This window comes from Rattus norvegicus, chromosome 3, assembly GCF_036323735.1.
Source record: "Rattus norvegicus strain BN/NHsdMcwi chromosome 3, GRCr8, whole genome shotgun sequence".
Classification (NCBI taxonomy): Eukaryota; Metazoa; Chordata; class Mammalia; order Rodentia; family Muridae; genus Rattus; species Rattus norvegicus.
In genome coordinates, this window is record NC_086021.1 from 23130772 (window position 1) to 23202860 (window position 72089).

A 72089-nucleotide genomic window follows, 5' to 3' on the forward strand; every position below is an offset into this window, starting at 1 on the left:
TGAAAAAAATCATGCTTTCACTCCCAACCTAAGTTGGGATTGAGTTCCAGGTGAACATCATCCTCCAGTTCCAGAAATCAAAACTATACACTGGTCATTGCTCAGATTTAGATTTTGTTTGGATTCATGTTGTCACTTGTAGAAGTTTGGACCCGGTTCTTCTTCCCAGCCCCATGTTCTCAGAAATAAGACGGAGACTCAAAATACATTAACAAATACCTTGGCCATAGAGCTAGACTCTTCTCTGACAAATTCTAACCCACTTACTCAAATCTACATTCTGCCATGTGGCTCATTACCTGTGCTCAGGAACCACGAGTCTGTCTGGTCACATTTTCCAGGGCAAATCTCTCCGACCTGGCTCTGTCCCAGAATTCTTTCTGCCTCCTGGATGTCCCACCTTCTATTCTACCCTTTCTTATAGACAATAATTTTTTTTAACTGAAAGGTGATATATCCATACAAATACACAAGATACTCTCTCTACAGTCACTAGCATTCTTAAAGCCTTCAAAGAGCTAATTATTCCAATTCTACTTTTACTTCTAATGCACCGACACCAACACCAACATTCAGACACCATCCATGGAGGACTATTGCTTTAAAGAACTTATATGCACCTGCTTTTCCTTTCAGTTTACTTTGGTAATAATGCCACTCCAGCTGGGTGTTAGCATCAGGATGAAAAGGTGTTCTATGTAGACCAGGCTGTCCGGGAAATCATAGAGGTTCACTTGCTAGGATTAAAAGCTTTCTCCAGCAAACATGGCTCTGATGAACTGACTCAATCTAACCGCAGCAGAGTAAGTTTTCTGTGGACTTTGATTTCTTACAGTGAAAAACAGGCAACTCAGATACCAGGTTCAGATTGTAGGAGAAGAAAATGAGACAAAAAACTACAATCAGACTTTTGGAATTCTGGTATAAGTAGGTATAAATAGGTTTAGAGAGCAGGGGGCTCAGAACAAAGAAACATATAACACACAAAGCTCTCCTGCCTCACTACATAAGCCAGACAAAAGAACAATAGACCAGAAGGTAAGTGTCCCTAGCCTAAAATCAATTCCTTTACATTAAAAAAAAATCCCTTTCAGAGCTGAGTCAAAACTACCTAGAACAAAAATAAAACCTTGTTGGGAATCTAGAATTTTCTAGTATTTTCACACAAGAGAAAAACTGACTTTCAAACGAAACTGCAAATGTAACTATCTTGTCCAGAAAGAACTAAAGAAAAATGCTAAATAAATGCTTCAAATACTAGTAAGTAGTGCACACATAAACCTGAAATTTCATTTGCAAAACAGACTGCCCAGTTGACTCAACTCAATGATACAGAATTATTCAAAACCCAGAAGTTAGTATGTTTACCTACATTAAGGGAGGAGTCATTTGAACAGAAGAGAAAGTCTGAAGACACAGTATAGCAGTAAATTCCCCTTAATGAGCAATAAAAAGATGTAGAAAATATCCAGAAACTCTCATCTATGTGAGATAACAGAATCCTCAATTTAAGATACTCTTCTCTGTATACTGTATATTTCAACGTACACTAAAGCAGTAGTATTCTAATTTCCCTATACCTGTGATAATAAAGGGTAGCCAATTTGAACAAATGAATAAATTTAATTGAGAAAAAACAAAATACTTTCCAAAGAATATATTGTTATCATTTTAGACACACACACACACGGACACACAGACCTACAGACACACACACATACTCTCTCTCTCTCTCTCGCTCTCTCTCGCTCTCTCTCTCTCTCTCTCTCACGTATCAATTTTTTTAAACAAACAAGAATACAGATCTTTAAGATCTGTTATACTTCTTACACCCAGGAGACAAAGAAGAAAACAGTATCAACATGCCTTCCAGAGCTCTGATGTCTGGGTGCCCTCAGTACTGACATATTCCCTAAACGGAAAAAAAGAGCATTCAAACCCAAACTAATTCTTCTCATTAAAAACATATTTAGTCAATTTTAAAAAATCACATTTAAGAATAATGTTAACATAATATAGAATATATTATGGGCTGTATACCACCTTAATAGATGAATTTCCATTTCTTCAGTTTTCTGATAGAATGTTAAATCACTTCTAACAGTAGCATAGCATTATTTCCTATTCTACATTCTAACCTTCTTCCTTTAAGGTTATAATTTTATAAGATAAATCTGATTATACAATTTAGTTATGTGTAGTTTCACCTATTTAGCTTTGATAAACTCTCCATTCTGCACAACTCTACAAATTTTATTTAATGAAACAATTACAATGGCTACTACTACCCAATGTTGTTGATAAGTAATAAAACGCAAGAGGTTTACAAGGAGTTAGATTAATTCTCACAACACTATAGGGAAAAATTACTATCACCCACAACTTTTATATTAGTAATATAAGTTCAACAGCTGGTAAGTGCCCAAATTGGAATTTATTTCCAGTCAGTCTGATTTCCAAGCTCTTAAATTATTATACGTGTTGCTATTAAAATCTAGTTGTAATAAAATACCCACCACATCCATCCAAATTCAGCACACAAAACTAACACAGTTCCACTTGGTGAGATTTAATGGGAGAACAAGACAAGGGAGAGGGGTGAGAGAAAGAAGAGAAAAGAATGAAGAGAAGAGAGAGCATGAGGGCAGAAGAAGTCTGCCTTTCATTTGGAATATGACATAACTACTCCCATGTGGAGTTGGGATTTGGACCAAAGTAATACTGGGAATGTAGGACTGTTGCCAGGTCAACAGTTACCAAATGGTGTCGCTGCTCAAGGCAATTCCTGATACCAACAATACTGCTGTTATAATTCAACATGTTTCAAAAAGTAGTTCACAAAATAAACAAAGTCTCTATACACAGGGAATTTTTATTTCATCATTAGCTGTTACTCGTTCTGCCGCATGACTATTATATTTATGGAGATGAAAGTAAATATTATCTCATAAGGAAAATTACTGACTTAGAATAACCAGAGATTGTTAATAAGGATTATTGTAATCCAACTATTAGGATAACACTACTTTATAATAATATTACTTCTAATAATCCCCCTGGTGTTCCAAAATATGATAGTACAGGTCCTAAAACTGCCACCCATTTCTACTTGTCGCAAGCTGTGGCCAAATCTCTCGTGCACTGTGACAGCCAATTCTGTGAACAACTGACTCATAAAAGGCCAGTGAAAGAAGAACACAGACTGGAAACAATTTTAAAAAAGTCTATTCAGTCCCAAATCAAAGGACACCTGCCTGTTAAGATAAAGGACAGAGCAAGCACTGAAGATCCAGGTAAATATATTTAAAATGCAAATTATACCAGCCCTCAACAAACACCAAGAAGTCAACAAAATGATCTAAGTATTAAAAAGAAAAAACAAAACAAACAAACAAAAAATCCCAAAAACCCCAAACCACTCTTTCTCTTCAACAAGGTGGCCAAGTAGCAGATGCCAACATGCAGATCTTCATGAAGATCCTAATGGGCAAGGCCATTACTCTTGAGATCGAGCCCAGTGACACTATCAATAATGATCCAAGACAAGGAAGGCATCCCACTGACCAGCAGAGCTGATATTCGCTGGCAAACAGTTGGAGGATGGCCACACCCTGTCCAACTACAACATCCAGAAAGAGTCCACCTTGTACCTGGTTCTGCGTCTACACAGTGGCATCATCGAGTCATCTCTTTGTCACCTTGTCCAGAATTACAATTGTGACAAGATGATCTGCCACAAGTGCTACTCATGCCTGCACACAGTGTAGTCAACTGTTACAAGAAGTTCGGCCACTCCAACAACCTGAGCCCCAAAGAAGCTCAAATAAAGCTGGGGCCATACCTGGCCTGTGACCCTGTGACCAAATAAAATCCATTGACTGGGGCAAAAGAGAGAGAGAGAGAGAGAGAGAGAGAGAGAGAGAGAGAGAGAGAGAGAGAGAGAGAATGACAAAGAAAAATATCAAGCTGGGCACAGGACTTAAACCTAACATTCAGAGACAGAGGGCAGGCACATCTCTGTAAGTCTGAAGGCAGCCTGGTCTACAAAGTGAGTTCCAGGACAGCCAGGGCTATACAGAAAACCCTGACTCTAAAACAAAACAAAACTCTGACAATTAGCTTTCCTGTGTAAAACCATTATGACTCTTTAGAATATCCAACAAAAATTCATGTATTGGTGGCAAGAAAATACACTGTTAACTATGAATACTCTATGCTGGTACAGCTCACCAGACCAACCCACATTTGGAAAACAGCTGTGTAAGAAATATAGTAAGACACACATTTAAACAACTAACATTATTGGATTTTGTACTAAAAACTGAGATCTTACGAGTAAACTGTAGTGGTTTGGCTTGATGCTGCTTGTATATTATTGTTCATATTGGTTCCTCAAGAGGAGTTGACCCCACCCCCACAAGCAGAGCATCATGTACTTAGGTGATGCTATGTGAACCTTCTCTCCACTTTAATAGGTCAATAAAAGGTTAGAGCCTATGATTGCGTAGTGGATAGGAAAGGTGCGACTGGAGGCTCAGGAGTGGGTGGCAGGTAGAAGGAGAAAAAGAGAGAAGGAAGAGGAGAGAAGGAAGCCACTATGCAGCAGAATCATGTGGCTGGGAGAAATCAGAAGTAATAAGGAGTCTTAGAATTGGGAAATAAGTTAGTATTGTATTAGATATGCCCAATCTAGGCATATAATTTATAATTAAAATATTTGGATTGTGTGTCTTTTACATGGGTTGTTAGGGTTGGAAATTTTAGTAACAAATTGACAAACCCATGTCTGGCTTAGAACCGAAGTAACCCGATACAGAAATCCACCCCCATCCACTCAATATTAACAACTAGGGCTTCACTCTAAAGCTGCTTCAGGGTGGACATTAAGCATGAGTCTAAAGGGTGTACAGAGAGCTAACTGAGAGGCCCCCTGCCCAAGTCCCAAGCAAACCTAGGCAACCAGAGGTAGCACACCAGCCCTGAGCTGGGACACAAGGTGGCACCAATGCAACAACATAGTTGGGGTTCCCTGAGTCTGAGAGAAAAAAAAGAAGGACAGGAAGTCAAGGTTGCCTGAGATGAGGCCTTCACAACTGAAAATTAGCAACTGAAAACACAGCAGGTACCTTTCCAAAGCTTTCTCACAGATAACAATGGGCTGATCTAGGCATCTCCCTCCCAAGTCAACCTTCCCCTGCACACTTTGATTTCCAACATCCCTCCACTTCTAAACAGGGCACAGGACACAGGTAGCAAGACCAGCTCTCTCAACTGCTTACACTGCAGGCTGTGTAAGATCAATACACAGGCTGAAGGCTATACAGGACAGTAAAAGACCTAAAGGGCTCAAAACACAAAAGCCAAGGTTCTTTGTACAGTCAGCCCCTCCCTACTAGTGAAAGAATCTGAAAGGACCTTAATGTCCTAAATCAAACACCAGAAGGAAACAAAGAAAAAAGAAACTTCAGACCAAATATAAGAATTAAAATTGTACCACTGCACTCTTTTCCTCCTTCGCTTTTTCCCACATAAGGTGCTATAGAGAATTGAAGAGTTTCTTAAGTAGTGAATATAAAAAGCAGTGATTTTGTTTTTAACATTCTTAGCTTCTCAGAGTATATATGACCAAAGTCTAAGAAATTAAATTTGCCAAGGTAAGTTGAAGAAAATTTTTGCATTTTCTACAGGCTAACTCTAAAAGCTGTACCAGGATCCACTCTGACGTAACACTTTACCAGCAAAACTTGTAATTATAAACAGTATGATCTGCTCTCGTTAAGCAAATATTTTGATTGATTAATACTTAACTTTAACTCAACGAATAAATAAAATAGTTAGATTCAGTCATCACAGAGACCACAACAGTACAATTAATACAGTAATGAAAATGGAGCTCTACCTTATGTCTATATAACAAGGAACTATAGTAAGGACTAAAGAGGGCTAATATTGCACATACCTTAAGAGGCATGGACCTGGTCTGGAGAGATAGCTCAGTGGATAAGAGGTCCTGAGTTCAATTCCCAACAACCACATGGTGGCTCACAACCATCTGTAATGGGATCTGATGCCCTATCCTGATGTGTCTGAAGACAGCTACAGTGTACTCATGTTAATTAATTAATTAGTTAATTAATTAATTAGCCATGGACCCAGAGAAACAAGGTGAAATCATATAAACCAGTATGAAGACAACCAGGCAATCAAGCACAGTGATATATGAAGAGATCTTAAATGACAAATATGCATCAGTCAACTGCACAGGTTAAAAAAAAATGACACTGACATACATATTGACAGCAACTTGCTGTCAATTGGGGGCAAACATACACAACTATGACCATCAAGAAGACTCAAAATTAACAAAAATTTGTGTAGTAGTACTCAATAAGGAAAGACAAGTGCTAAAATGATCAGAAAGGAATAAATCTAGATTGGGTAAATGAAAAGTCAGAAAGAAATTATTTGGTATTAAAAAAAAGGAAAATAAAATTAAATAAATAAATAAATAATTGGGGGCCAGAAACAGATGGAACAATCTCACTGGGCAAAAAAAAAAAAAAAGTAGGTGAATAGGTGTCTTACAGTTTTATTGCTGTGAAGAGACACCATTACTGAGTCAACTTTGATAAGGAAAACTGACATTGGGCTGGCTTACACTCTCAGAAGTTTAGTCCATTATTGCCATGGTGGGAAGCACGGCAGCATTCAGGGAGGCATCGTGCTGGAGAAGGAGCTGAGAGTTCTACATCTTCACCTGAAGGCAGGAGCAGGAGACTGTGTCGACACTGGTCATAGCTTGGATATAAAGGCCTCACAGCCCACTTTCCCAGTGACCCACTTCCTCCAACATGGCCACACATACTCCAACAAGGCCCCACCTCCTAATAGTGCCACTCCTTATACTACAAGCATTCAAGCATATAAGCCTATGGTGGTCATTCCTATTCAAATCTTCACAGCAGATAAGTCTTCAGACAGGGAGTTCATAGCTAAAACTATATAAAAATTAAAATTTCCAGATATCTTCACCAACCCACAAGACAAATTACTCATTCATTCCAGAGACTAGACCCAGGAAGAGTAGATAGAACTGGTAGAAGAGGCAACCAATACAAAGGGGTAACTTGGTGATACCCTTTCTAGGCTGACAATTATGGCCCTTTCCTGACCTTCTTTGACAAATCCAAAAATGTTCTCTGCTATGTATGTATCCTTTCTCAAGCAAGAAAAAACAGATCTTTCTCTAGGAAATCACAAGCATGCACCCCAAAGGACCTCAGGGCCAACCCTAATCCTGAGTTCCTGCATGAAGACCCTGAGAGATGAAGTGAAGCCTGGGATACTTGTACAGGGTCCAAGGTGTTGGAAGCGCCAAATCTGTGATTTCTGCCAGGGAGAGTTGCTTACATGGGATAGAACCAGCCTGGAAGAGATATATTTCACAGGCAGAAAGATGGAGGGATGGTGCCATCTAAGCCTCCGATATCAGATATTAAGCTAGAGACCTGGTTCTCAACCTTCCTAATGCTGCGACCCTTCAATACAATTCCTTGTGTTGTGGTGAACCCAACCATAAAATTATCTTTGTTGCTACTTCATAACTGTAATTTTGCTACTGTCATGAATCATAATGTAAATATATGTTTACAGATGGTCATAGGGAGCCCCTGTAAATATGTCATGACCCACAGGTGGGAAGTCTGACCTAGGGGACTTTATGTTTACATGCTGTATTATCAGTCTTGCTTGGTCCAGCGTTTTCTGACTATGCCCCCATTCCCCCTTTTAGGAAATAGTAATATATATCTTTTCCATTGTATGTTGAAATTAATTCACTTTTTGAATTCACAGGGTTTTATCGAGACTGTGGGAGACCATAGGGACTTCTGAAGTAGGATTAAATATACTTCGTATTATAACAATGGCCTTTGGAGCCTGGGAGGGAAATGTGGTGGTTTGAATGAGAATATCTCCAATAGGCTCAAATGTCTGAACCCTGGTGGTGACTTTACAGGCTATACATTGCTAGGGGCTAGCTCTGAGGCTAGTATATATTGACTACCCCAATTCCTGTTCACTCTCTCTGCTTCATATTTGGGGTTTAACATGTGATCTCTCAGCGCCCTGCCATGATGGTCTCATGGAAGCCCAACCAAAATAAACTCTTCCATAAACTGACATGGTCATGGTATTTCATTATAGCAACAGAAAAGTAAATAAGTCAGGCTATAAGTAACTGAAGATTAAAACAATTTTTTCTTAATCTTAAAAAGTTCATGATAAAATTGGGCACAAAACCAGTAAAAAGCACTCAACATCTCTAACCATTAATATAGATAGCAATTCCTCTAAATATTGCAGTGTCCCATCCGCCTGCTTAACAGAACAAACGGTTCCTCCAGCTTCTTGAACAAGGCAGCCAGGTGCTCATCCTACAACCAAGAAAAGACATTCCAATAAACAGCAGGTACAGCTCCCTGCCCCAAAAATAACTTTAAAATCCCAACACACTTACAAATACAATTTCATGTTTTTCACACTGTTTTGATTAGTTTGCTTTTTTTCTCCATCTTTATTAATTTGGGTATTTCTTATTTACATTTCAATTGTTATTCCCTTTCCTGGTTTCCAGGACAAAATCCACCTAAACCCTTCCCCTCACCTTCTATATGGGTGTTCCCCTCCCCATCCTCCCCCCCATTACAGCCCTCCCCCCAACTATCACATTCAATGGGGATTCAGCCTTGGCAGGACCAAGGGCTTCCCCTTCCACTGGTGCTCTTCCTAGATTATTCATTGCTACCTATGCAGTTGGAGCACAGGGTCAGTCCATGTACACTCTTTGGGTACTGGCTTAGTCCCTGGAAGCTCTGGTTGGTTGGCATTGTTGTTCATATGGGATCTCAACCCCCTTCAAGCTTTTTTTTTTTTTTGTATCTATCGTGTCAAGTCAGGAGAGGAAGAGAAGAAAGGAGAGAGAGAGAGAGAGAGAGAGAGAGACAGAGAGAGAGAGAGAGAGAAAGAAGAGTGAGAGTCTCCTGTAGCTTTATTCACCTCTTATATACCCAAGTTCTCCAGGTAGAAAATATCTGGGAAGCACAGTGGGAAACCCTGGCTCGTGACTACGTGGCTCATGACTTCAGTCCCCTTCAAGCTTATTACGTCTTTTCTAAGATTCCTTCAATGGGGATCCATTCTCAGTTCAGTGGTTTGCCGCTGGCATTCGCCTATTTGCTGTATTCTGGGTGTGTCTCTCAGCAGAGATCTACATCCGGTTCCTGGCGGCCTGCACTTCTTTGCTTCATTTATGTGGGGCAGGCTCTGAATGGGTGTTCCTTCTGCCTCTGTTCTAAACTTTGCCTCCCTATCCCCTCCCAAGGGTATTCTTATTCCCCTTTTAAGAAGGAGTGATGCATTCGTATTTTGGTCATCCTCCTTGGGTTTCATGTGTTCTGTGCATCTAGGGTAATTCGAACATTTGGGTTAATATCCACTTATCAATGAGTGCATACCATGTGTGTTTTTCTGTGATTGGGTTACCTCACTCAGGATGGTAGTTTCCAGTTCCATCCATTTGCCTATGAATTTCATAAAGTCATTGTTTTTGATAGCTGAGTAGTATTCCATTGTGTAGATGTACCACTTTTTTTGTATCCATTCCTCTGTTGAAGGGCATCTGCGTTCTTTCCAACTTCTGGCTATTATAAATAAGGCTGCTTGAAACAGAGTGGAGGATGTGTCTTTGTTATATGTTAGGGTATCTTTTGGGTATCGGCCCAAGAGAGGTATAGCTGGGTCCACAGGTAGTTCAAAGTCTAATTTTCTAAGGAACCTCCAGACTGATTTCCAGAATGGTTGTACCAGTCTGCAATCCCACCAACAATGGAGGAGTGTTTCTCTTTCTCCACATTCTCCCCAGCATCTGCTGTCACCTGAGTTTTTGATCTTAGGCAGTCACTGGTGTGAGGTGGAATCTCAGGGTTGTTTTGATTTGCATTTCCCTTGTGACTTAAGATGTTGAACATTTCTTTAGGTGTTTCTCAGTCATTCGGCATTCCTCAGTTGTGAATTCTTTGTTTGGCTCTGAGCCCTATTTTTTAATATGTTTATTTGTCTCCCTGTCGTCTAATTTCATGAGTTCTTTGTATATTTTGGATATGAGCCCTCTGTTGGTTGTAGGATTAGTAAAGATCTTTTCCCAATCTGTTGGTTGCCATTTTGTCCTTACAACTGTGTCCTTTGCCTTATATGAGCTTTGCAGATTTATGAGATCCCATTTGTCGATTCTTGATCTTAGAGCATAAGCTATTGGTGTTTTGTTCAGGAAATTTTCTCCAGTGCCTATGTGTTCGAGGTTTTTCCCCACTTCTTCTTCTATAAGTTTGAGTGTATCTGGTTTGATGTGGAGGTCCTTGATCCACTTGGACTTAAGCTTTGTACAGGGTGATAAGAATGGATAGATCTGCATTCTTCTACATGCTTACCTCCATTTGAACCAGCACCATTTTCTGAAAATGCTGTCTTTTTTCCTTGGCTCCTTTGTCAAAAATTAAGTGACCATAGGTGTGTAGGTTCATTTCTGGGTCTTCAATTCTATTCCACTGGTCTATCTGTCTGTCTCTATACCAATACCATACAGTTTTTATCACTATTGCTCTGTAATACTGCTTGAGTTCAGGGATAGTGATTTCCCCACAAATCTTTTTATTGTTGAGGATAGTTTTAGCTACCCTGGGCTTTTTTGCTATTCCGGATGAATTTTCAAGTTGTTCTGTCTAACTCTATGAAGAATTGGCTTGGAATTTTGATGGGGATTGCATTGAATCTGAAGCAGTCATTAAAAGTCTTCCAAACAAAAAGAGCCCAGGTCCAGATTGGTTCAGTGCAGAATTCTATCAGACCTTCATAGAAGACCTCATACCAATACTATCCAAACTATTCCATGAAATTGAAACAGGTGGAGCACTACCGAATTCCTTCTATGAAGCCACAATTACTCTTATTCATAAACCATACAAAGACCCAACAAAGAAAGAGAACTTCAGCCCAATTTCCCTTATGAATATCAACACAAAATACTCAATAAAATTCTTGCAAATCGAAACCAGGAGCATATCAAAACAATCACCCATCATGATCAAGTAGGCTTCATTCCAGGGATGGTTTAACACACAGAAAACCATCAACATCATCCACTATATAAACAAACTGAAAGATAAAAACCACATGATCATTTCATTAGAGGCTGAGAAAGCATTTGACAAAATACAACACCCCTTCGTGATAAAGTTCTTGGAAAGAACAGGAACTCAAGGCCCATACCTAAAGATAGTAAAAACCATATACAGCAAACCCATAGCTAGTATTAAACTAAATGGAGAGAAACTTGAAGCAATCCCACTAAAATCGGGGACTAGACAAGGCTGCCCACTCTCTCCCTACTCATTCAATATAGTTCTTGAAGTTCTAGCCAGAGCAATCAGACAACAAAAGCAGAACAAAGGGATACAGATTGGAAAGGAAGAAGTCAAAATACCATGATTTGCAGACAATATGATTGTATAGTTCAGTGATCCCAAAAGTTGCACCAGAGAACTACTAAACTTGATAAACACCTTCAGCAAAGTGGCTGGGTATAAAATTAACTCAAACAAATCAGTAGCCTTCCTCTACACAAAAGAGAAAGAAGCAGAGATAGAAATTAGGGAAATGACACCCTTCATAGTAGTCCCAAATAATATAAAATACCTCGGTGTGACTTTAACCAAGCAAGAGAAAGACCTGTATGATAAAAACTTCAAGCCTCTGAAGAAAGAAATTGAAGAAGATCTCAGAAGATGGAAAGATCTCCCAAACTCATGGATTGGCAGGATTAATATAGTAAAGATTAGTTTGCCTTTAAAGTCAAGCTATAGGTGACAACCAAGCTATAGGTGACAACTAGTGGTATACTTTTCCAAACTGCAAACAACTTACTTTTACTGATTAGTAAATTTTATATGTTCTTTGTATTTTTCAAAAATTAGAAACATAAAGAGAAAATGTTTTGCTATATACAGATGATTAACTAATAACACTATGTACTAGATACTTATATGTTTTTCCTAATTCGCAGTATTACTAGCAATGCTGAGCTAAACAAAAATATATTGAATTGTTCTGTGCAAGAATATCTACTTCCTCTGAACAAAATTTTTGAGAGTAAAATTAACTTTAAAGGTTAGAATTTTTGAGCAGTGAAAATATATTCTACCTGAAGCCATATTATGAACTAAAATTAACAAAAATTATCTGGATATGTAAATATCTTTATTCATTAAAACACAGCCTTCTTCCCAGCCATGATTTTCAGATTTCATCCTCCAACAACACCGCCTTATGGTAGGCGGAGATTCTGTACGGAGAGAAAAAAAAAGTCAGTTTTATACCATAACGTACTCTTCATTGATATTTTATCAAGGGAAATGGGAAATTTGAAAACTCAAATGTCCAATTAACAAAAGACAAAAGTATACTCCCAAGTAAGCCTTATCAAAATGTGTTCTTTTCAGGTTGCTTTATCATTGCAGTCTGTCCAGAGAACATCCTCCCTACACTTTTAGTCTCATATTTAAACACTTTCCAACTTTCTACTTGTAATCCGGGTCAATGGGGAATCTATGCCCTCCTGAATAACACTTAACATCCACTTTGCATCAAACATCAATAAATCCAACTGTCACTTACTTGTTACCATTAATTAGTTAAACAGTCTACTAAAATATTCCCTTTGTCATCTGACCTAAAATGACTCTTAAACTGTGTCATAGAAGCCACTCAAGAAAACACACATAGTATAACACATCTGCTAAACAAAATTCACCCCCAAGAAATTCATTAAAAGATCTACATAAGGGACTTCTTAGTGTGATAACAAATTTAATACATGAGGTTGATTCAAAATAAATAAAGGAGTATTACTTACTGCAGACCCATGCCAAGATGTGCTCTTGAGAAATGATTATATGCAAGAGATCAGGGGTAAGAAGGTTTGGGGGCGGTGAGGGCCTGGAGACTGGGTAGAAGCAGGCAGGCAAGAGCAGAGCAATGAGGGCAGAGAAGGGAAGACAAGGTCAGAGGACAGAAAACACTGGCATTCTTTTTTTTTTGGTTCTTTCTTTCGGAGCTGGGGACCGAACCCAGGGCCTTGCGCTTCCTAGGTAAGCGCTCTACCACTGAGCTAAATCCCTAGCCCCAACATTGGCAATCTTAATGCAACACTTAACCGTACTATACAACACCAAGATTACCAGATCCTGGCATGTCTCAAGCTCCCAGCTTAGGGACTAACTAGTCAGCTAGTTAAGTCATTGTTGGATCAAAGGAGGCACAAAGTTAAATTTTTCTAGGTACAAGTTAGGCCACCACTGCATTAACTTTCACAAATTAATGCAACATTTACATTTCTTTCTGTAATTCTCTAAGATTATATCAAAGACTATTATATGAAGCCTTCACTATCAAAGTCAAACTAGCTTTGGTAAGATTTATAAGAATCTTTAACACTTAAAACATATTTTATCCACACACATGACTCCTACTTTTTGAAATGCCTTTTGATTTGGTTTCTCTTTCTGACATTTGTATTAACGACATATTATATACGTGAAAAACGGCTAAAGACACACGGACGTTGTCAGCTAAGTCCTAGAAGTGAGAAAGACAATTAAAAGTTTTAGGGGCATATGTAAAAGGCCCTGAGAATAAATTACTATTTCTGTGGACTTTGCTCTTAAATTTGCTCTAGGCGGGTACCAGGGTATTCCATGGTGTGTTCCTTATCAAGCCCAGAATTGCCAGATGTATGTCATAAATTCTCCTTAAGAGGCTTATTCGCTAGTCTTCATCCCTTAAGAGCCAAAGAAATTCCTATTGCATAATGACTGGTTCAAAGAAACTCTGAATCTATACACATACTTTTAACAGACTTGAACATTCTGCTAATGTGTATGTGGCAGTCATTAAATGTAACAACATGTAGTCATATGCATGAGAATGTCCTCACAGACTCTGATATTTAGACACCTAGCTGGTGGTGCTGTTTGGAAGGGATTAAGAGGTATGGCCTTGCTGGAAGAAACATGTCCCAGGAGGGAAGCTTTGAGAGGTGAAGATTGTTGTATATCCAGACTGCTCTCTCTGCTTCTGCTCACCACCATGCTTCCCATCAAGATGTCTATTAAACTATAAACAAAGTTACTTTCTCATGGGAAAAGCAACAGGAAGGTCTCTTCCTCAGGTTTGCAGCTTACTTGGCAGAGCACCAGGATTCTCTGCTTGAGAAAGTCTGCTTCCTTGGTCTCAGTTTGCTTAGAATGACAAACACCCTAGGTTGCCTGCAAGCTGTCAAGCTGGGAACAGTGTCCTCATGCCATTTCTCTACAAATAATAAAATATATCTTCAAACTTAAAGCCAGGTATGGTGTATTACACCTTTAATTTCAGTGTCTGGGAGGTACAATGAGGAGAATCAGAAGTTCAAGGCTAGCCCCATGTATATAATGAGCTCGGGACCAGCCTCAACTTCAGAACCCTAGTCTCAGTTCTTAAAAAAATGAATAAATAAAGGAAAAATAAGTGAGAAATAAAAAATAATAACAATTCATTTGATTATTCATTTAAGAGCACGGTATGCTCACCAAAGTTTCTGCTGTGAAAAGCCAGTGAGAAAATCCTTATTGATGGTATAATAAGGAGGGTATCAACTCTGACACTGAGAAAGATGCTAAGGCTGTGGATATGCATCAGGGGTGCAGCACTTGCCTGTCATTGAAGAGGCTGTGGGTTTGTTGTCAATTATTAAGGAAAAATGCAAAACCAAGCAAGCCACACAAGAAACTAAAATTATGTTTTCTATAAAAAGTTGTCCCAAGGCAAAGTCACTTCCCAAGTAGTGGAAATTAATGAAATAAATATCTGAAGAGAACAAAATTTACAAATACCTGCTACTTCCCCCAATGGGATTCTTTCCTCTCTGAGAATAATCTGTCAACTCCAGAGGAGTGGCTGAAGAACAGCCATAATTTTGACAAACACCACACGAAAGGAATGAGAACTGGAGTTGAAGAATCTTCCAAAAATACTGATCTCTATATTACCAAAAAGAACTGAGGCTGGAGAGATGTCTCAGTGGGTAAGAGCCCTGACTGCTCTTCCAGAGGTACTGAGTTCAATTCCCAGCAACCACATGGTAGCTCAGATCAGCTCTGTAATGAGATCTGATGCCCTCTTCTGGTGTGTCTGAAGAGAGTGACAGTGTACTTACATACATAAGATAAATAAATTAATTTTAAAAAAAGAAATAAGAACAAACTAGAAGTAAACAAACCAAGTTTTCCGGAAATTAAACCCCCGACAACTTCTACTAAAAGGCCAAATACAAGGCAAGTGATACATTTCTCCACACTTGCATTGATACTCATTGCCCTAGTTAGGGTTATTATCACTGTGCCGAAACACTGAAGCAAGTTGCAGAGGAAAGAGTGTATTTGCCTTACACTTCCACTTGGTAATCAATCACTGAAGGAACTTGGGACAGGAACATAAACATGGTAGCAACCTAGAAGCAGGAACTGGTACAGTGGTCAAACAGTGGTGCTGCTTACTGGCTTCCTCAGCTTGCTTTGTTATACAGCCCAGGACCACCAGGCCAGAGGTGGCCACACCCACAACAGCCTGGGCCCTCCTGTATAAATCACTGAAATAACACCCTATAAGCTTGATAAATAAAAATAAAACCTGATCTTATGGGGAAGCATTTTCTTAATCGAGGTTCCCTCCTTTATGATGACTATAGCCTAGATTGAGCTGACATAAACATGGAGAGCATATTCATATGTACACGTTCATATTTCACTGAAACCAACAAGAATCTTGTTTCACATACTCAAATATTATCATGAAAATATATTAAATTGCCGTTAACTGTACATGTGATTGGGTAGCAAAGAGTGTTTCAGTCCAGCCAGGACTACAGAATGTTGGGGTAGAAATCTCATTTCGCATCCAGACAAACCACAATGGGACAAAAAGGTTCCATGTGGAAATGTTTAATGAGAGAAGAGTAGAAGAGGAGAGGAGTAAAGAACAGCCATGAGCATGTGAAGGGAAAGGGGAAGGAGAATGGGGAGAGAAGGGACAAAGGGGAAGAGGGGAGGCAGGGCAAGAACAAGAAGCAAGAAAGGAAGAGAGTAAGAGAATGAGGAGGGGACAAGCATCCCCTTTTATAGTGCCAGGCATTCCTGGCTGTTACCAAGTACTTGTGGGAGTGGAGCTTAGACAGAAAACTAACACATAGTGAGAACCTGTTTCCAAGAAAAAAAAAAAAAACAAAAAACAAACAAGGAAAATGAACGAAAAAGTTTTTTCCAGGACTGAGGAGATGCTTCAGTAGAGAAGAGAATATAATACTCTTTCAGAGGATCAGAGTTTGGCCAAAGCAAACACATCTAGCAGCTCACAACCACCTGACTCAGCTCCAAGAGCTCAGACACACTCTCTGGATGCCAGCACCTTCATTCCCATGTGTGCATACCCACCATCACCACCAAGCTGCTACTACATACACATGCATATTATTAAAATAAAATAAAACATTTTTAATAGAAAAAATTCTGAAAATTCAGACTCAAACTCTGAACACATATATCACAAATTCTCTCCTAAAAGTAGTATAGGAAAAAACTCCAGCATTTGGACCTCATTGATAGCAACAAGAACCATGTAGTATGTGGAAAATTACTACAAATCATTCATAGGATTATACTATATGAGGTGTCATGGTATAAAAGCATAAATTTCTGCTAATCCATAACGATCACCAGAAAAGAAATAGTTTATCGATGTCTCTGTGGTCTTATCTATAGAGAGGTTCCCCACTCCACAAGACTTGTCTGTTTATTTAAATAAGACTTTGTCTAAAGGGAAGAGGGCAATGGATTAGGATACAAATAACATGATGAGGCAAAACAGGATGTTCAAAAAATGAGGTTTTTCTTCCTGTTCCAAGCAACTTTTGCAATTTCAATGTATCCTCTTTACTATGCTGACTCATTAGGAAGCAATGGTTCTGTATTGACAAGTCATCAATTATAAAGCTAGACTTGTAGGCAAAAACCACCTTGTTTGAGGTGATTGGGTTTCCAAAGCTAATTGTATGGTGTTTGCTCATCTCAGTTGAGCATCAGTGAGAAACAGTGTCTAAAATACAATGTACAAAATTATTCAGCGCACAACTTCTCTGTATTCTGCAGCATTAACAGAGAAACTATCAATGATGATGTCAAACACTTAAGCTTAAAAGTAAATTAGACATGAACTCATAAATCTACAACACATTATGCCCATCATTTGGGGAATGTCCTCAAAACACTTTAGTGATTTATCACAGGATTCTATCCTGCCAGTGCAGAGCAAAAAGCATATTGGAACAGACTTAGAATCCCTCTGAAAACTATACAAAACATAAAGTCACTTAAAGGCACCATCCAACCGCTACAGAGAGACACAATGGAAAGGATTTACTAATGAAAGACCTCAGCTCAGATCTTAGTCAAAGGACTGCCACCTTAGCTATTATAAAGGGTATATTCAAGAGACGTGAGCCTCAGATCTCTTCACCTTTTAACAAGAAATGTGACTGACTAGTGATCAGAAAATCCCCATGTGGGGCCATATGTGGATATTAGGTAGTGATGTGACCAGAGTAAAGAGAACTAAATGTAAACATGTCAAGCAAGGAGGGTTCCATTGTTTAATCCTGTCTTTAGCAGTCTTTTTCTTATTTAAGTTTTAGATTTAAGTTCTGAATAGAGTCTCCTCAAGGTTTAAAAGTAAAAGAGTTTTGAACAGATGAGACTGATTTAAACTAGTCAGCTAAAAATAGTGTAAAATTCTTCAGTGTAGGGTTGCGTGAGTCCCATGTCCACTCTGCCACAGGGCAAGGCTGCAATAGGCAGGATGCGGGAGATGACTGCACTTATCCCATCGAGCAGTGGTTGTATGGGAAGTCAAGGGACACTGCTCTGGTGGGGATCAAATGTAGTCTGAGGCACAGGACCACTGGAGCTGCCTGAGGGATTGGGGAGGTTCCTTGGGCCTGCAACAAGGCAGGGGCTGTCTGGTTCTTATGCTCTTAGGCATCCAGGTGCCCCTGAATGCCACAGAAGTGTTGAGAATGGAGTTGGGGCCCATGGAACTGGATCTAGTCCTGGGCTGAAGGGGAAGGAAGGGGGCCTCTAGCTGGTCCTTTGAGGAGAGGCTTTGGCTTGGTGAGGGGGGGCTTGGTTTGGCTTGGTTGTAGTGGTTGCTGTGGCTGGGAGAGCAGGGAGGCCTTCTGCAGGAGATTAGATGCTGGCTCTGTAGTCTAAGGCCTTCTCTGTGGCTTACCATGGCGAATCCCAATAAAATGAGGCAGTCCATGGTTTTACGATATTTATCGACATGGTGAAAAGTGAATGATTAAAACAGTACCCCACTTCTTAGGGTGGACTTGCGATTAAGTACCTTTTGAAGAGTGAAATATGTAGGAAGAAAAGGTTATTGGCTAAGCCTCCAGGCCTTTGGGACCTCATTAAAATGGAGATCTGTCTTGAGTCTATGAGACCACAGGCCATGTCCTCTACCTGTGGAGGGACTTGAGGCATTACCCTTCTGTGACTGATGGCCATGAATCTATGGAGGGCTGTGGGCTTGTGATCTGCCTAGTTTCCCAGGAGTCAGGCAAAATGCATACTGTCTCTTCAGTGTCACCGGGATTTCTAGCCTTAGTTCAACCAGGAACCAGGCTGTCTTTCATTGTACCACACAGTTCTTCTTGTTTTCATATGACTCTATGAAAGTTGCCCGAAGTGCCTCAACCACTGAAAGGTTCTGTAGGCTAAAACTGTAAAGAAATATTAAGGCAAAAATATTAAATGTCAGCCAATCAGTGACTATAAAGTATAACTATTCCCTGTTCCATTCAACATACCAGAACAGTCAGCCAGCTGGCTTCCCTTCAATGCAAGGGGAATGATAGAGCAGCATGGATTTAGAATGTTTACAATAAGCTTCTTGACTTACAGGATTACTAAAGCATGTGTCTGTCCCGCACGACCTCTCGCCAGCAAGAATACGCGGGAACACACGAATCCTTCTGTAGCCAAAATGCTTATTATTTATTAATAATAGAGGGCGGCGGGGCGCCAGCATGGCGCGGCTTATATACACCCTAGCGTGGCGCATCCACACCTGATTGGTCACTTACCCATGATCTCATTAGGCACGCCTCCGAGTGGGCAAAGACCTGGCACAAAGCCACTCTTGCACATGCGCACACAGTTAACTTCCTGAAAGGAAGTCGGCTGGTGCAGCAGAGGCCAGCGCCATCTTTTAATGGCGAAACTATCTTGGCCTTCTATGTGGGGCGCAGTGGAAGCCAGCGCCATGTAGTGGTGGCGAATGTTATTGCGGCCCTCTACATCTCCCCCTTATTATTTTATTAATAATCAATAAATTATTGTCTAGGCTGGTCTAGGTCCCTGCAGTTACTTCCATCTGCTGTCACTCCTGTCTTAGGTCGTTTGTCTATGTCACAGCCTTATCGAAGGGTAAAACTGTCGCCACCGGGTCCCGTGTACTGTGCATGAGGAAAGTTGCCCATCTCTGGATACCACAGTGCTGTGTGACAGTAACTGTTAAATGACCTAGGGCGAACTGTAAAAGGAGGCCAGCCAGAAAATGAGTTAGTGGGGAAATCATGATCGCCCTATTGCGTGCACTGAGGAATCCTCAGCGATGTGGAAGGGCTGATCAAAGAATCATTGAGTCTCTCTCATCCCAGTGCAATGGATCCACAGATCCAGGGGGTGCAAGAGCAGAGAACTCAGATACCGACTAATTTTTGAAGATAGATAACCAAATTTTAGGGGAGGCCCCTTGTTCAATGGCCACAAGTGCTTGAGTGACAACGACCTTGTCACGTTTCTGTTGAGATCTGAGTTTGCGGGCTGGAGAGATGGCTCAGCCGTTAAAGGCTAGGCTCACAACCAAAAATATAAGAGATCTGAGTTTGCAAACCAACCATAGCATGAACACTAATCCACAGCATAGGGCTGCACCAAACAGTGCCACTCCCGATAAGTAGTGGGCACCTCATTTGGTTCTCTTCAGCTGTTACCACCAAGGGCCGTAGTCAAGCCACTCCTATAATAAAATTCAGAATTCCCAATTGTTAGCAACTACTCCAGAAAGTTCACCCACTGTGCTTGTCTAACAATAGAATGGGGGAGGGTAACTCCAGACACTGTAGACACAATGGCTATAGCAGTAAATGACTCCTACAATAGCAGCGAAAATAACAAGGTCTTTCCCAGGACAGTTCAGGATCAGCCATTCTTTTCTGGAACAACCAGCTGGCAATGGAACCATGTCTGAGATCTGCATAACCAGGACAGAGTTCCCCAGTCCACAGCAGCTTTACACAGGTGGCATTCCTGTGAAGCTACAGACTGCAAGATGACAACACCAGTTAAGGCAGCAAGAGTCACCATGGGAATGAGGGGGGCAGCAACAGCTGGAGTCCAGTCTTCTCCAGCAAGCAGCAGTGCACCGAGGGTCAGAGAGCAGGCCACAATGGGACGGGACACACGCAGCAGTAACACTGACTGCAGCAACGCCAAAATCTCTGTGATGACAAAAGATGAGGGGGAATCTTCCATCTCCCTCTCAGGGCAGAGGAATGACTCCAGTGACCCGAACCAGGAGAGCTGAATCTTTATGCAACCAGGATCAGCAAGTCTCACCAGCCACTCAGGCAGCTGGCACACTCTTGTAGCATCCTGTAGAAAAAACAAAAACATTCCCTCTTCCCCAGATAAAATATCTGGACAGGATCATGTCAATATGTGGATCTCTCTATTTCACCTAGGCAGAAGTATGCCTAGTTGTAAGGTGCCATAAACTTTGGCATCCAAATTTTAAAATTGAAATAAAAGGAGCATTATTTAGCATACAGGGATAACTCCCCCTTTTTATTTATTAAGATATAGTAAAGGTATTATTTATTAAGGTAAGTCCTCGAGGATTAAATTGAGGACACTGAGCACTTGTATTTATAAATTGACTTGTATACCAAATTATTGTCTCTAGCATTATTGTTTTGGATATATAAAGAATGAGATTTTTTTGACTAATTGTTCCTATGTAAGGCCTATAATCTGCCTGGTATCATTGTCCTCCCTTGCTAAATGGTCCAGGCAATCCGGTTTGAGTTCTTAAATGTCCTATAAAGGAACAGTACTTAGTGTTCTTAACCACTAAGCCATCTCTCCAGCCCCTCACCAGCTTTATTTACCTAAACATAAGCATTAATTAGAAATGCCAAATTCTGTAAATATTGTCCAATTTCAGTCTTACTAGAAATCCCTGAGCTGGCAGGGTGAGGCTGGGAATTGAAAGTAAGCAGATGGAGTCTTCCTCTTTTCATATTAACTCCATTACCATTTTCAAAGAGCTGGGTCTATGGTTTTGTTTAGTTGTCTGAGCCAGAGCACTGAAAGGACAGTGAGTTGTCAGACAATTCACACTGAAATCACTCATTGGTTTTAAGTAGAAAACCTGTCTCTAATAAAGCATTAAGTAATTGAAATCAATTGTAAACCACAAGCCACACATTGGCTATCAGTATGTGAATTGAAAGCTTGATTTAAAAACGGTGGCTAAACCACGGAATTTAATAATCTGTGTTGAAGCAACAGAAACTCAAGAGAATAAACAAGTGATCCAATCATATATGTAGCCTTTTCATTAGATGAACCACCTATAAATACACTAAGCACATTTCCTATGGGGTGTATGCACACATATACAGGAAGTACAAAAGCATGTAAAGAGTAAAATTATCAATTTTGCCTGAAAAATTTGTATATGTAATAGGCCAAATATCAGTATTTTGTAATAACCAATTTGATTGCTGTTTGGAATAAGGTATGTTTCACCAGGTTTCTTTTTAAAATACTTCCATGACTCTAGCCTATAATTCTGTATTAACACAACTGAAGCTTTATCTCCAATGAGGATAACAAAGGCTTAAGTCCTCTGGTAAGGTGAGGTACTTTGGCAATCAACATATCCTTAGAAGCTTTGAATTATTTTCAAATATTCTTTTCTGGAGTAGTGCAACAGCTACTCCCCAAAAATTAAAGCTCATTTTGAGAGCAGAAGTTTGTAGTAAAAATTTCCATATACACTGAAAGATTTAAAGTTCTAACTTTTTACATTGAAGAAGCAACAAAATTACATAATATAAGGATGTTAGCCATTCCTAATAATATCACTTTATGGGCTCTCTAAAATTATAAGCAAGCTCACGAAATGAAAACTCAAAATCAATCCTCTAAATCTATCTTGAAATGGCAGTTGGAGTAAACAAACTGGCTGTAGTGCTCTCACAAGTTTCAAAACCTCATCAATCCTTTGTAAATCCTGTAACAATCTCTACCTGTTTGATTTTTCTTAATTACAAATAAGTTTGAGTTAGTCAGTGTAACACTGGAAATCCTTATTCACAATCTTTCAGCTCTCCTTGTAACACCAGAGCACAGCCACAATTTTGGAAAGTCACCTGAGTTCTGAGTACTGACTAGGCAGCTGTTCTTGGGTCAGTGGAATTAGCACCAAAATACAGATAGCTTCAGGACAAACCACAACTTTGGAAAGCAAAACTCAACCTCCAACAAACGATCTAGTCTCCAAAATCCAGTCTCCAGTCTATCCTTCATGCTACAAAGTTTGACTGCCAATTCCTACATATGAACGCACGATGGTGTAGTCTCCAGTACCTCAACAAAGAGACATTGTCCTAAATTCTTTTAGAAGCCTGGTTTCTAGAATAAGAGTTCCATAAAAATATTATCTCAACTTAGACCTGTTTCCCTAGGTTGGCTCATGCCACATGTTGTCTAGAATGACTCCATCCAAATTACCAGCTTTATGTCAACTTTCTGTTACCAATATTATACCTTTTTCACCATATCCAATAACTTGAAAACCAACAATCCGTGACCAAGGCATGTAGAGCATATTTATACATTTAAAACCAATCAGAAACAAAATTGAAGTGGCTACGCATGTCTTTAATATTTAGACCAAGCACCATTTTTACCTTTTTAGCTATGATTTTAAGAGAAGCACCTTGTCACCTGTTGAGTCAAATAATAAGTCAGGGATTTTTCTAAGAGAAACAGCTATCAGCTCTTGTACCAAAGAAGCTGAGGAGCTGCTGGCGCCTATAAGATCAGCTCGTGCAGACGCTTAGCCCCTGGGCAGCTTCTCCAGCTGACCTAGACTCCTGGCTACAGGTACAGGGCTCTAAAGGCCTGATTGAAACTGCTTTTTATTCATTTGTTTTTTTTTTGAAACGAGTTAAAACCAAATCAAGATGTGAACGACCGGCAGATAAAGTTTTTACCATTTTTTCTTTTGAACATGAAATATAAAACATTTAAGCAACAAGAAACAAAAACCACAGACATAAACTGACATACAGGGACAGCTTGGTGCACCAAGGACAGACAATAGACAAAGAGGGAAAAAACCAGATGGTGTCAGCAGAGAGGTAGGATTGTCCCTTTCCCACCACTTCCACAGTGACTATCCACTCGAGTGGAGTTGATATGGACGATGGATTGTCTCAATTCCTGGACTAGTCCATCAACGTGTTGAAACCAAATTCCTGTAAGATACTGAGATATATTACGGGATATCTGAGCAGCACGGCTGACATTCACAAATGGTATGGAAGTGAAACACAGTCCTGAATATTTTTACTCACATCCCAATTACATTAACTCCATCAGGCTGTGCATGGGCATTGAGATGTCCTTTTGTTTGATTCTCCTGAATAAATTTTCAGGCGGTCTACCTCTATCAAGTCTGATCAGTATGACTCTGTGAAGCTTCCAGAGCCTAATCACACCTTTTACAAGCACAAAGACAAAATTTTTCTCCCAAAATACTGTGTTCCTTTTATCTCCTACCTTTTTTTTTCCAGGGCGTTTTTTCCCCAATCTCTCGCCTCGCAGATCTGAAGTCTTTAGAGGGGACTGTCTGCTTATTATCTTTTTTCCTTGAGCTCTTTAATTTTTTACCCCACCCTGTTTCTGACATGCCGCCTTGCACCTCCCCCAGTGCTCTCTGCTTTGCTATTACAGCTGGGCGGCTCCCATTCGACCTCTGACGCTGTCTGGCAGTAGCTAGAAATTCAAAAGCCAATAGAGAAAGCACGAGGGCTGCCAAAACAATAATAAAAACTTCCGCCGCATCTAGCAGGGGAGTGAAGTGGAACAAATCAAGACGCATGTCTCTCAGGGCCTACCTTTTAAACACTACAGTTCTGGATTTCTTCCGCAGATGGAAGACCCCCTCTTGGCTCCTGGCGATGGCGTGGCGTCCCGGGTTTCAGCACCAAATGTCCCTCGCGACCTCTCGCCAGCAAGAATACGTGGGAACACACGAATCCTTCTGTAGCCAAAATGCTTATTATTTATTAATAATAGAGGGTGGCGGGGCGCCACCATGGTGCGGCTTATATACCCCCTAGCACGGCGCATCCACACAGGATTGGTTGCTTACCCATGATCTCATTAGGCACGCCCCGGAGTGGGCAAAGACCTGGCACAAAGGCACTCTTGCACATGCGCACACAGTTAACTTCCTGAAAGGAAGTCTGCTGATGCGGCGGAGGCCAGCGCCATCTTATAATAGCGAAACTATCTCGGCCTTCCACGTGAGACGCAGTGGCACCATCTAGTAGTGGCGAATGTTATTACGGCCCTCTACATGTGTCATTTTCGATGGGCACAGCAGTAGCAGCTCATTCTGGACCTCAATGTACATGTTAAGAGGCCTCTCACACCCCATCAAAAAACTTCCTTTTATCTGCTTATGTGGGCATTGGTAAGCTTTACTTAATTTTGCTTATTTTTTGGTTTTTCTGACATAGGGTCTCTATAGCCAAGGATGGCCTAGAACTCAAAGTTATCCTACTGATTCATACTGGGTCTTGGCATACACTACCACATTTGATTCTTAATTTTAATATTTGTCAAAGGAACTATCATCATTAGAAACAATCAGGTTTTGCAAAAGTGGCATTTCACATATTTACTAAGAAAATTACTTATACAATAAATAATAAAGAGCTCATTTATCACACCCTGACAAAATTCTCCCAAATACAGCTAATGGCATCTGTAACTCCTAAAGATATGAAGTATTAATGAAAGAAACTGAAGCTTGCTTGCCCCCCATACCCCTGTAATTTCAACACTCAGAAGATTGAGGCTGAACAGTTATGGCTGGTTTGGGCTACCTAGGAGTGGTAATGGCAGTGTGGTGGGGAGGAGACATAGGAAGAACAAGCCAGGTACAGTAAGTCACACCTGTAATCCCAGGACACAGGAAGAAGCTAAGGCAAGAGGATTCTGAGTCCAAGCCAACAGAGGCTGGATAGCTATGTAGTTAGATCCTGTCTCAAACAAACCAATAACCCAAACAATTAAGTGCAACTGCCTTTGAGTGACCTTATTTAGTCTCATTGCTGTGGTCATATACAGATACAAAGTGCTACCTTACCCTCACTTAATAGTTACAAGAAATATTTGTTAACTAAAACAAATGTACATTGAGTTCACTATTGTGCCCATTTTAGTTGTATGACCTAACACATAATGTGCCACAAATGTAGAGAAAGCAACCTGGGGCCACTCTTAGACAAGGCAAGATAAGCTGGGTTTGGGCCCACACATATCTCTCTTCTCAGTACCTTTCCCCCTTACCTTAGCCATCAGTTTCCTACTTAGGCAGTTACTTACAACTGAGGACCTTAAAGTATAGTGCAATCCAGGGACATTTGTATTTAAAGGGGTTTCTCCGTAAGAAATCAATGGGACAGTCTTTTAAATGAAGAGAGTTAGTGAAACTGGGATATCACATGCAAAAGAAGATGGACCATTAGCTTACACTATATATAAATATTATTTCATAATAGATTTTAAAATGGACTTAAACATAAGACCAAAACTACTGAACTCAAGAAAAAGAAAATAGGTAAATATTTTGACAGTGGATTTGCTAATGATTTATTGGATAGGATATGAACATATTCTCACAACAAAGTAGATAAACTAGAAAATACTCAGACGTAGTACTGTGAAAGCAGAAGGGGGTCCATGAGAAGAATAAATCCCATGATTTTGTGTGCCAACTAAAACTCTTAATTAAACTTTTGGGGAGAAAAAGTAAAAACTGGAGCTGAAGAGATGGTTCAGCACTTGAGAACACTTGCTTCTCTTGCACAGGACTAAGGTTTAGTATCCAGCGCACACAAGGCAACTTGGAACCATCTGTAACTCCAGTTTCAGCATATGCAACAATTTCTGGCCTCTACATACATGCTGTAAACATACAAACGTAGTCAAGTATTCATATGTTGAATTAATAACTATCAGCACTCAAATGCTGCCATGGTGGAAGCAGCACACAATCACAATCCTCACGCCCACCAAAATGCTCTGGATTTGTGAATGAAACACACATACACACAGACACACACATACACACAGACTCACACACAAACACACTCAGAGCCTTCTATTTAATACACTTTAAACATCGAAATGTCTGGACCCATCCAAACATCCCCGCAACTAAAACAGTCTCCCCTCCCATATGCTTTAATTATTTCTTACTAAAGCCTATATTCAATACTGGCAGCCACAGACCCAAGCCTGCAGCCCTCCTGCACCATGATCTCCAACTCTTACATGTTGTCAGTGTCTCTGTGTCTTTGTCTTCCTGTCCTACATTTCTCAGGCTAGGACCTTCTCTTTCCCAGGCAATGGTGATCCCCAAGTCCCGCCTCTGTCTCCCTGCCTAGCCATTGGCCACCAGCACCTTTATTACCAATCAGAGCCAACTGGGTGTGAGGACCCTCAGAGTCTTACAGGCAGACATGTGGTTCCCATGTGCTTTTGGGAGCCAAATGAACACAAATAGCATTACAACCAATCCACAACAGTCATAGACATTAAGAAAATAAATATTTAAGTTAAAACGTAATCAAATCACACAGCAATGAAAAGGCAACTTACAAAACAGAAGAAAGTAAGTGAAATTATATTCAATAAGAGATAAAGATATAGGCTACTTAAAACTAATTTTATCATCACTGAAAAAGTAATCTGACAGGTTTGATGTATGGATGGCCAATAAGCACAGGAAAATATGCTCCCAGTCACCAATCATACAAAAACACTAGGAGAGGCCTCCTCACACCCAAATGGATGGGTACTGGGGTTCAGGGTGTTGGGCATAATCTAAGTATTGAATCCAGTGTCATGTGTGCCCTAAGCAAGTGCTCTACCACTTAACTCTATCCTCAGCCCTTTTTTCCCTTGAGTCAGACTCTATGTAACCCAAATAGCCAGAATTCCTGATCCTCTTATTTTATCGCCCAAGAGAGGAACTAGGTGAGAGGATATAATGAAGCTCCTACTGTGGGAAAAAGCATGGCAGAAATCGAAAGCATTACTACAGCACTACATTATCTATGTCCACTTCTGAGTATAGACTCAAACTCAAAGTAGATGTGGCCCTTGGTGAAAATGGGTTGAGTTGCTTCCCGGGGTCTCTGGTCTGGCAGGAAATGGGCAGAGTGTTAACAGCTCTTACAAGGAAAGCAGGGAGGTTTAGGAGGACAATACAGGAGAGCTATCCAGGGTCCTGGGTCTCCTCTGCTACTGTGGCAGTGCCAGTGCCAGTGCCAGTGCCAGGGTGGCATTAGCAACAGTAGGCTTTGCTGATGGCAGGAGGCTGCGCCAAGGTCCAGATGAAAGCTTCTGATGACAGCTTCTGGAGAGAAAGCTCTTTCCCAAGAGTTACAGCTCAGTAAATCAGACAGTCTCAGATTACTCTAGGTAACATAGCTTCTGTACTTTACTAAATGTGAATAGGAATTATACTTTTGGAGGAGTAGAGTGGGTTCCAAGGAAAGATGCTTGGATCCACTGGATCAGTTTGAGAAGCTAGTGATGCTCTATTTGCATGGGGAAGGATTCCAGGTGTTTTTCCTACGTGACTAATAGTCCTGGTCTTCTCAGTGTGGTGTCCTGGTTACATGTTCTAGAGCAGGCAATGGCCTCATTCCTACCATTATCAATTCTGAGATTCATGGTGTTTGAGATCACTAAACCTTCTGAGCTCTTCTGTCTGATGTCATGGTCCACTTGCTCACAATGAAATATTTATCTGTACACCTGTATTCCCAACAGCAGCATTCATAGTAGCTAAAAGGTGAAAGCAATCCCAAATATACATTGATATATGATCAAAAAACAAAACATGCCACATACACACATGAAATATTATTTAGACTTAGGAAATTTAGGATGTGCAACAGTATAGTCATGAAATCAAGATGCTAAGAAAAGCAGTGAGTTGTAAAGGTAAACTGCTCTCCCATCCCACTCAGACCAGATACTTCAAGTATTTAGGAGATACTGAAAATAGGAGAGTGTGTTTTGGGACTGGGGTAATAACAGGAGAATCTTAGGCCAAGATGAAAGAGATTTATTGACGAATGGTAGTAATATCTGTTGCACACTGTATTAATGTTACTGAACAACCCATGTAAAAATGGTTGGGACCAAAGAGATGGCTGAGCAGCCAAGGGCACTGGCTTCTCTCTGAGAGGACTATGGTGGGCTCCACTGCCAGCACCCACATGGTGATTCACAGCTGTCTTTAACTCTAGTACCGGGAGTACCCAATGCTGTCTTCTAGCCTCTGTGGTTACCAGGCAAGAATGTGGTGTAGAGACGTACAAGCAAGCAAAAATACCTTTATACATAAAACGATAACTAAAAAAGGATCATCAAAATGTTACATTTTTACGTTTTAAGCATTTTAGCACTTCACCACAGTTTTTTTTTCTTTTTTTCGGAGCTGGGGACCGAACCCAGGGCCTTGTGCTCGCTAGGCAAGCGCTCTACTGCTGAGCTAAATCCCCAACCCCTCACCACAGTTTTAAATGGTGTATTTAATGGCTTAAAGATAAAAATGTGGATCAGAGAATGGCCACTAAGAGAATACAGAGCACTCAGGAATGCTTAAATAAATGGAATACAAACCCAGAGGTCTAAGAGAATTTTGAGAGAGTCTGTACTGTTATGTTCTATCTTCCTTTCACATTACCTATATCTTTAATAGGGTACAGAGTTGGGAACTATGAATTATATTTCCTAGGTGACTAACAAATCAAGAGTATGCATGTTGACTAAGTTCTAGCCAGCAACATATGAACCGAGGCCACAGTCAAAATGTCTGCCATTTCCTTCTTTATGTTTACCCTCCCTAGTACTGAGGATCAAATTCCTATATTCTTAAAGAAATTTGCTTGATTTAATATCAAGAATGGATGTGTAAAGGGTCAACATCTGGTGTTGAGCATTGTCTTATTTTGGCTCCCCAAAAAACCAGGCCTGAGGCTCCTGGAGTCCTTTAATTGCAAATAAAGAGTTGCCATATAAGCAATGGCTGGGTAGAAAGACAGAAAGAAAGGGCAAGGGATTGAGAGAGGGGAGAATGAAGAGAATCACCATGATCCATATTTAGAAGGATCAGATTTAAGAGCTGCAAGAGAGAAAGCAGCCTACAATATAGGTGGAAGGGAATAGGACCCTATAGGGAAAGTAGAGGCTTTCCCAGAAGGTAACAGAGCAACAAAGATAAAACACAGATTTAAACATAGATCCCTCCTGGGATACCAGAGGGAAATGTATGCTAGATATCAGGAGGATTAGAAATGTCCAGCCATTGGGCATACTCGAGGTGTATCAAAATTAACTGGTGTGTGTGTGTGTGTGTGTGTGTGTGTGTGTGTGTGTGTGTGTGCGCGCGCATGTGCATGTGCATGTGCATGCGCACATCTGGGCACATGTGTGTTTCATTTGGAGAACTCTTGAACAGTGCCATGCCTAACTATGGAGCCAAAGCAGAAAAATGGATTCAATGCTACAGTCTAGTACATTGAGGTCTCAAGTGAGGTTTGCATTAACCTGGATATGGGGGGTTCACAGCCCAGTCAGCCAATGCACAGTTTATTCAGTTTCAACTTCTTTTAAAAGCAAAGCAGGATAAAAGTTTCCCACAATTTATAGTTCTCACCAGCTGCTGCTTCCCTACCAATAGCATATCTTGGATTGAAGTGATGCAAACCTCTTTGCCAACTGAGAAACTTGTCAGCAGTCCAACTCTTCGATCTGTTAAATGTGCTGTTGTCTAATTAACCTATAAACAAAGTTACTTTCTCACGAGAGAATGATCATGAAGGCCACGTCCTCAGGTTTGCAGCTTACTTGTCAGTAAGAGTCACCAGAATCCTCTGCTTAAGGAAGTGTGCCTCCTCGGTATCTCAGTATGCTGGGAGTGACCAAACCATCCTATCGTGCCCTACAACTGACAAGCTAGGAGCAGTCGCTTCCTGTCATTTCTCTACAGCAGACTAAAATAGTGTCAAATGAAATCCGTAGAGAATGGCTAAGCAGACAGAGTGACCCATGGTCCTGAATAGCCAGAGAAATGCTGCCCTCTGCAGATTAGCTGCCTATCTTTGGGCCAGCACAGGCAAGAGAAAAGTCTCAGTATTTGCATCAGATCCAGTCTTTTCCAATCACTTGCCCTGTGCCCTAGTGAACTTAAGAACACTTAATAATTTTAGTATTAGTAATTTATTCCACATTTCAGCTACATAATTGAGATTGTGCCAAAAGGGAAAAAATGAAACAAAGTACATTCTTAGTAATCTTAGATGTAAGAATCATGGAGTTTAGAGAATTATACAACCCTTGTCCTATAACTAAACCTTCAAGAAGACCCTCTTGGAAGGGTGGGGGAGGGAATGGGGGCTTATGAACAGGAAACCGGGAAGGGGAATAACATGGAAATGTAAATAAAAAATATACCTAATAAAACATTAAAAAAAAACAAAGAAGTTCCTCTTAAACCTTGAGTGTGATCAAACAAGACTAAGCCAGAAAGGAACATTCTGTTCACTTTTCTGCTAGACTCAAGAACAATCATATACAATACACGCATCATTCAAAGACATTTTTTGTCCTCTCCGGCACACATAGAAAGCCATGGGGCCAGAAACTCAGATAATAAACTTCAGTCCAAACACAAGAAGCAAATTAAAATAACAACAACAATAAATAAACCTGGTTTGCTGGCACACACTTATGCTGGAGAGACAGAGACTCCATATCCTCCCTAGCCAGATGGCCAAGTTGACCTGTCCTATTGATGGCACCTGAAGAGTAAACCCCATGGTTGTCCTCTGGCCTCCACACATGCAAGCTCACATATGCAGAGCCACCAGGCCAAACGAGCCTGTAAAAGGTTTTTCATGAGCCAATAAGATAGCTCAGTGGGTAACGGTTCTTGTGTGGCCAAGCCTGATGTAATCAGTTCACTACCTGGGACCTACACTGAAACCTGACTCCTACCAGATGCCCCTGACCTCCTTGTTTTGAGGTTTGGTCTGTTGCTCTGCATTGTAATGCTAACAGCAGACCCCCAAGGCCTGATTCTCCCAGAGACAAGAGTCCATATGTAGACCCAAGTGATGAGATGTGATCTTTTCCCCAAATTATTTCTGATAAGTGAATAAAGATGCCAAAAGTCAACAGTTGGGCAGAAGACACAAAGACAGGGTTTAGCATTCCAGGACATCTGGCATCAGAGAAGAACCATGAGGGGAAAAGAATGTGAAGGGAGGAGGAAGCCTCCATGGGTCAGGTAGGTTGGCTAATTGGAGTTAAGAGAAGCCCAGACATAGGAAATTTAACTTTATAGTGGGATTATTGGCTGTGAAACAGACATAACAGCAAGAGGATCCATATCTGCCCAGCTCCTTTGGTGATTAATGTAAATATAAACCTTGTGGGTGTCTTTTATCTGGGAACTAAGTGGTCAGAGGCAGGGGAGAAACCCTGTGTCAGGATTAAACAATTTCTACAACATTCACACATACAAATCCTGCCATACACACACACACACACACACACACACACACACAAACACACACACACACACATACACACACACAAATAAAAATTGTCACTTTTAAAATGGGGTAAAGGAACTTGTCATCACCCATGAGGATCCCCATGGGGTAGGAGGACGACCTCCCAACTCATTTGTCCTCTGGTCTCCATGTACATACACTAACATATATAGACATAAGGACACAGAATACATTCATGAGTTAATTAATTAATTAATTAAAAGCTTTTCTAATTATCTGTTCTTAGCCCCAGCTCACTCTGTCTTTGCTTTACACAGCTCAACTCCCCACATCTGCCTCCCCTTCTCTCATGCCTGTCATGCTTTCATGTGTGTTACTCCTCCTTTAGTGTCCATGTTTAAATCTGTATTCACCTCCTTATAAACTATAGTCTGGTGATTAGACAGATACTTCCCAGGTTGAAAGAACTTGCTGTGCGATCATGAGGCCTGCAGTCCGAATCCCAGCATCCTGCAAACACCAGTCACTACAGCTGCCAGGAATCAGACAACATCTTCTTAGGCAAAAATAATGAAATACTGCCAGTAATTTGGATGAACATACACTTATGAATATAAGGCAAAATGCAAAACTTTGTCCTTTTAAGATGTAGCTCACAAAAAGAGTGAGGACTGGGGTCATGAGTCAAAGGGAAGTAAACATACTGGTTTCTTTTATACCATGTGAACCAAACAAGTACTGTTATCTCTTCAAATCTGTTCCTTTCTCATGAGCCAATTTTAAATAATGCTTTGGAAAACTATCCACCTGGACCTGGATCATTCTGCTCTGTTGTCCCCATCTTGATTTTCCTCACCTCTCTTTCTCCTCCCTCCTTCCTAGTCTTTTCCCCACCTACCCTTCCTTCTCATCCAATGATAAGGTATGCCTTATCCTTGACTCGCCTTGCACCATAATGGCATCACCTTACACAGAGCAGTGTCACAGATTTCAGCAGAATACAGGAGAGGGATGGACTGGGGAAATAGTATGCTCAATGTTCAACACAGTGATGTGAAGGGTCAACATCTAGTCGAAGTTCTGTTCTCAGACAGAACAAGGCCTACATTAAACTCCTGGGCTTTGCTATTTCTGTAGATTTCTAATTTCTCAAAGCCTAGCTGAGGAGCCACCCATTTAGTTGAATGCTCACTTCATTCAATCATTAATGTTTAGGAGGGTTTTTTTACCCTTTTACATCAATATGGGAAAGTTCGCCAACAGTAATAATAGTCTTGAATATAAGATCTGTTTGTCAAGTCCATTTTTCTCATGAACAACTATTATAAAAATTGAGGACCAGCATGAAGGCTCAGCAAAAGGCTTTTGCCACAAAGCTTGATGACTTGAATTCAATACCTGGATCATATATGGTAGAAGGAGCTACCACCCACAAGTTGGCCTCTGACCTCCGCACACATACATGTATATACATACATACACATAAAAATGCGATGAAAATTTAAGACGGAAAGCCTAACAAAATTAATTATAATTCAGCCAAGGTACCTTTAGTGCAATTCGAGTTGCTTTATCTTCTGCTGACTTAACAATACAGAGGGGGAATGGAAAGAAATGGCCTATTGTTTGACTGTGCCTAAACCTCAAGCATGCCTAAGAGAAGGCAAGCCTGGAGGATGGGCAAGGTCCTAGAGGGATTGTACCAAAGTATCACCACACAGTAGAGAACACATGTAGTCAGAAACTACTTAAACAGAATGTGTAAGTCCTCAATACATAGGACACAGTTGATGGTTCTTGGGGTGCAATTCTTAGGGGCCCTGCAGTGTGTAAAATACATGACACTTGTGTTATATAACTGTCCGGGATTCAGTGAATCTATATGCTTCAGTTCTAGCTTTGGATTACTTCAGCGGACCTTTGTGGAGTTTTTTATCGATAGAGTAGCTCTTTACCTCCTCATAACCTTATTATGCTTTAGGCTTTTATTATTTTATTTTGCCCTCCCACTATTTAAAGTTGACCAGAAGAAAAGGGTTGTGGTGAGGCTAAGTTGGTTGGTCCGGTTTTCTTCTTGGAGGTAGGCTTCTGAACATCAAAATATCTGAATGGACCACCTCACCTCTATATCCCAATGAGGGCTTTTCAATAGAACCCAACTGAAATTGTCTGATTGTCTCTTCTCAAAGATCAGGAAAAAACAACAGTGCCATTTCAGACCTCTTATAGAGGGAGGGGCATGTGGCTGCCTCAGTATTCGGTTGCTCGTGATTTTTGTAAAAACTGAATTTTTAAAGTCTCTTAATGTTTCACAAAGTAGAAAGCCACAGTTTGTCATATCCTATCGTTTTATAGCTTTACATTGTGTGTTTCTTCCTTTTAGGAGAAACCCTACCCAGTACAAGCCATCACAGGCACAGAATGTCCAATGAGTGAGTTGGTTCTCCACAGTCCTTGGTGTAGTACTTAGTTTAGTCATTTACATTCTTTTGTATATGAACCCCAATAGGCTTATATGTTTGAATACTCAGTCATCAGGGAGTTGAATTATTTCAACTGGCCTTTGGGAAGAGGTATGGCCTTATTGGAGGAGGCATGTTATTGGAGGAGTGGGTTTAGAGGTTTCAAAGTCCAGTGTATCATTCTGGGATATATTAGAATATATAGCTCTCAGTTACTGCCCCAGCACTTTCTTATTTGCCTCGGGCCATGATATTGTGTACTGATTTTCTAAAACTGTAAGCAAGCCCCCAATTAAATGTTTTCTTTTACAAGAGTTGCTTTAGTCATGGTATCTCCTCATAGCAATAGAATAGTGACAAACACAGAGTTTATTTGACTTACAATTTCAGGTAACAGTCCATTATTTCAGGAAAATCATAGGAATTGCAGGAATTTGAGGCAGATGGCTGAAGAATATTCACAGTCAAGAGTAAAGAGAGCATATTTGCACGGATAGTTACTTAGAAGCTTTTTTCACTTCTATATATAGTTCAGGGCCCAACCTAGGGAATGGTGTTGCCCATAGTGGGCTAGGACTTCTTACTAAGTATTCAAACTTATGAACCTTTGGCAACCATTCTCATTCAAGCCACCATATTCCCTTGTTCCCTAAATTGATTCTGGCCAGGATATGTAATGACAGTAAGGCAAATAAGACTAGAACAAAAATTGGTACCAAGAGTAAGATAGTCGTTGGGTGCTGAGATTAAAAAAAAAAATTCAAGATATCTACCACCACCACCACCACAACCACCAAAACGTGCCTATAGTCCAACATGATCGAAACAATTCCTAAGTAAGACTCTCTTCCCAAGTGATTCTAGATTGTGTAAAAATGACAGTTAAAAGTAGCCAACACAATGACCAAAACAAAGAAGAAAAGCAGCCTTAGAATATAGCCCCCTTTTCCATCACTGAGAAAGTGAGAACTCACTACTGCCCAGGATAATCATGACAATAGCATTTCAGTAGGAAGAGACATGTAGTGTGTAATAAGACATTCTATTACCAGTAAACGATACCATCTCAGTGGAAACCACTCTTCATTTAGTATTTTATGTTGTGGTATAATGTGTGATGCTCATTCTCAGAAGAATTGTGAGAACTTTGCGGTAATTCTGGATGGCTCACAACCCCTGTTCCTGCTGCTGGATTAATGAAGCATAGCTATATTTATGGGTGAGGTTGTCTGGAATCCATATTGGATTTGGGCCTGGTTGCTTTGTCACTGTCTGGCCTTAGTCTTAGATTGTAGGATCAAAAGCCTCTCCCTGTAATTTACAGCACAAGAAGTTTGCATTCATGGAATGTTTTCAGCCAGAACAAGACTCTTTGGATCTCCAGCAAGGTTTGACCCCTACTGAGCTCTGCCTTTGCACGTGGAAGCTTTTTGTCCCCTACTGGGAACAGTCTGGCCAGGTACTTCTCACCTGAGTCAAAGAATTAGGTTGGCCTTCCTGGTTATTTTCCTAATTTATTCAGGTCACATAGTCGGTCCTTTGTTACCGAAGTCTCAGCCAGGGTTCCCCACTGTGCTTGGCAGATTCCTGCTAAGTGGTGTTCTTTGGAAATATAGTTTGGTCAATAGAGAAACCAGAAGCTCTTCCTCTTCTGGCTTGAACCGAATAACCTGTGTGTGTGTGCTTCTTTCATCCTGCAGGCTTTCACCCGATTCTCAGTACCTTGTCGGTGCTGGTGCCGACAAGGTTGCTTTTCGGGCCATTCAGATTCTCATTTAGCTACTGTTGAAGAGTTAAATTTTACAAAGTTCGGACATGCCACTGGTCATCTGGAGCCGCCCCCTCCTGGTCATCTGGAGCCGCCCCCTCCCCTTCCCTCACTCCCTAAAGATGAGTCACCCCCCTGCATTGCTGAGATGCTACGTACCCTTTGCTGATGTAATTCCGAGCACCAAAAGTAACTGTGCACCATTCGAACCAGCCAATCATGTGTAACCACGCGAATTCCCCTGGCTTTCCCTATATAAACCCCCACCTTTAGAGGCTCATGGTCAATTCCCCTGTCTCCTGTGTGTGAGACACGTGTCGGCCCGAGATCTCGTTAATAATAACAAAAATTATTGCCTCTTGTTGTTACATCAAGACTGGCTATTCATGCTTCCTGGGGCACCCCATCCATGACTAGAGCGAGAGGCTCCCCAACTCGGGGACGGCTCTTACACTGTTAGCTGTTGGAACACGAGCAAGCCACTTAAAATTTCAAAATCTCAATTTTCTTATCTCATACGATGTGGTGAAGATTGTGAATCCATTGCAATGTCTATTGTGTAATAAATTTTTAATAAATTATGAGAACATCATCAACAAATCTAGACTGCAAGCTTTTAAAGGGTATGGTGTCATATTTTTTCAGACTAAAGAATTCAGATATTTAAAGTCTTCTAATTTTATGAGGTATGTCCATTTGAGCACACATAATTCTACCTTCATGAAAATTGGGAACACAAGAACTGGCTGGCAAAATTAGGGGTTCAGTTGTTGCCCATGTTTTGAGGGAGGTCAGAGGTCAGATAGCGTGGGGTTGAAGTTTGGTTTTCACTCTTGCTGAGTGGGTTCTTGGTTAAGGCAGGTAATCCCTCTACACTCCATTTCAGTATCTGAAAATGAGGCACGATTACTGGATAAACAAAACAGTGGAAAGAGTGCCCAGACCGAGCTCTGTACGTTATACATGGCTCAGTTAAGGCTTGCTATTGCTATCATTGACTTCAGGAACATCATTCTGGCTCAATTACCAAGTTCTAGAGGAAATGCTGACGGCCAGCAGGTCACATGTAACAATAACGGTGATTTGATTTGGGGAAAAGCAGAGCATATCTAGGCAAACAGCACAAAGAAAGCCAAAGACAACTGGAAACATGGCTGCTTTCACTGCCCAGTGGAGACAGCTCACACTGATGTTATATTTGGGCAGCCATGAGCTCTTTCTGCATCATCACAAGTACACCAGCATTTATTTACAGAACACTGTGTTAGGGCAGCTGGGAAAGTCTTAAAGGAAATGAAAAGTAGAACCTAAGAGAAACAGAGTCTGGGGAGGGGAAGACTTCTGTGTGGAGGACATAGAGACTGATAGAATATACTTAAGTATAATTTGTGTGTGGGTTTGCTTCTTGTTTTTCTTTGTTTTTTAACTCAAGTCTCATGTATTCCTAGTAACAATCAAGAATGTAGCAAGAATGCAAAGAATCAGGGAGTGGATTATACAGGAGAAAGTGTGGGAGTTAGGAAAGCCATTCTAGTAGTATTTTTTCCTATTCATGTCAGCAAGGGTTTACTGAACATCCCTGTGTAGCAGGTCTGTGCTGTGAAAAATAAGATAAAGAGATACTATGCATCGCTGACCACATTCCAATGACTATGCAAATCCAGCCAGGAATACATTTGTAAAGCTTTCTCTTGTCCTATGATCAGAGAAACAAGCATTCTTTTTTTTTTATTATTATTAACTTGAGTATTTCTTATATACATTTCGAGTGTTATTCCCTTTCCCAGTTTCCGGGCAAACATCCCCCTCCCCCCTCCCCTTTCTTATCGGTGTTCCCCTCCCCACCCTCCCCCCATTGTCCCCCTCCCCCCAACAGTCTAGTTCACTGGGGGTTCAGTCTTAGCAGGACCCAGGGCTTCCCCTTCCACTGGTGCTCTTACTAGGATATTCATTGCTACCTATGAGGTCAGAGTCCAGGGTCAGTCCATGTATAGTCTTTAGGTAGTGGCTTAGTCCCTGGAAGCTCTGGTTGCTTGGCATTGTTGTACATATGGGGTCTCGAGCCCCTTCAAGCTCTTCCAGTTCTTTCTCTGATTCCTTCAACGGGGGTCCTATTCTCAGTTCAGTGGTTTGCTGCTGGTATTCGCCTCTGTATTTGCTGTATTCTGGCTGTGTCTCTCAGGAGCGATCTACATCCGGCTCCTGTCGGTCTGCACTTCTTTGCTTCATCCGTCTTGTCTAATTGGATGGCTGTATATGCATGGGCCACATGTGGGGCAGACTCTGAATGGTTGTTCCTTCAGTCTCTGTTTTAATCTTTGCCTCTCTCTTCCCTGCCAAGGGTATTCTTGTTCCCCTTTTAAAGAAGGAGTGAACCATTCACATTTTCATCATCTGTCTTGAGTTTCATTTGTTCTAGGCATTTAGGGTAATTCAAGCATTTGGGCTAATAGCCACTTATCAGTGAGTGCATACCATGTATGTCTTTCTGTGTTTGGGTTAGCTCACTCAGGATGATGTTTTCCAGTTCCAACCATTTGCCTACGAATTTCATAAAGTCGTTGTTTTTGATAGCTGAGTAATATTCCATTGTGTAGATGTACCACATTTTCTGTATCCATTCCTCTGTTGAAGGGCATCTGGGTTCTTTCCAGCTTCTGGCTATTATAAATAAGGCGGCAATGAACATAGTGGAGCACGTGTCTTTTTTATATGTTGGGGCATCTTTTGGGTATATGCCCAAGAGAGGTATAGCTGGATCCTCAGGCAGTTCAATGTCCAATTTTCTGAGGATCCTCAGACTGATTTCCAGAATGGTTGTACCAGTTTGCAATCCCACCAACAATGGAGGAGTGTTCCTCTTTCTCCACCAGTGTTTCTTTTCTCGCCAGCATCTGTTGTCCCCTGAGTTTTTGATCTTAGCCATTCTCACTGGTGTGAGGTGAAATCTCAGGGTTGTTTTGATTTGCATTTCCCTTATGACTAAAGATGTTGAACATTTCTTTAGGTGTTTCTCCGCCATTCGGCATTCCTCAGCTGTGAATTCTTTGTTTAGCTCTGAGCCCCATTTTTTAATAGGGTTATTTGTTTCCCTGTGGTCTAACTTCTTGAGTTCTTTGTATATTTTGGATATAAGGCCTCTATCTGTTGTAGGATTGGTAAAGATCTTTTCCCAATCTGTTGGTTGCCGTTTTGTCCTAACCACAGTGTCCTTTGCCTTACAGAAGCTTTGCAGTTTTATGAGATCCCATTTGTCAATTCTTGATCTTAGAGCGTAAGCCATTGGTGTTTTGTTCAGGAAATTTTTTCCAGTGCCCATGTGTTCCAGATGCTTCCCTAGTTTTTCTTCTATTAGTTTGAGTGTGTCTGGTTTGATGTGGAGGTCCTTGATCCACTTGGACTTAAGCTTTGTACAGGGTGATAAGCATGGATCGATCTGCATTCTTCTACATGTTGACCTCCAGTTGAACCAGCACCATTTGCTGAAAATGCTATCTTTATTCCATTGGATGGTTTTGGCTCCTTTGTCAAAAATCAAGTGACCATATGTGTGTGGGTTCATTTCTGGGTCTTCAATTCTATTCCATTGGTCTATCTGTCTGTCTCTGTACCAATACCATGCAGTTTTTATCACTATTGCTCTGTAATACTGCTTGAGTTCAGGGATAGTGATTCCCCCTGCAGTCCTTTCATTGTTGAGGATAGCTTTAGCTATCCTGGGTTGTTTGTTATTCCAGATGAATTTGCAAATTGTTCTGTCTAACTCTTTGAAGAATTGGATTGGTATTTTGATGGGGATTGCATTGAATCTGTAGATTGCTTTTGGTAAAATGGCCATTTTTACTATATTAATCCTGCCAATCCATGAGCATGGGAGATCTTTCCATCTTCTGAGGTCTTCTTCAATTTCCTTCTTCAGTGTCTTGAAGTTCTTATTGTACAGATCTTTGACTTGCTTTGTTAAAGTCACTCCGAGGTACTTTATATTATTTGGGTCTATTATGAAGGGTGTCGTTTCCCTAATTTCTTTCTCGGCTAGAAACAAGCATTCTTAAGTGACTACATAAGGTAGAATAGAGAGGAGAGAGACAGAGACAGACAGAGTGGGTCAAAGATGTACCATGACATGAAACTACAGTTCAAACCCGGGAGCCTTTGGAAATGAGAGACCTAACTAGAGTACTGGAGAGTTTAGAGGAAAGGCTGAGAAACATATGCCCAAGTATTAGGCATGCAGAAAGAGCATGTTTTGGAACATCTGCAGGTGGGAATGGCAAGGAGCAGCATCTGCTGAGATATACCAGAATTCAGCTGTTATTGCAGATGGTGTACTGGAGAGAAACAGTTCAGTACTCTGAGGATGTAAGGCTGGAAAGAACAGTATATATCAGAGGAGATACAGAACAGCATTAGTTTTCCAGGAAGGTGGGGAAGCTCCACCCAAGCATGTCAGACAGAGATATACCATAGTTTTGTTTAAATTTTATGGACAGTGCAGGGTTAAGAGTAGAGTGTATTAATAAGGCATAGGAATTCCTACATGTAAGAAAAGTTTACGCCAGCAGCAGTGTGTTTTCTCTCACAGTGAAGGGGTGGTGACAGGAGGGCAGGGCTCTCTGCAGTTTGGCTTTGTCATGCTTTGCTCTCATAGAGGCCATTCTGCCATAAGAAGATGGTTGGTTGAGCACAGGACCTTGCAATTGTGTTTAATGATACAAGAATGGGATATAAGCCAACAGTTCCTTTATCATCCATCATAAAGGCCCTTCCAGAGACCAACAGCCTCAGTAGATTTCTGCAAGTCAGGTACATACCATCTCCAATGGCCACCTTTGGCTGTAAGAAAAGCTAAGCAAGCAGTAATTCTCCTTGTATAAAAGGTCTGGGCATGGGAAACTGGGAATAAACAACGAATAAGTTAAGCTACCATTTCTTCTACCATAGGGAGCAGGTGAGATACAATGAGGACCTGCAGCAGGCTAATGGTAACAATACATGCCTTTAAAAGAAATGTGGAATGTAGAAATTCTTCTAGTTCTTGATGTGGAGTCTCATAGGAAACTCAGCAAAAGGCTGGATGTAAGTTCAAAAGCCAAAGGCTCAGGGCTGGGTCTGAGACTCTAGCTGTGAGCAGGGGCCATTAGAAGAGTCTGGACACTCCAGGATGGCATGGAGCAGAAAGAGAATCAGGCCTCAGTAATGACATGCTTTTAGAGCAGAGGCATAAAACAAAGACCTTAAGGAAGAATATAAGGAGATGACCAGAGAGGAGAGCCGGGCAGAGAATTTCTAGAAAGAGACTCCAGAAGGGCGAGAAATACCAAAGATGTCTAAAAGTAAAAGGCTGGAAATTGGATAGAGAATTTTGCATATGATTTCATAGCTGGTCTCGATCTGAGCCATCTATTGGTGGAAATGGAACAGTCCATTTCCCTATATTGTAAAGGAAGGCACATGGCTAGTTTAAATTCCTTCTTAGCAGAGGCTCTAAAAATGCAGAGGAAGAAAATCAATGCAGTACCAAGTAGAGAAAAACATTAATGGCTTGACAGGGGTATAGTTAGGGATTAGGAGAAAGGCCAATGGGAAGGGAATGGTTGAAGACACAGAAGACACTTGTAGGAATGAGAAAAGGCATTCAGGCATCGCCCTTTATCCATGGCTTTGTATTTTATTGCCTTAGTTATTCATGGCCAAATCCCTGCAGCCCCCAAACTTCCAGAAATAAATAATGCATAAGTTTTTTTCAGTAAGTCTTATTAAAGCATCTTGTTCCATTCTGTTTTGTTAATGCCTTTAGGGCTTACTTTTATTATGATTTTTAACTACGTGTAGGTATGTGTGTCTGCATGTCTCTGGTTTCCACATTCCCTAGAGTATGAGACAGTCCTGAGTTGCATGAAGTGGGTGCCCAGTACCAAACTCAGGGGCTCTCTGAGAGCAGCAAATTCTTTTAACTGCTGAGCTGTCTCCAGCCCCTTCAGCTGCACCTAATTAACAACTCAATGCTGTCCTAGGGGTGCATAGGAAAAGCCCTAACACACATTTCAGACATCCAAGGGATGTGTTCTGCAATGGAAGAGGTAGCAACTGTAATCATGACTGCTGGACCAATTTTAGTTGTCTGTAAAAATGGGGGCCACCATTCCTAGCTTTGCTGCACTTAGAATCTGAACAGTATGAAGCTTTTGAGTCCAAAGAAAAGAAGAGGAAGGCTGTTGGGAAAGAATCTGAATTGCCCCCCCCCATACCATCTCTGTATTTAAAATTATAGGAAACATGGTCAGTAACACAGATGACAAGACTGCAAGACTCACAGTCATTATACACAGTACATCTTACATCAAATACTATCTTGCGCGTGGTATTTCTTAGGCCCAACATAATTCCACGTGAGCCTCAGTCTGAGAAGACGTGCTAATTTGCCCTATTCTATTTTTTCACAGGCCATCACACCAACCTTGGAATACAGTTGGATAGCAAAGTTATGCGAAGAGTCCCTGAGTACTACAAGAGCTGGGCTACACAGAGAGTGTGCTCCCCTGACTTTGCATGTCACATGCTTGTCTGACAGTCCATGGAGCATATACTTCTGGCCTATCCTTGGAGCATGCTCATCTCACTAACCATTGAGCATGCTCGTCTGACTGACCATGGAGCATGCTCCTCTGACTAACCATTGAGCATGCTCATCTGACTGAACATTGAGCATGCTCATCTGACTAACCATTGAGCATGCTCCCCCCCCCCATGCAAGGAACGTGCTCTTGAGAACTTGCATCTATCTGCACACAGAGGAACAGATGTGCTTTCATTTTCCTAAGCAAAATAACAGGAAGTATCATCATTCTTGAGGTCACAGTATTCATAACAGGAATGTGTGGAGAGTCACGTACGTGAGATCAATTGGAAGCATGGTGTCTGGTTCAGTCCCTATCTTGAGGGGGATAAAATAATCTCAGTTCTCAAATGGTGTCAGTCACCATAAGGACCCAGCCCAAGAGGACTAAGCACTTCTGTAGTCCCTTATAATCTGAGCTTGAAAGGGGCCTCTGCCTCTTCAGCCAGCTGGGCAGCTCACAGAAATTCTATCCTTGCAAACGGAGCTATAGGTACCAGAGAATCAGCTCTTCCCTCTGATTAGTGGAACAGCTATGACAGAAATTGTCTTTTCCCCAAGACACAAAGTGACATTTTAAAGGAGAAGCCTCTCTTTTGATGCCATGGAGTCATTTAAAAATAAATGTAAAAGCTCCAAAGAGTGTCTGTTAAAGCACAGCTGTAAATCAGGGACACAAGACCATTCACTTCAGCCATCTCTCTGCCGGATTCACTTCTTGATCCTCAGATTATGTAAGAATCAAATCCAGTACTATCTTTACTTTCAAAGTCAGTTTGCCTGTTTTGCTGGTGACTACATGGTATGTTAGAGCCTTGTACATATGCTTCAGTTTCCAAACCTAATTGTGATCATGGGCCGGTAAGGTCGAGGACCAGGTCATGAAAGCCATCATAGCTTACCCACCTGGGTAAGCTTGTAGGAATATTGCCAAATGAATGGGAGATTGATGAAAACTGGAGTACAGTAGTGGGTGGGTTGCTAAGCAGCCTGGTAAAGAGGATTGCAAATTAGGTCCCATTAGTAGAAAAGGTGGGGTGGACAGTGAGAAAGACTGCTGTTCTGGGCCAGCAAAACTGGGTCCTAGTCCCAGGCTGGCTTGTTGGGCTTCACTCACTCAACAAATATTCCTTGAATTTCTAGGCATTTGACAGGCTCAGAATAAGACAACATTTCTTCTCCCAAAACATACTGAAGGTTTCTAATTAGATCACAAGAGAGATATGGGAAGACATTGCACCTTGGTCAGTAAACGTGGGGTATGTGCTGAGCAAGAGCCTTCTAAATCAAGTTGTTGTCCAGGAAAGCATTCTGAAGACTCTTGCTTCATACCTTGAGGGATACAAAGGGTCATTTGTAGACTGGTGGAAAAATTTACCCACCACAGGGAACGGGACTAGTGTTTCAGTTATTCTGAATCATGAAATGTAGGAGGTGGCATTTGACAGCTGATAGCATAGCCAGAGGTGTATCTAACCTAAGTTACATTGCAAAGTAAAAATGCCATTGAGTCAGTACAATTTGCAGTTGAAAGTAGAAGTCCAGAGACAAGACAAAACTGGGTTTAAAGATAAGCTTTGACATACACCAATCACATGACAGTAATCACTTTAAAAAACAAAACAAAACAAACAAGCAAACAAAAAAACCAAACACTCTTCAAGTTTAGTTTCCTTAGCACAGTTTTCTCCTGATTTGGTTATCTATTGATGTCCAGCAACTCCTCTCAAATGAAATGCCTTAAGACAACGCATATTTAGTAATTATCAGGGTCATTATGAATTAAGAATGTGTTATGGCTTAAATGAGGCCCTTGCTTCAAGGGTCTATCACATGGCTGCAACCAAAGTCAACCATGGTTGTGGTGCCAACTCAAGACTCCAGAAGCTCATTTACAGGACTCTTGGCAGTTTGGTTCTTGCTGGCTGGTGACCAGAGTCTCTTCGGATTTCGTTACTATGTGTTGCCCTCCTAAGGCAGTATATAGCTTCCTCAGATCCAGTGGAGATATGGTGTTGACTGGCAAGACAGTGTAGAACTAGAGTTTCATAAAGGTTACTCACTGTCAGAGCCCGAATGTGCAGATGTTCATGGTCATCCCTGACTGCCCCATCCCTTGCTCATGAGAAAATTGCTCTCCAAAATGGCTTGTGTGGTCTGAAATGGCTGGGTGAGGCCATGTGTATGCATATCTACAGACTGTGTATGTGGAGCTTAAGATCTGTCTCAGTGCACCAGTACCTGATGCTGGGAGATGAATGGCTTAGTGCTTTTCTGCCTGGAACACATCACTCCTGCCAGCCGGGCACTAACAATTATCACCCAATCCAGGACTTAAACTGTGATAGAGTGGCTGATGTTTTAGAGTGTCCCAAAAGATGGGACCACTGGTCAGTGCCAATGACTAGATTCTCCACCTATTGGGGACAAGCTGGTCACCTTGCTGCCCAATCCTGACCTGGAGCCACCACAGCACAAGTGTCAAGCACTGGCAGAAGCCCATGGGTGGAGGAAAGACCTCTGCGACTGGCTGATTGACCCCTGCTGAAAGCCGAGGACCTTTTCCACCAACGGGAACAGTTCTCTTCATGAAGGTCAGAGATAAGTGGGTGCTGCCTTGGTGGACAACACAATGTCATCTGGGATGGCTGAACTTCTACCCACCCAGCACATCAGCACTGCAGATGCCTTTGCCATCTCTTGGATGCCCTGGTGAAGCCAACAACTGTGAGTACTATTCATTGCCCAGGAAAACAGGAGGGAAGAGATTCAGTGACATGGGGCAGTGACAAAGCAGATAAAGTGGCTCGGGAAATGGCTATGCAGGAGCCTATCCTGGTTACAGGCCTGCAGGAGACAGCCACTGGGAACTGGGATTGGACTAAGGGATGGCCTCACTTAAAATGTACAACAGAAGAAAAGGCCCAAATTGCTTAAAAGAACAAAAAAAAAAAAGGACAATGGCACACTTGAGGGGAAAAGCTATACTCCCCAGAGAACAAAGAAAAGACTCACTTTGCCAAATACAGAAATGGACTCATTTAGGAGATAAGAAGTTTGTCCAAGTAGTTAAGGTGTATGTAATAGACTTTAAGATTTTAGCCAGGGAGACAGTAGAAAGTATAAGGTATGTCAATAAGTGAATGCTTAGCAAGCAAACAGGGCAAAGAGATCTAGAGAGTTTAGTGAAAAGTCGAAGTGAACTTCACTGAGATAAAACCAGAAAAATATAACCACAAGTGTCTCCTAGTGCTTGTAGATACTTTTTCAGGAATAGATAGAAGCTTTCCTCACCAAATGAGAGATGGCCTCTGCAATCATCAAGAAGATACTGGAAGAAATCTTCCCCCGATTTGGAATGCCCAAGGTAATCTGGTCAGACAAAGACCCTACTTTCGTTGCCAAGGTAAGCCAGGGTGTGGCCAAGTATTTATCGGTCAATTGGAAATTACATTGTATCTACAGACCTCAAAGTTCAGGACAGGTAGAGTAAATAATAAAATTTTAAAAGAGACCCTGACCAGATTAAATTGACCATGGAGACTGGCGGAGACTGGGTGACACTCCTTCCCTCTTGCTCTCTTCAGAGCAAGAAATACCCCTTCCAGATTCAGCCTTACCCCCTTTGAGATATTATATGGGGCCTTAGCTCCCCTGACTGTATTAGATGATGTTACTGAACCAACATGTCATAGTTCCATAGTAATAATTATTTGTGTGCCAGGCTAAAAGACCTACAGGTGATACAGAAAGAAATCTGCTCACAGCTGACAGCAGCCTATGCCCCGGAGACCCCTGAGACATCCCATTAGTTCCAGGTTGCAGCTACACTGAGCCCAGACATTCGAGCCTCACTGGAAAGGACCATACCTGGTGCTGCTGACCACCCTGACAGCTGTCAATTCTCAGCCCTCACCAGCAGCGTACTAGCTGTTAGGGCTGAGAGCTGGGACCTAGAGGGAAATTCAGTCATGTTTGTCCTGGGTTCTATCAAGATAGGTGTGGGATATAGGCTTGATTTCCATTACAAATGATGTAACATTGCATATGTTAGTACTCTTAACACTTCTTGGGACTGTACCTCAGGGATCACAGTCTATATAAGCTTAGAAGTTCTAAAAGCTAGTCTTGACCTTGGTGCATAGGGTTAGATAGTGTCCAGATTAGAATCTTCATGTTAAGACAACAATATCAGGCTGTGCGAGGTGAGGAGCCCCTAGATGCTGAGCCTATCATGTAGTTCCAAGATTTGAACTACTCACAAAAAAAGTGGGGAATGTAAAACTAGAGTTTCATAAAGGTTACTCATTGTCAGAGTCCGGATGTGCAGGGCGGGACATGCCTGAGGGAGAGCCAGAGATAGGACTTGCCAAACCAGCTATCAGCCCCAAGGACACTGACCATCTGTAGCCACCCCCTCCCCTTCCTTCACCCCCCTGAGTGAGATGAGCCACCCTACCTGCCTGCCGAGCTGCTAGATAACACATACTCCTTGCTGATGTCCTTTCGCGCCGAAAGTAACCATGCACCTTTTGAATTGACCAATCATGTGTAACGGCGCGAATGCCCCTTACCTCCCCTATATAAACCCCTGAGTTTGGAAGCTCGGGGTCGATTCCTCTGTCTCCTGTGTGAGATACGTGTTGACCCGGGATCCCGCTAAGACCCGGGATCTCGTTAATAAAAGCTACCTCTTGCTGTTACATCAAGAATGGCTACTCGTGATTCCTGGGGGCACCCCACCCCGTGATCCGAGTGAAAGACCCCGCTCCCCGTTCAGGGGTACGCTCTTTCATTTGGGGGCTCGTCCGGGATCGGAGCGTGACCTCCCAGAACCCCGAATGCCACTTGGAGGTACGTAAGTGTGAGTGCTGGAAAGCGGCCACTGAATGTGTGCGTGTGTGTGTGTGTGTGTGTGTGTGTGTGTGTGTGTGTGTGTGTGTGAATTAAGTCCTATAGTCTGTGTTTTCGGTACCGGTTTAGTGTCTTAGTGCACTGTCTGGGAAGATGAAGGATTCCTGCCCTGTGCACGAGAGTCTTAGTGCACTGTCTGGGCAGAAGAAGGTTTCCTGCCCTGTGCACAGGTGGAAGAAGGTTCCCCACCCCGAAATGGCGCCTGTGAGTAGATGAAGGATTCCTACTCCGAATAGTGTTTTTCTTTCTTTTTTCCTTTTTAGAAAGCGCACCGGGGGACGCCCCAATCGCGCAGGCTCTGGGACACGTGAGAGATGTTCCGAGATCCAGCCTTTGTCGGGAGGACCCGGCAACTGACAGTCAAAAAGATCTGACTGTGACTTGACTTCAGAGGTCGCGTTCCGCGGCCTATTTGAGTATAGGCACGGCCTAGTGTACTTAGATGTGTTAGTGTCTGTTGTCTGTATTCTGTTTCTGTGTTTGGTATCCCAGAAGCAGCTAAGGTTAAGCTGCAGTTTGGGCCAGGTACTGAAGGTACCAGGCATCTGTGGAAATTGGTTACAGGATGCTTTGTCTTGGTCTTGTTTGTCTGGATTGTTTTCTGTGGTATTGTAAAACAGTGTTTTATCTGTGCTTGTGCTTGCAGCCAGCGGTGATGAGTTGGGGAAGATTTAAATTTTGCTTGGGAACAAGGAATCTTAAAGTCGGAATTTCAGCCGGTTTGACAACTTAGTGAGTAGCTGCCTAAAAGATCAGAAATGCTGTCAACAGGCTATAAAAAAAAAGTTCCAGACACGGATAGGGTAGGGAGTGCCAGGTCTGCCGCCAGGCTCCAAGGGTGGGTCTCTAAGGGGCTGGAAAATGCCCCAGCAATCTGGGTAAGATAAGGAAAAGATAGGAAGAGAAAGTTACAAAAATTTGAAGGGTTAAGCTAAGTCACTGAGAGAGTTATTGTAAGTTGCAGAGAAAATAATTTGATGCGTGGTTCAGGGTCTTTGCAGAAAAGTGGACAGCACCTAATAGCTGTAGAAGAAGATGCAGAGAGACTGAAAAAAAAGAAAGAAAGAAAGAAAGAAAGAAAGAAAGAAAGAAAGAGGTAAAAAGAGCAGGAAGCTATGGAAGAAAAGAGACAAAAAGAAGAAGAAGTTAGAGAGCTAAAGAGAGATAAAAGATGAGAGAGGAACACATACTGGCCACAGTAGTTAGGGAACCTAGGAAGATAGTACCTGGCAACAGAAGATAATTCCTGGCTAAAGATCAGTGTGCCTAATACGAAGAAAAAGGACACTGGGTCAGGGACTGCCCAAGAAAGAACAAGAGGGGCCACTGGAGAGCTTCTTGGTCCTAGAGTGCTGGCTATGTACAGAGATAGAAGGGAAGTGTGGATACAGGGACCAAATGCTCTGTGCTCCTATGCCCCCCAGTGGGCCAATATCCAAAGACCTTGAGTGCAAGGGGCTACTGGCAACTAACAATACTTATGGACTGCCGAAGAACAGTGGACCTTGGCGTGGGCCGGGTAACCCACCTACTAGTTCATGGTCATCCCTGACTGCCCCATCCCTTGCTCATGAGAAAATTGCTCTCCAAAATGGCTTGTGTGGTCTGAAATGGCTGGGTGAGGCCATGTGTATGCATATCTACAGACTGTGTATGTGGAGCTTAAGATCTGTCTCAGTGCACCAGTACCTGATGCTGGGAGATGAATGGCTTAGTGCTTTTCTGCCTGGAACACATCACTCCTGCCAGCCGGGCACTAACAATTATCACCCAATCCAGGACTTAAACTGTGATAGAGTGGCTGATGTTTTAGAGTGTCCCAAAAGATGGGACCACTGGTCAGTGCCAATGACTAGATTCTCCACCTATTGGGGACAAGCTGGTCACCTTGCTGCCCAATCCTGACCTGGAGCCACCACAGCACAAGTGTCAAGCACTGGCAGAAGCCCATGGGTGGAGGAAAGACCTCTGCGACTGGCTGATTGACCCCTGCTGAAAGCCGAGGACCTTTTCCACCAACGGGAACAGTTCTCTTCATGAAGGTCAGAGATAAGTGGGTGCTGCCTTGGTGGACAACACAATGTCATCTGGGATGGCTGAACTTCTACCCACCCAGCACATCAGCACTGCAGATGCCTTTGCCATCTCTTGGATGCCCTGGTGAAGCCAACAACTGTGAGTACTATTCATTGCCCAGGAAAACAGGAGGGAAGAGATTCAGTGACATGGGGCAGTGACAAAGCAGATAAAGTGGCTCGGGAAATGGCTATGCAGGAGCCTATCCTGGTTACAGGCCTGCAGGAGACAGCCACTGGGAACTGGGATTGGACTAAGGGATGGCCTCACTTAAAATGTACAACAGAAGAAAAGGCCCAAATTGCTTAAAAGAACAAAAAAAAAAAAGGACAATGGCACACTTGAGGGGAAAAGCTATACTCCCCAGAGAACAAAGAAAAGACTCACTTTGCCAAATACAGAAATGGACTCATTTAGGAGATAAGAAGTTTGTCCAAGTAGTTAAGGTGTATGTAATAGACTTTAAGATTTTAGCCAGGGAGACAGTAGAAAGTATAAGGTATGTCAATAAGTGAATGCTTAGCAAGCAAACAGGGCAAAGAGATCTAGAGAGTTTAGTGAAAAGTCGAAGTGAACTTCACTGAGATAAAACCAGAAAAATATAACCACAAGTGTCTCCTAGTGCTTGTAGATACTTTTTCAGGAATAGATAGAAGCTTTCCTCACCAAATGAGAGATGGCCTCTGCAATCATCAAGAAGATACTGGAAGAAATCTTCCCCCGATTTGGAATGCCCAAGGTAATCTGGTCAGACAAAGACCCTACTTTCGTTGCCAAGGTAAGCCAGGGTGTGGCCAAGTATTTATCGGTCAATTGGAAATTACATTGTATCTACAGACCTCAAAGTTCAGGACAGGTAGAGTAAATAATAAAATTTTAAAAGAGACCCTGACCAGATTAAATTGACCATGGAGACTGGCGGAGACTGGGTGACACTCCTTCCCTCTTGCTCTCTTCAGAGCAAGAAATACCCCTTCCAGATTCAGCCTTACCCCCTTTGAGATATTATATGGGGCCTTAGCTCCCCTGACTGTATTAGATGATGTTACTGAACCAACATGTCATAGTTCCATAGTAATAATTATTTGTGTGCCAGGCTAAAAGACCTACAGGTGATACAGAAAGAAATCTGCTCACAGCTGACAGCAGCCTATGCCCCGGAGACCCCTGAGACATCCCATTAGTTCCAGGTTGCAGCTACACTGAGCCCAGACATTCGAGCCTCACTGGAAAGGACCATACCTGGTGCTGCTGACCACCCTGACAGCTGTCAATTCTCAGCCCTCACCAGCAGCGTACTAGCTGTTAGGGCTGAGAGCTGGGACCTAGAGGGAAATTCAGTCATGTTTGTCCTGGGTTCTATCAAGATAGGTGTGGGATATAGGCTTGATTTCCATTACAAATGATGTAACATTGCATATGTTAGTACTCTTAACACTTCTTGGGACTGTACCTCAGGGATCACAGTCTATATAAGCTTAGAAGTTCTAAAAGCTAGTCTTGACCTTGGTGCATAGGGTTAGATAGTGTCCAGATTAGAATCCTCATGTTAAGACAACAATATCAGGCTGTGCGAGGTGAGGAGCCCCTAGATGCTGAGCCTATCATGTAGTTCCAAGATTTGAACTACTCACAAAAAAAGTGGGGAATGTAGAACTAGAGTTTCATAAAGGTTACTCATTGTCAGAGTCCGGATGTGCAGGGCGGGACATGCCTGAGGGAGAGCCAGAGATAGGACTTGCCAAACCAGCTATCAGCCCCAAGGACACTGACCATCTGTAGCCACCCCCTCCCCTTCCTTCACCCCCCTGAGTGAGATGAGCCACCCTACCTGCCTGCCGAGCTGCTAGATAACACATACTCCTTGCTGATGTCCTTTCGCGCCGAAAGTAACCATGCACCTTTTGAATTGACCAATCATGTGTAACGGCGCGAATGCCCCTTACCTCCCCTATATAAACCCCTGAGTTTGGAAGCTCGGGGTCGATTCCTCTGTCTCCTGTGTGAGATACGTGTCGACCCGGGATCCCGCTAAGACCCGGGATCTCGTTAATAAAAGCTACCTCTTGCTGTTACATCAAGAATGGCTACTCGTGATTCCTGGGGGCACCCCACCCCGCGATCGGAGCGAGAGACGCGGCTCCCCGTTTTGGGGTACGCTCTTTCAACAGAAAGGCCATTGAAGTGAATTCTGAACACTATGGCCCCATTCTGTTGGTCAGAATTCACAAGCTTGCCGACCCTTCTCAGGTCGGCAGGGGTGTGTTGTTGGAGAGTAGGAGTGCATGGGAGGATGGGCATTTATACAAGAAAGAGAACAAACACTAGGAAATCAAGCTGTGGGGATTCCATCTTGTATTTTGGTTTGCCTCTAATTTGTAGGCTAGACCTCCAGTCAATGTCAGAGCTATTGTTATGCAGAATGGAGGGATGGTGAGCCAGAGGCAGAATGTCTTGTGGGTGGAAGAGTAAATAAAGTGACTTTGGACAAGTCAAATAGCCTCCTGCCTCTGAGACACCATTTTGTCCTCAGCAAAATGTAAATACTTGGTCACAGGGGGGCAAATGAGAAAAAAAAAGTGCAAGCTTCAGTTTGTTTTCTGAGGGAGAAAACATAGCTCTCTCCAGCTTTTGGGGACAAACTGCTTAGGGCCTTTTCTGTTTTCTTAATTCGGAGTCTGTCAGTCTAGTATCTTCAAGGATTTTAGCGTTTGGCCCCTTGGAGCCAAATAATAAAGAAATATATTAAATAACATAAATAATTAAGAATTACATGGCTAGGAATAAACACAACGAGAAAGCTGGTTTTGGGAGTTCTTTAAAGTATCTCTAAGGCTTTTTTTAAAAACTACTTTTCCTTCTAAGGAGCCCGTGGGGGGTGGGCCTAGCTGAGAGAAAACTGGCTGTATGTGGGAAATTTCACGCTCCTGATAATGAAATGGTAATAAAACCTAATCTGGCTCCTGAGACTTAGAGCAGAGGGGATGTTTATGGTGGAGGGGGTTCCCCAACACAGGTCCAGCTGCTTTCCAGGTTGTGAGGTTTCCAGCCCTACAGGGCAACTGGGATTATGGACTCTGTAGCCTCCTGCTAGGGCAGTTCCTTTACTTTGGGAGAAAACACTCAGTTGTCCTGCCCTGGTGCCAGACAGCTTCACTCCAGGCTCCAATAGAATGGTGTCACAACAAAGTGAGATTCACAGTCTGCGCTGGGGTGGTTTGCCCCAGGGAAGGTAAATAGCTGGGGAGGACATTCAGAGGGTGGCAGTGTCCTCCCAAAGGTTAGCCAGTGATTGGGGATAGAGTTTGGGAGTCAGCCTTTCACAAAGGCATGCTTCTCAGCAGGAAATGTGGGTGGAGCGGAGCAGTTCTGGGATAGAGACAAAGCTCCTTTGAATCTTTATCAGAAGGCCTGGCCTCTTGCAGGAGGGGTACCCGGGATGCCAGGGCAGGGAGAAAACTCCAGTGTGTAATCTAATTACTCTCCCTCGCTCTGTCAACCTAGAGTGCACAGTTGCTTACAGCCTCCAGCTGCCAGCACGCTGAGTGTCCCTCCAGCTCATGAGGTCACCTCCTACAACGTCATAACCCATACTGGAGAGTTGTGGGTAGCCCAGGAGTAGTTGGGACAGCCCAGACCAGATCTGGCCAACAGTCTCACCTTCCCAGGCTGGCTGCTCCACCAAACTACAGCAGTCTTAGAAAACCTATTGAGAGCCAGTTGTAGTGGCCGCTGGCAAACTTTCTCAGAGTCTTGGTTGGTCAGTGGCCGAGAGCTTTAGCCAATCAGCGTGGTGTTTAGGCTCGCATTTCAGACCAAAGGTCCAAGTTTGTGTCTGGCGGGCACAGTGGCCTTCAGAGACTCAAGGTATGGAGGGCAGAGCCAGGGAGGGGTGAGCATGTCTTGGGACGGGACAGCCAGGCGGCTGGCACCGCCATCACCGCTATCGCTGCTCCTGGTGCTGATGCTGCTGTCACGAGCCGGGGCTCTGCATCCTGAAGAGCTCTTTCCTTACGGGGGAGTCGTGGGGAGACCGGCTGCTGCGGGAGGGCGACGTTGAAAGCTCCGCGGCTGTGAAGCTAGCAGTACGTAGAAGTAGCTTCTACGGTGTCCAGTTCAGCAACCTCTACGTAAGTTCAGCTCGCAGAAGTGGGAGGCTTGGTGTGGGGTTGTAGTTTCTTCCCAGGGTGCTGAGCAACTAACCTCCATGTTTAACTGTCACCGCCGCTGGGGACCAGACTTAGCAGCTTCTTGATCCGTACTGTGGAGGAATAAGGATCATTTCAAGGGCGAGCTGGAACCGTCCCCCTCTACTTCGACTTCCCAGGCAGGAAGATGAAATTGAGGCAGCTAGTGCGGTTTGCGTTTAGGGGCGGTGGAAGGCTGTGCACGCAGGCATAGCAATCTAATTAAGGACATGGCGCTCAAGGTGTGCAGTGGTGGAGAAAGATGAACGGGTTCAAGAGTGGCCGCACCTGTGAGTCGCAGTGCACTTGATCACTGTCGCCAAAGTTGAGTTTGTTACCCTGGATGTGTCTCAACCTGCCAAGAGGAGGGTGTCTTCTTGACTCAAGTAGAACTTGGACCGTAGGTGCGTTCGACTGGTGGTTGTCCACCACCAGTTTGAGCGACCACCGTTTTGCCCTTTTAAAAATGTTTATGTGGGGTGGGATTCACGTGCTACCTCATGCGTGTGAAGAGCAGAGAACAACTGAAAAATCCCATGCAGAGAGACCCTTACTCAAGTCTTGGGAAATCGCGGACCCCAGACACAGAGAGACCATTTTGGATGTAATAAGCAAAGGCGAGGTTTATTACGGAGGCCTATTACAGAGATCTCCAGGCCGACACGTATCCCGCACAGGAGACAGAGGTGTAGGCCCGAGAGGCTGGGAAAAAGAGTATTTAAAGGCAGAGGCTGTGAGCACCAGGGGATGGGGGATGTCAAAGGGGAATGCACCACAAGTTACAAGATTGTTTTATGGCTCCAGGAGATAAGGGGACGCCAGAAGGTTTTATGGCCCCCTGGTTCCTGGAACAGAGCTACTAAATCAGGAGAAGGGTAGGGTCTTCAGGTCCTCATTATTTTTAAAAGTTTGTCAAAATTGATGAAGCATCTGTATTTGAAACACCTCTGGTTAGGCTTGGGCTGCCCGGTTTCCTGGAATGCTCTCTGCAGGACACAATGGCTGAAAAGCACAAGTAGGGGCTTATCAAGGTCTGGAGGACATCTGGTTAAAGTATGACTCTGAGTAAGCTGGGGGGATGTCTTTGGATGGTTTATGGCTCAGTCCTCCATAGCCTGAGCTGGGTTTTGCATTCCTTTTCTTTATCTTTATGGCCTGTTATTCCTGGCGGCAGGGCTTAGCCCTGAGTTTGTGGCTTTTGGGGCTAACTCTTTTAATTTTATATTTCTTTTTTTTTGTTGTTCTTTTTTTTTTCGGAGCTGGGGACCGAACCCAGGGCCTATGTGCTTCCTAGGCAAGCGCTCTACCACTGAGCTAAATCCCCAACCCCTAATTTTATATTTCTAAACCTAGAATTCATATAATTTTCTTTTCACAACCAGTTTTTTTTTTAATCCCACCTTCTGTCGGGTCCTAAAACTCAAGTCATCAGGTTTGACAGCAGAGTGCCCTTACCTGCTGAACTGTCTCACCGCCCTGTGGTCTTATTGTAGGTGGGCACCAATGGGATCATCTCCACCCAGGACTTACCCAGGGAGAGTTAATATGTCGTTGATGATTTTCCTACTGACTTCCCAGCCATCGCCCCATTCCTGGCTGACATCCACTCGAGTCACAACTGTGGCCGGACCCTGTATGGAGGACACATCCTGAGCTGTGCTGAGTCTGGCTGCTGGCTACCTGTGCACAGGCTTCCCCACTACCCACTTCTTCCTGGCCACCTGGGAGCAAGTGGGCGCCTAGGAGGAGGACAGGCTTGGTTGGGGCTGCATGGTCTGGAGAGGTAAGCAGAGGTGTACCCTGCAGCTGCATAAACAGAAGGGTTGGGCTTGAAAAGGAAACTAAGACATTGGCTAAGAAGCATTCCCTTGATTCTGCTCCTCAACACTAAGAAAATCGCTTAGTAAAATGAGGGAGTAAGGTGCAGATACCAAAAACCCTGAGGGAACTTAAGGCACTATACAGTTTTTTGTTTTGTTTTGTTTTTTTCTGGAATCACCTATAAATACACAAATAGTTCTAATGATATATTCATCAAAAAATTAAATATTTGGGAAATTTAAAAAGGAACAACTTTTTTTTTTTGTATGAGCTGGGTGTGGTGTCACTCACCTTCAATCCCAACAGAGTCAGAAAGGCAAACAGATATCTGTGAGTTCTAGGCGAGCCTGGTCTACAAAGTGAGTTCCAGGACAGAATACAGAGAAACCTTGTCTGGAGAAATCAAAAATATCCTGTAGGTTCGTGTGTACATTTCTATTTATTTCTTTAATATTGTTGCCGTTGACAACAGTGGGTCCACAGTGCCCATATTACTGTTTCACTTGCTTGTTCTGCTGTTTAGTATGCTCTGGTCAGTGTATTTCTGTAACATTTATTACAACCTTATAAAATCTCACCCTTCCTAGTGGTCATTAAGGTTGCTCCCGTGACATTTTTACTATAATCAATACTATAAAATGCCTTATAAGGCTTATATTTTATTCGTGTGTGTGTGTGTGTGTGTGTGTGTGTGTGTGTGTGTGTGTGTGTGTCTTTCTCTTTGTCTGCTTGTGTTGGTAGGGCCAGAAGAGGGCTTGGGCCCCCTGAAGCTGGAGTTGTTACATCCAGACAGTTGTGAACTGCTTGACTGACAATGGATACAGAGATTTGAGCTAGCATGCTGAAAGGACTACAAGGAGCTGAGCCACCTCTTCAAAGCCAACACTTTTTAAAGTGTCAAAACACTGCACAGCCTGAGCTGACATCACAGGAGAGTGAGCAAGCGTGCCATGAACTTCTTAGTAAGTTCCCTGTAGCTTTCTCCACATTGCCTTTGTAACAGTTTACATACTTCAGTCTGCAGGAGCCTGCTTTGCAGTCTCCCTGGAGAAAACACCAACTCTGCTCTGGCTTTGGTCTTGGCAACATGTGAAGCGGGTATGGGAGGGTGAGGGTAAATGGCCTCATTCCTGCTGTAGGTAGAGACAGAGTCCTCTTGTGAAATTCCACCTGGGTGTAAAATGCCATAGACCTGGAGCAAATCTGTGTTTGCTTTAACTTCCCTAGTGCCTCTGAGCTACAGAAGTGATGTTTTCCCTAAGAGCTTGCCCATTGTTCCTGAGTTTGTTCTGTGAAATTAAGGGAAGAGACATGTTTTCCTAAAGCCTGCACCAGCAGAGATGGAGAAATTGTTTGAAGCTACAGTTTCTTACTTGACAGGTTAACATCCAGTTTTGTTTACTTACTAGCCTTGTAATGCCTTGGCTTTGACATCTCAATTACAGTTCAACAGAATACCTTCAACTCAAACACTGCTTCCTTGGTGCAGGCCAGCCAGCTAGAGGGCTAGAGAAGACAGGCCCCACTGTTAGGTTTCATTCGCTCAGTCATTCATTCATACATTCTTTTTAAAACGTTTATCTAATATCATGTATAACAAGCTTATAGTGGAAAAAAATAAACTTTTCTAATACAAGAAACTAGGTCGCCAATTCTAATATTTCTATTTTCTTACAGTCTTTTTTAAATTTTTAATTTATGAGTGAGTGTGTGGGTGTGCATGCACATGTGTGCATATGCATGTGTGCATATGCATGTGTGAACCAGAGGTCAACTTTAAATGTCTTTGCGTGGGAGTCATCTTGTCTTTTTATTCAGGGTCTCTCTGGGACCTGGGGCTCCCCATTTACGATAGGCTTGCTGGCCAGTGAGCCCTAGGGATCTGCTTGTTTTTCTCTCCAGAGCAGAGATTACAAGTGTGCTGCCACGACCTGCTTTTGATCTGGGTGCTGCCATTCAAATCAGGACTTCATGCACGCATAGCAAGCACTTCATAGGGTGTGCTGCCTTCCCAGCTTCTCCTGTAATGTTAAAAAAATCTATGTCACAGAGTTAGGGTTAGGAGCTAGGGTTTAGGGTTAGGAGTAAGGGGTTAGGGTTAGGGTTATATATGCAGAGTCATATATATCATATATAATCTCTATCTGAACATAGTCGATATTTGTTCATTCAGAAACTACTATTACACATTTTCCTTATATCGGCACTGAAATAGACATAGTCTCTAAGCAGAATGCTCTTACTCTGAATGGCCTCTCTTACATTGTGTAGGAACACCACTGATAACCTTTTGTTGGGGTAATATGGTAGACTCTCCAGCTAGAGCTTCCTCCTAACCCATCTTGATTCAGGGATTCCATTTGTGTAGGTTTCAGTGAGTAAGCAATTTCTCCAGGATAGAAGGCAGAGCATGTTTCAGCCTCTGCGCTGGAGGTTAATGTACTAGGGGCATGGCAGGCACAGTGTCTTTCAGAAGAGCAGGGTGTTGGGATCTGATGCAGGAGCACTCAAGTGTAGAAATGTTGTCCCCTCTGAGGACGGCAATTGGTTCCTGGAAGTAGGCAGCCTTGAACGATTTGAAGTGGGGAGTCTGACGTTTATGTTGTTCCTTTTGTTTTGCTTTTGATCCCCCCACCCCATGCATCTCAGGTTGGCCTCAAACCTCATAATGGAGGATGATCTTGAATCTCTGATCCTTTTGACCTGACTGACCTGTGCTGAGATAGTGGGTGTGCAGCATCACACCCTACCCACTTGATGGGAATGGAACTGAGAGTGCAGGCTGACCAGGCACTCTACTAGCTGAGCCACAGTCTTTCTGGTGACCTTAGTTAGTAAGGTTCGAAGGGCAAACTACTTAGACAACTGTTAAATAGTCTGTTTGTTCACACCATCAGACTTCTCTTTAAATTTTTAAAATTGTGTTTATGCACATGGGTCATATGCCTACATACTGTTGCATGCAGTGCCCGTGGAATACCCTGGACCGGATTACCTACAGTTGTGAGCTGTCATGTGAGTGCTGGGAAATGAACATGGGTCCTCTGGAAGAAGAGCCAATGATCTCAACCAGGGAGCCATCCCTCTGCCCCCCTCTCCTTACCTTCTTGCAGGAGTGTTTTATACTGTCTTCTCGACACAGTCCCACAGGATAAGCACAGTAATTACTGTTTATATCACAGAAGAGAAAATAATTTCCAAATCTGCCTTAAGTGAGGCAAAGTCACCTTAGAAGACATACTTTTCCCCTTTCTTACACTTTCCATGCAAGACCCATTTCCTGTACACGAATCATATAAGTAGTTACAGTAACAATCGCTGCACTTTTTCTGAAGACATCTAATAAATAAGGTTAGCATTTTAGTGTTCATTGCGGCTTTGGTGCTAGGATAGTTCTTGGAGCCATATTCAAAGGAAGTGTGAACTGGAGTGAAGTTGCTGTGAAGGATGCTTCTGATGACAACCTCACTTTGAAATTATGTTCTGCTGCTCCCAAGGAAAATTAGCTAGCCTCTTGCAACAGAAAAAACAAACAAACAAACAAACAAACAAACAAAAATTAGAGCAAGAAGCATTTGCACTGAGGCTCCGGGGTCTTGAGGCTGCGGTGGGTCCCCAGTGTTTTAGTGTTTATTTGACATGAAGGTTACAACCCGAGAGAGATGAGTTTACTACTTAGGATTCTCATTTCATTAGCAACCTTTCATTAGAAACTGTCTTTGACAGTTTCCTTTTGGTGTCCGTGCATGCGGTACCTGTGTCTCTGTGTGTGTCTGTGAATGTGTGCGCATGTGCAGGCACACACAGACATTCATGCATTGCTCACATTTGTGTGGAGATGCACGTGTGTGCAGACCAGAGAAGAACTTTGAGTGTCATTCCTTAGGCACTATCCACATTTTAAAAATTATTTATTTGTTCTGTGTACGTGTGCATGCTTTGACACTGTGGTAGTCACAACACAAATTCAGAGTCAGCTCTCTGCTAATCCTCCTTCATGGGGTCTGGGAATTGAGCTCTGGTCATCAGGCTTCCGAAGTAAGTGCCTTTAACCTGCTGAGCACTCTATCCAGCTCCCTTTCAAATCATGTTCAGGCACACCTCCTTCTGACCCAGTACTCAGCAGCTAAGCCAGGATTGATTGCTGGATGATGAAGCTCACGAAGCTGCCTTCCTTCCTATGGGACTACAGATCTGGGACTGACAGACACCATGACTGTTTTTGTTCAGTGTGTATTCTAGGGATCAAACTCAGGTGACACACTGAACCATTTTCCCAGCTCTTCCTTCAATTTTGCAGTTCTGGGACTTGAACACAAGTCCTCAGGAAGGTTAGCTAAGTATGTCCTTCATGAATGAGCAACACCCATAGGCACAGTAATTCTTTCATTACACCTTCCAGGTACTTGTGAAGTCAGGAACAAGGCAGAAAACACTTGCAGCAGTGGTCTTGGAAGACACAATCCCTCAGTCTTCATTTTCTAAGCTGTAGATTGACATGGTAGTGCTGACTTTTTAGGGTTGTCATGAGAATTAACCAAGGCGATGTGTTGTTCCTGCCATGTAACGATCTTGTGGTAGAACTCCTTTATGTAAGGACTTGGTTGTTTTATTTCATTTTATTCTCTCTGTGTGTGTACATGTATGTGTACATATATATTTACGTGCTACATGTGAATATGTATGTCTATGTATGGTGAGTGTGTATGTAAATAATCTATGTTAATGCTGTATATGAAATTGTGTGTCTGCATGTTCATGATGTGTATTTATGTCTGCATTTGTGCATTATGTGTGTGTTTGTATATGTGTGTGTGTGATGTGTGTGTCTGTGTATGGTTTATGTGTATGATGTGTGTATGTGCATAATGTGTGTGCTTGTGTGTGTCTGTATGGTGTGTTTATATGCATATGGTGTGTGCATGTTGTGTGTGAGTGTGTGGTGTTTGTATGGTATGTGCATACTGCATTGAGGCCACTTGTGTGTGCATGATATATATGTGGGGTGTGTGTATGGTATGTGTGTAGGACATGTATGGTATATGGTTTTGTATGATTTATGTGTGCACGTAGCGGGGTGCACATGCAGAGACTGGGAGGAAATCCTCCCGGTACCAGTTCTCTCCTTTTACATGGGTTCCTGGAACTGAACTCGGATTTCAAGGCAAGGGATTTATTTACCTTTCGAGCCTTCTCTGGCCCTCTCTGTAAGTACTTTTTAAGTGGAGGGTTTTCCAAATTACTGTTTTGGGTTTTTTCCCCTTTGTTTTTCTTATCTTTTTGTAGGGGAATTTGGTGGGGAAATTTCTGTAGCTTTCTTGTTTTTTAACTTTTCCAAACATCCATATTGTTCTTCAGATATTGCCATAGGGTGAATGGGCTTCAGGACTTGTTCCATTCGATGAGGTTTTGAGCACAAGATATGTTTTCAATTACTCCTGTGGAAGGCTCTTCTGAATACTTTGAAGACCGTGGGATTGAACTCTTGCTTTGATAGATTTTTTTTTTTATTTTTGAGGTAGATTTTGGCACACAACAATCTCCTTTGCCTGGAAGATTCTGTGATCTCTACATAGTTTTCTTACATCCGTTATAGTAATATTAATAGTAGTCACTGGAAATGACATCAGATGAATAATACCTTTACAGCGTGAAATGTTTCTGCTCTCTTCATTCCCTCCAGGATGTTCAAATTGGGTATGACAGAGTGTTCTACCTGGCATGCTAGAATGGCATGGTGCAACTGCATTACAAAAATGGACAAATAAAGTGTTTGTTCATTTAGTTAATCTGAGATTTCTTAAACTGTCACTTCATAGAGCAAAGAGGTTATGGCCGGAAGATCTGAGTAATGAATGGTACCGTTTTTTGTTGTTTTGTTGTGGTTGTGGTTGTTGTTGTTGTTGTTGCTCTGTGTGTTTTTGGTGTCAGGGGAAGGCTGTTGTGTTCTCACTGGGGAAGAGGGTGTTATCTAGAACTGAGTTAGATAGTATGTCGAAGGTTTTTGTTGACGAGGAATTTCATTTGGGTTGGAAGGACCACAGGAATGGGAACCGAGTGTGAGTGGTAGTAGAGCTTGCCCTAGTCTTGGCTGCATCCTGGGAGAGGGATGGGAGCGTGGAAGTTGCTTCAGAAAAGGATGGAAACATGGTATCTGTAGCCAGGAAGCAGAGAAAGATGGGTGTTGTTTCTAAGCTTTCTTTCTTCTTTGTATGCAGTGCAAGCCTGAGCCCAGGGAATGGTGGTGTCTACATTTAGGGTGGGTCTTCCCTCCTTAATTAATCTAATCAAGATACTTTATCAGAAATATGCCTGCTGACTGTTTCCTGGATGGTTGTAAATAGCGTCAGATTGACAGCTAATAGTATGCTTCACAGCTGCTCCCTGGATGCTTTAACATAGAATGGTGGGTGTTGAGTTGGTGCAGAGGTGACAGTTGTTGATCAAGAACTTTGGATTTAGTTGGAGCTTTTAATTTTTGAAGCTAGAGTCCACAGAAATGGTACGTGTGTAATTTACCACATGTCAGTGAAGACAGAGAGGATAGAGAATAACTAGATATATGAAAATGGGTTGAAGAAAACTGCTTAGGTGTCCTTGAAGACTACATATGAAGGAGGATACACTATGCCATCGTGAAAGCATTAGGCATTCTCTTAACTCTGCAGTACAGGGGTGAATTTGGAATACCCCAAGCACATCAGTGTCCCCATGGGAATGGGGAAAAAGTAACATACAAAGTGGTGGTTGGTGTTCACACCAAACATCAGAGGCCAGAATCCAGTGGCCTTACACCTCCAGAGGATGTGTCCTTAAAGAAGACTGAGCATTGAACTTTGTCCCCCAGGAAGGAATCACCTCATTTCTTATTTTGTTATCATTTGGTAAGGCTGAATAGACAAACCCCTTGCTGTAAAGATGTCATTCTGCTGGTTGATGTTTTACCCTTGTTGGATGGTATGTTTAAGAAGCCTTCTGGTTTTCTGTCTGAACAGGAAACTGGAGACCTTGCAGCTGGGCAACTCTGACCTGATCCTCTTTGTACTGCTCCCCACCCTGTGGAGAGCTCCTCTCCTAGCTGGCACTCTCTCTTTCTCTTTGGGGAGATTGGGAGGCCATGACTCTTGTACAGGTTTTGGCAGTGCAACTGAGGGCTTACCTTCAGAACCGGTGTGGAGGACTCTTGGAAAACTTGTCTCTGGGAATGTGAGGGCCTTTCCCTTTGGAAAAGAGTCAGACAGAGGGTGTCTCTAAGGAGGGGCTCTTCAGAGCCTATGAAGTGGCTTCTTAGCGATTCTGTGTGGAAGTCTGTAGCCCTGACAAGGGGTTCATGTGTGGCAGATTTCAAGCAGCTCAACTCTTTCAGAGTGTACTTTGGGATCATAAACTATACTAAAAGGAAGTTTTTGTTGGTTTCTCCTCTGTTATTTGCCTCTTTTAGTGGGGATGAGGAAATTAAAAACTTGCCATCTGAAGTGAGTGCTTTGCCAAAAGGTGACACAGAAAAGATAGAGCAAATAAGGCACTACATGTGCAGATCTCCAGGTTAAAAGTCGGGCTCTCCCATCACAGCCTCCTCACTTCTTCCCAGACCTCCTCCCCACTGCCTTCTGATCTCCACATGTAGATAGCCCTTATCATATGGAATTTCTGTAAATTTAGAACCTTGGTTCTCCCTTATCTTGTGAAGTTGATTGTGGCCACCATACCAGGAGCCTCCACAGTTGGTTATTTAAGGATGGGATTATTAGTTCAGCTTTTTATCTCCTACTTGAACTTTGTTGTGACTGAAATAAAGCTTTTGCAGCCTCTGGCCCTACCCTGACTGATGATGGATGATGCATGTTCTTCGTGTACCTGAGTTGGAAACTTAGAGGGTTTGACCTTTCTGGATAGGGTCAAGCCCTGCAGATGACATACTTGAGGACTACAGCTACAACAAATGTAGAATGTGGGGACTGAATTCATGAACTTTTTTTTGAAAAACAAGGAAGGTAAGCAGACTCTTCCATTTAGAGAATACAGAGAAGCTACAGAGTTTTTTTTATTTGAAACCATATTAATATCTGCATTTCTTTGACTTATTATCCAAACCTCAAAGCTGTACTTTAGCATTACGTGTCAGAAAGGTAAAAGTAACATTTGAGATGTTCTAGAACAAGGCAAAAAAAACAAAAGGACACATTCGTTCCTTGTATTCAGTTTTGAGGTTCTTGCTGTGTCAGTTTGTCTTGTTTAGCAAAATGAAGAGGTAATGATACCAGTAAGTGATTTCTTTTCCTTCTTGTCATCCACCGTCTTTATAAAGCGAGTATTTGTAAGAGAAATGTCTCCCCAGTTCCCTATTAAATTGTAAAGCATATATGATCTAGTGAGAGAAGCCAACTACAGAGTCTAAGACAGTGGAGCATCCCTTAACTAATTCTTTGGTGGAAGAAGGTGGTAATGGCAGAAAAGGTCCCTTTGAAACTCAGTAAATGAAATATCAGGGAGTAATTCCACAGTCACCCTGGTGTTAATTCAGACTCCAACTCTCATCTAGGTCTGCTTTGGCTCCCACAGTGTTTATCTTCATTCATTGACTGCCACCGTGATGCTACCCAACCCCACTCTGATGTCCTGGACACTCTCCTTTTTCTGTGGCCTCTGCCACCATGCCTGTCCCCAGTCACTCTCCTAAAACTCCAGTCCTGGCTGTTTCTCTCTCCTATAATTCAGGCTCCTGGGGCATAGTTTTTTGGCTTTGTCCTGACTGCAGCATCAAACATAATGTGGTTTAGCGGGTACCCAACCCCGATGAATTAATATTCAGATGGGTTAGTGAGTGGAGGCCAAAGCCAAACAAGACAACCAACAGGAGCCAAAGACATACTGGAAAACCAACATAGTGGGTGCTGAAGGATGGAAGGGGTTCCGCATGGTATCACAGTCCTCGACCCCCAGGAGGCAGTGCTTGCTGGTTAGGATTTTCTTGGTGCAGGGAAATATGGACACAGCATCAAAGCACTTAGTAGGAGTGGGGACCCTTAAACACTGTGTAGAGGGCTTAGTGGAGCTGAGCCTGGGAAGGGCGATTGGGTCAGAGCAGGTGTCCTGGAATGGCTTGTTTGGTAGAGTTCAGATGACTGTCTATTGCAGGGGATGAGCTGTTGGGTCTGGCTGGCTTCCATCATTAATCATTGCCTGACTTTAAGCAAGCCCCTGGGTCTCTTTCTTCATTGGCAATGTGACAAGATAACTCGTATTGTAAAGAGATTGAAAAGGAGTTCGGCTGTGAAATAAGTAAGGATGCCTTTTGATCAGCTGCTTCCTGACTGACTGTTGCCTGCAGTATGCAATGGGTGGATGCATAGATGGATGCATGCATGTCTTGCTGGATGCACGGATGTTGGATTCATGGATGGATGGATGGATGCATGGCTGGCTGGCTGGATGCATGCTGGCTGGATGCACAAATGGATGGATGGGTGCATGCATAGATGGATGAATGCATGGCTTGCTGGATGCATGCTGGATGGATGCATTGATGGATGGATGGATAGATGGATGCATAGATGGATGGATGGATAGATGGATGCATAGATGGATGGATGCATGGATGTTGGATGCATGGATGGATGGATGCATGGATGTTGGATGCATGGATGGATGGATGCATGGATGTTGGATGCATGGATGGATAGATGGATGCCTAGATGGATGGATGCATGGCTTCCTGGATGCATGGATGGATGGATGCATAGATGGATGGATGCATGGGTGGGTGCATGCATGGGTGCTAATATGATATATGGATGTGAATGCCATTCAGACACAAAATAAAAACTGAGGGAATAGGAATGAGCAAGTCAATTTTGTTCCTTGTCCAGAACTCTCAAAAGAGTTTGGACTGGAGTAGCTTTACAACCTTAACACTTTTAAATACACTGTTTTAATGTTATTTGTTGAGAATTTCATACATTGATACAGTATTTTTCAGTATATCCACTTCACCCCCTGTATTTGTTCTAATAATCCCTTGAATACAGCGAAGCCTACTCATGAGTGAGGGGCCACCACTGCAGCGTGGTCCACTCACTAGGGGTCATACCCCTAAAGAAACCCTCCCCCAGCAGTTCTCAAGTGACAGAATCTTCTCAGCTGCAGGCAGGGGCTTCAGTGCCCTACCACATCCGTGCTGGAATGTTGAGTGGTTTGCTCTTCTGCTGGACACCAACTGCACTGAGTTTGTGAGCTCAACGACCATATGAGAACATGTCATTGTTTTGATCCAACTCCTTCCGACCTTTGGCTCTTAAACTCTTTCCACCTCTTTTCTTTCCAATATTCCCTGAGCCTTGAGGGAACTTGATACGGTGGGAGCTTCTGTGGCTGAGCTCTCCACAGAGAGTTCATTCTCAATACTCGGACTAGTCATGAATGTGTATTACCTACCATCCACTGTATGAAGATGCTCTCCCAATGACCACCGAGAGCTGTGTTAATCTATGAGCTTGTAACTGGTAGAGTTTGATACTATATATCCATTTAAGAAAATAGTAGTTATGGTTCACTCCCAGGGCTTATGAGCCTCTCTGCCATGGTTTCCTGACCAGATTTACAATGCCAGGCAAAAGTTTCCTCTTGTAGTGCAGACCTTAAATCCACCCAGAAAATGATTAGTGATCCTCATTACATTTCTGCCATTTATGGCATACCCATGAGTACATCTTGCCAGGGCTTTTGTTATGTAGCCCTGAGTAGTCACAGTGGAGTGAGAATAGTCTACATAGCATCTTCTAGAATCATAAAGGGTAGCTAGCAGGGGTGGAAGCTTCCTGCTAAGTACTGTGCAGGCAGGTTTGTGTGATTTCTTCAAGTTCTTTGACCTACTTGTGTGGTGTCATCAGCTATAGGATCTTACCATCACATTCTGATGGGTAGCCCTGAGCAATGAGAATTGACAACTCTGGTATCATCTCTGTGACATCCTCGACCAACAACTTGAGAGCAAGGTGTCCTACATCTAGCTCTGGACTTTTTGAGAACTTGTAGCCAATGGAAGGAGAATTACCCACCTTGTAACGTTCGTTGTAAGTTGGCAAGTAGCTTTTCATACGGCTTTTGTATTTTAATGTTCGTGGACGTTTTACCTACTTGTATGTCTGTGTGAGGCTGTCAGAAGTCCTGGAACTGAAGTTACAAGCAGGGGTGAGTTACCATGGGCGAGTAGGTGCTGGGAATTGAACCCAGGACCTCTGGAAGAGCAGCCTGTGCCCTTAACTGTCCGTCTTTATGGCCCTTCATATGGCTTTTTCAAATATCCTTAGTGTTAGTTAGTTCTTCTTCATCCTCTTCCCTGCAATCCTAAAGATTTTAAACCAGTGTTTCATTTATGCATTATTTAGCTATTGATCTAAATTGGTAGAAAAGATTAAAAAAAATAACACATGGTTTACAAAACTATATTTGTAATTTGAAGAGGGGATTCTAAAGGAGATTATGTTCAAACCAACATGGAAAAATCCTAAAAAGGATCTGGCCTCCGCCCCCTTGTTGTAACACCTTACCTGTGTTCTGATTTTCTTCTTTTGTTTATTTCATTGTTTAAGGGTGTCTGCAATACCTTTTTGTCCACAGCTGAACACTTTCCAGGCCGTTCTGGCATCCGATGAATGTGATTCCTATGCCCTCTTTCTCTATCCTCCCAATGGTCTTCAGTTTTTGGAACTCACCCCAAAGAATCCTACAGTGTCCAGCTGCAGCTTCCTGCTAAGGTGGGATTCTGCCAAGGGGAAGCAGATGATGTGAAGAGAAAAGCCCTGTATTTCAGCCTGACTAACAGTGAGCAGTCGGTGAAGAATCTCTACCAGGGAGTAATGTGGAGTGTGTGACTGTGCTATGCACTGGAAGGACATTTAGGAGGGACACTATCTCTAGTGGCCAGAAACCATTTGATAATAACCTTTGGTGGCTTCTAAGAAAGGCGCTGGTTGAAAACCAAGAGCTAAGCTGGACCTCTGGAGCTTCAGGCTGCCCAAGATTTAAAAGATTCTTTCTTTTTCCTGCACTCTCTGTCAGGCATGGAAACCAGAACCAGCAGTGATTATATGTTTTTGCAGAACTACTGGGGCTTGCTGTGAAAAACATTGTTCTTGGGGCTACATAAAAATATCCAGTCATAACTAACTGCCTCAGTGGACGCTTTTCTGGAGAGGAGGCATCATGATTCAGTCTTTCAAACAGGTATTATTAAGGATTAAATTATGAGTACTATAATGGAGGGGGGAGGAAGATGAGGCTTTTAGTCGTCTCAGGTTTCTTTTGGCACCATCACCAGAAATCATGCTGACTGGTTTACCCACAGCGTTGCCAGAGACAAATCCATTTCTTAGTCTCCCCAGTGGGTTATTCTGCTAGTGCTGCAATAGGCTATTCTGCAGGTGTCTGTCCAGTTGGTGCTCCTATAAGACGATTGACTTCAGGTGGGCTCTTTTGTCTTTGAATTTTGCAATACTAGCTTAGCCCACAGTAGTTACTTTGTGGCTTCCCATAGTTGCTTCTCAGTCAAACTAGATCATGGGCAGAGAGAGTGACAGAGCAAAAATTTACCGATCACTTTATCTGCAGAGCATTGTGATAAAACCCTTGCAGATATTATCTTAATTAAAACTCTCTCAACTTATAGGCAGTAAGTATAACTATCTTCCCAGTTTTACCAATAGTCTTACCGAAATTATGAAAGGTGCTTATGTCAGAGTCAAATGGCCGAGCCATAGTCAATACAGCTCTGAAGTATGGATACAGGGGTGATCTCTTATGCAGAGTAGATAGGGTGTTTCTTACTTGGATTTCATGTTACCTGGTTGTTTGTATTTTGGTTCATTTTATCAGTCACTCCGGTTACAGCTCACTCTGCCCTTCTCCTGCAATTTTGATATTTCTGGAAAGCATCAAAGGAGACAGTGAAGAACCGGAGTGAATGGATGACAGTGTTTGTGTGTGTGTGTGTGTGTGTGTGTGTGTGTGTGTGTGTGCACGCGCATGTGCGCGTGCATGCATGTGCATGCATGTGTGTGTGAGCACGTGTATGAAGGCCTTTATGGCTCTAGTAGGGAAACACAACTTTCTCCTCACATGCTTTTTGCACACACACACACAGGCACAGACACATGCACACGCACAGCAGCTTCTTATGGATATGCAGGTACCAATTCTCATTCTAATACTCTGTGATTCTTGGTCCTTCCCAGATTCTGTTGGTTTCCAGGGGCTCTGCCTTTAAAAATCATAGTATTTCAAGCACTCAGCCTTATTTCCAAGGGTTCTACATACAAGTGTCGCCTCCTGTTCTGTGATCCGTACTGGGTCTTGGTCTCCATCTCACCCTAGTCTGTGTAGTCTAGACTCTAGAACAGACTTAGCAGTTGGCCTCTATCCTTTCTCCTCTAACCTCTTACCCTCTAGCTTAAAGACTCTCTCTCCCCAGGTTGTACCTAGAGCCCCTTGGAAGGAGGGCTGAATGCTTGAAATACTACAATTTTTAAGACACAGGCGTGTGCCAGAAAGGAGCAGCGTGAGACTTGACCAGAGTGATTGACAAATTTGGTGTGCCTCACGCTTAATAAAATGAGACAAACTACAGACAATGGAATAACATAAAATGCAAGTCAGAATTATCCTACCACTACTCTGAGTGACAACTCTGCTACCTCCCCTTTCAGTGTGGGCTTTGCCTCCCATTCAGTGTTTGCATACTTAACACTGTCTCCTAGCCTTCTTTCCTCCAGATTCTGTCAGTATCGTTGTCTTAAGGGTTGAAACACTGCATCACACATGCCCAGCATTGAGGACAACATTTGTAAACTAAAGTAGCTCAGGATCATGGTCCTAGCTCCTTCTGCATGCTTTGCTGTACCCCTCCAAGGAGAAGAACATTTTCCTAGTCCTGGAATCTCTTCCTCCAACAGAGGTCATACATTATTCATGTTTGCAGGCCTCTTCTGAAACATATGCATATTCAGGTAGGGAAGAGAGTAGTTCCTGGGAAGGGATTAGTCCCAGGCAGGCCAGCCTGGCTGTTCTGTTTTGTGATACAGTTTTTCTTTCTAGGAGACAAATTCTATCTGTGAGCATTCATAAATGACCTCAGTGTAGAGGGTAAATTAACTGTTTAGATTCCCACCAGGCACTGTGGCAAACACCAGGATATTGATTTATGTCTCATTAGAAGGCATTTATTTAGCTCCACTCTTGCATGATTTGTATTTTCCTTCTCTTTGAAGCTTTGAAGCTGTCCACTTCCAAACTCAAGAGGTTTCCCAGCTGCAATACCCTGCTGTGGGATGGGCTGGGGCTCCAGGGTCTCTTCTTACTGATTGGTTTCAGTTTTTATAATTACATTACTGTGTGGGAGTTGGGGGTTGGAGGCAGCTGTTGGGGAGATGTCTGGGTCGGAATCCAGTTTGTCAGAGTTTGTGCTCTCCCCCTACCACGTGGATTCTGGGTTTGCTCTAAGGTCTTGTAGGTAAGTGGCTTTCCCTGCTAAGTCATTTTTTCAGCCTGGAGTTTTGTCTTCTGTGGTGTGTTTTATTTGCAACCCTAATTTCTATAAGCACCAACTGAGGGCAAGAGTTGAAGCTCTGCTGGTAGAACATTGCCTTCCGGACACAAAGCCCAGAGTTTTGACCTTGGTGCCACACAAACAGGGTTTAGTATCACACCTGGTATCCCAGTGTTTGGGAGGTGTAGGCAGGAGGAAGAGAAGCTCAAGGTTATCATCAGCTACATGAGACTGTGTCTCAAAAAATGAAAAGAAACCTTAGCAATTGAATATAACAAATCACAGAAGGGACGAACACTGACCTGAATGGGGAGGAGAGGGTCTATTTGGTTTACTGTCCTGGGTCACACAGTGCATTAGGGGAGCCACGGCAGGAACTAAAGCAAGACAGGAACCTAGAAGGAGGTAGGAACTGGAGCAGAAGCCATGGAGGAACATTAATATTGGCTTGGTTCCTCTGTCTTACTCAGCCTGATTTCTTACACAACCAGAGATGGTACCCTAGGGTGGTATCACCCATAGTGAACTGCTCTTACTCCCACCAATCATTAACCAAGAAAACACCCCTCCCCGAGACTTGCCTTCAGGCATGTGTGATTGAGGCAATCTCTTCTCAAGTCTGTGTCAGGGTGACAAAATCCAGCCAGTACAGCAGAGTATCGTGAATACACTTGGGTACAAGTAGTGGCTAGTGGACAGTGCACAGAATGAGAGAGAGATAGAGAACTGAAGAAAACCTCAACTCTCTTCATTATTGCAGTAGAAACCGAGACTAGAATGATGAATACTTGCCCCAGTGAACAAAGATCTCGTTATATGATTCAGTGGATCTTAATACTTTTTTTTAGCCATTCCCTCTTATTCTTGATTGTTGACTTTTGAGGAAATTACATAGTCTGGGATAATTTGAGCTTTGGTATTTCGTGCAAACACAGGATTGATATCATTGGCTAGGTCCCAGTTTCCAGAGTCATTTTTTTTCTCCATCTTTATTAAATTGGGTACTTTTATTTACATTTCAATTGTCATTACCTTTCCTGGTTTCCAAGCCAACATCCCCCTAACACCTTTCCCCTCCCACTCTATATGGGTGTCCACCTCCCCACCCTCCCCCCATTACCGCCCTCCCCCCAACAATCATGTTCACTGGAGGTTCAGTCTCGGCAAAATGAAGGGCTTCCCCTTCCACTGGTGCCCTTACTAGGCTATTCATTGTTACCTATGCAGTTAGAGCCTAGGGTCAGTCTTTGGGTAATGACTTAGTCACCTGAAGCTCTGGTTGGTTGGCATTGTTGTTCATATGGGGTCTCAAGCCCCTTCAAGCTCTTTCAGTCCTTTTTCTGATTCCTTCAATGGGGTGGTCCTGTTCTCGGTTCAGTGGTTTGCTGCTGGCATTCACCTATGCATTTGCCATATTCTGGCTGTGTCTCTCAGGAGAGATCTACATCCAGTTCCTGTCAGCCTCCACTTCTTTGTTTCATCCATCTAATCTAGTTCATTGTGTGTATATATGGGCCACATGTGGGGCAGGCTCTGAATGGGCGTTCCTTCAGCCTTCCAGAGCCTTCCTAATCCGAGCTTTCTCTTACGGTT

At 42.6% G+C, this 72089-nt stretch overlaps 1 pseudogene; it reads left to right on the plus strand.

The window, feature by feature from the left end:
- Positions 1 to 3459: 3459 nt before the first annotated feature.
- Positions 3460 to 54006, plus strand: Uba52-ps18 (ubiquitin A-52 residue ribosomal protein fusion product 1, pseudogene 18; annotated as a pseudogene).
- The last annotated feature ends 18083 nt before the right edge of the window (positions 54007 to 72089 follow it).